This window comes from Gigantopelta aegis, chromosome 4, assembly GCF_016097555.1.
Source record: "Gigantopelta aegis isolate Gae_Host chromosome 4, Gae_host_genome, whole genome shotgun sequence".
Classification (NCBI taxonomy): domain Eukaryota; kingdom Metazoa; phylum Mollusca; class Gastropoda; order Neomphalida; family Peltospiridae; genus Gigantopelta; species Gigantopelta aegis.
In genome coordinates, this window is record NC_054702.1 from 31,396,670 (window position 1) to 31,457,617 (window position 60,948).

Genomic DNA, 60,948 nt, shown 5'->3' on the forward strand with positions numbered 1-60,948 from the left:
CTCCATACATACATGTTTTAAAAATATATATATATTTTGTGGATGAACGGTGTATAATGACAGAATGAAATAAAGTAACACTTGGTATTGTAAACTAAATTTCAGTCACTATTAGTGTCGTAATGTCCGTATAAAGTACAAAGATGTAATATGGGATGTAATATTAACACGGGGCTTCCAACGCCGTTACCTGCAACTGCTCCACCACTCAGTGTCCCCGGCAATCGAATCAGAAACCAGTAATGGGTGTAACAATATTTATACAAATCTCCAATCCTATACATATAGATCTCCCTGTATCGAGTAGCTTCCTGTATCACCCAAAGAGGTAAACTGGATAAAAAAATTAATATTTAATATTTGATTTTTTATTCGTAGTTTGATACATCCTGCCATCATTATGGGGGACACTTCTGCTCATACTAGTAATAGTCCACGTCCAAATGGACAAACTAATACTACAAGTGGTGGACTTATCATTCTTCAGTGGAATGCAAAGGGCCTTCATTCGTCAGGTCATGGTCAGGAATTGGTAAGCTTTATCAAACAAAACAGCCCAGCTCCTGACATTATTTGTGTCCAGGAAACATGGATTGACCCATCAAAAAAAGGCAAAAAACCATCCACTAGCAATTTTAAAATTCCTGGTTATACAGGTGAATTTTATAATAATAATGTTACTGCTAGAGGAGGCCTGGCCACCTATGTTAAAAATAACCTGTAATATAAAGTTCTTCCTCACACGAATCACTCTCCATGCATATAAGCTCTAGGGCTTAGAATTGTTGGAAAAGATAATAATATTGACATTGTTAATATATTTGTAAGCCCTGGAACAGCACAGGCATCCCTGGTCGTAAACGACTATATGGAACTTACTAAACATCTGGGTAATGATATGATTTTAGTTGGTGGTTTCAACTCCTACAACACCCTCTGGGGATCCAGATGTACCTCCACTCAGGGTTCCATAGTGGAGGAATTCCTGGATCTAAAAGATCTAGTATGTCTCAACGATGATTCACCAACATTTCTGTCAGATATTCATGGCACATTTTCTTGTATTGATCTATCATTGGTCAGTTCAAAGATGGCTAGTAAATGTGAATGGTATGTTACAAATAATTTAAATAGTGATCATTACCCAATATTTATTAAATATAACACAATTTCAGAGTGGTCAGATATGCCTAGACATATCTCCAAATGGAAATTGGATAAAGCCAATTGGAAGAGCTTTTATGATAACTGTTTCAACTTGAACCACAGCTCCCTTTTCTCAAATAATATTGATCTTTTTAATAAAAATATTACTGAAGCCATAGATGCTATAGCCAAAAGGTGTATACCCGTGACAAAAGGATTTTCTTCATCCAAAAATGTCCCATGGTGGAACAATGATCTGTCTGAATCCATTAAATTGAGAAATAATTTGAGACGTAAATTTCAAAAAGATAAATCTAATGAAGAATTGTTTAGATGTTTTAAAAAAGCTAAATATGCAGTTGCAGCTAAAGTCCTCGAAGCCAAGAAGTCGTCTTGGGAAGCCTTTTGTTCTACTATCACAACTTCCACATCTTCTAGTGAGGTTTGGTCAAAAAAAAAAAGAATACAGGGGAAAAAGTCTTCTACTATCAAAGTTTTAAGTAAAAATAAAACAAATATGAGCAGCCACGGAAAAGCTGATATCTTGGCAGATACGTTTCGATTCAATAGTAGTAATGATAACTTTTCCCCTCTCTTCAAAACAAATAAGGAGGAATTGGAACAGGTAAATAGTCTTCCACGAAATGCAAACTATTCTGATGACAGTTTACATTTCAATGCACCCTTCACTATGGACGAATTTATTAGAGCCTTCCAATATAAAAAGGGTACAGCAACAGGACCCGATAAATTTTCTTATGTCTTTTTTTTTTAAATATGCCCATTAAAACATTGGACAGCTTTTTAATGCTATTCAATCAAATTTGGAAACAAGGCTATATCCCGGCCGAATGGAAAAAGGCCGATGTATTTAGTCTTCCCAAATATGGGAAGGACCTTTCCGATCCCACAAATTATCGACCTATTTCTTTGACCTCGAACCTGTGTAAAACTATGGAGGCCATGGTAAATAACAGGTTAGCCCATTACCTTGAATCGAATAATTTAATTACTAATCTTCAAAGTGGCTTTCGTAAAAACCACAGCACCGTTGACCACCTTGTTCGTCTCCAAACCCATTTGCCAAAGGGAACAAGGTGGTTGGTGTCTTCGTTGATATAGAAAAGGCGTATGACATGACATGGCGACATGGCATATTGCTTAAACTCTATAAATTAGGTATTCGAGGACAAATGTTTAATTTTTTAGTATTTTCATTAATGATCTGAGTTCTTATATGCTTGATAATGTCGAAACAAACAAAACTAAAAGTCCCCTTAACCTAGGCCTTTTTGCCGATGATACGGCCTTTTGGAGAGCCGGTCGCATGGTTAGCACACTTAAACGTTTTATCCAAAAGGATATTAATAATTTACAGTCTTGGGCAGATCAATGGGGGGTCAAAATCTCCTTCAAAAAAACTGTTTGTATACTCTTTCATAATAAACTAGTTCCTTCCCTGGAAAAATTAAACTTAAATCTAAATGGGACGGTTATTGCCCAAGTCAATAAAATAAAATTCCTCGGTATTACATTTGACTATAATCTTAGATTTAAGTCCCATATTACTGAAATAATTTCTAAATCTAATCATTTTATTAATATTTTAAAAGTGCTTTCTGGGACCGATTGGGGTTCCGACCGCAAAACCTTGCTTAAAATTTATAATGCCCACATCTTATCTAGACTGCAATATGGGGCATAAGCCTTTTGTTGTGCTCCCAGACCCCTATTACAAAGGTTGGATAGGATCCAAAACCAAGCACTTAGAATTATTGCCAAAGTTCCTAAATGCACCCCTATAGACAGTTTATATACCGAATTAGGAGTACCTCCTCTTGAAATTAGAAGACAATGCCTATGTCTTAAATATTGGTTAAACAAAAAAAGTCTTACACCTGACAGTCCTGTCTCACAACTTACTCCAGACAATTTAAACCCTATAGGTCTAAAATCAAAATCAACACAAAATCTGGGCGACTCTTTTGTTACTTTTGTGTCTAAAATAGCCGATGAGGCTGGTATATTGGAGACCCCCATAGTCAATGTTAAATGCCAAAGTACCAATCCCTGGGAACTAATTCAACCAAATATTCCCTTTTTTATCAAAAAAAAAAGTAGACAAAACTGATATACCCCTTTTTAAAAAAGTAATTTTCCAGGCATCCCGCTATGATAATTATAATAATTACACTCATATATATACAGATGGATCGAAAGATCCCACGTCGGGCAATACCGGAATGGCCTTTGTGGTTAATGGTGATGGTAATTCTCAAATAGGCTCGCACATCAGATTACCTGACAATTTATCTGTATTTACAACAGAATTAGCTGCCATCCAGTAAGCCCTAGTTTGGATCAAATCAAATACACCTGGTAATTATGTAATATTTACAGATAGTCTTAGTAGTCTTCAGGCTTTAAAAAGTGGTAAAAACGCAAGACAAGATCTTACTAACGCTATACTTATACTTATTACCGATTTGACCAAATTGGGATTCAATGTTGTATTAGAATGGGTACCAGCTCATGTTGGAATCCCGGGAAACGAAGCTGCGGACCGTTTGGCCAAACAATCCCTACTAGAAACTAAAATATCCCCTTTGGTAAAGTTAGGGGTTACTGAACTCTTTTCCATAGCTAAACCTTCTATTTTTCAGCTATGGCAAAATGACTGGGATCATAAAACAAGGCCCTGGCATTATGTCCTTAAACCTGAAGTTCATACAATTGGTCCCATCTTAAATAATGTTAAAAATACTGGTACTTTAACTAGACTTAGAGTGGGACAATCTAAAGGACACTATGCATATGTTGGGATTAACTAAATGTGATAAATGTGATAAATGCCATGTTGTTGAAAATGCTGGTCACTATTTATTCAAGTGCGACCTTTATCGAGAACACCGTGAGGCTTTAGAGAAAACGTTTTCCGATATAAATATATCTTTTAATCCTATTAATCTTTTAAATCCTGATAAAGTTAACAGTCATATTATTTTTAAAGCATTATTAAAATATGTTTCAGATACAGGGATTAAAATCTAAACTATGTATATTGAAAATTAACTGTTTGCATTGGTCCCCTTACCTCGCCTGTTGAGGCCCCTCTTCTATCACCACCACCACCACCACCACCACCCCCATGTGTGTGTGTGTGGGAGGGGGGGGGTTGTGGTTTTTTTGTGGGGTTTTTCTCACCTCTCTCCTCATCTTATACAGTGTTAATCACTGGACTGTTTTGAGAGGGGCCCATTACCATTTTTCTTTTGTGGACTTCCGGGGTCCATATCCATGACACCCCCCCCCCCCCCCCCCCCCCCCGGATTTACTCTCGGCGGGCTTGGGCTGCCTCTTTTGGAGTATCGCGACTCCCTCCCTCCACTTTTACCAAATCCAGGATCCGCTCCTGGCTAGCCTACCCATCCCTTTTTGCCGCCACTGGCGATTGTACTTTAGTAAGTTGGGCAGTGTGTCTAAATGTCTTTCTCGATGATAGATTGTTACCCAGAACTAGGAATAACCGCTTCTGGAAAGGACCACTGCAGTATTCATAATTCATATATCGTTAAACATTCCTTCCTTCATTCATATACCCCTAGACATTACATGCACTGTAAATATCCCCCTCAAATATAGAACTTAATATCTGGCGCCCTTGTATATATCAACCTAAATCCTAGTCTTTTGTCTTGGCTCCACTTTTTTTTTTTTTTTTTTTTTTTTTTTTTTTAATGTTGATTTTTTGTTCGTTTGTCCGGGGGTTTTGGGGGTTTTGGGGGGTTTTGTGGGGTTTTTTTTTTTTTTTGTTTTTTTTTTTTTTATGTTTGTTTTTGTGGGGGTTTTTTGTATGTGTTTGTTTTTTTTTTTTTTTTTTTTTTTTTTCTCTCTCCCTTCTTTATAATAATTGTATATGTATATATGCTGTGTGTGTGTGTGTGTGTGTGTGTGTGTGTGTGTGTGTGTGTGTGTGTGTGTGTGTGTGTTTGTTATGTTCTATGTTTTATGCTGTTTTATACGTTTAATTTATCAAGGGTTACACTGCGTCTAATCTCTCTGGCAGGAGTAATACGCTATATATTAGTAATCCTTATACGTTTTAAATTTTTGACTTTTGTTCTTAACCATATGTGATTAATAAAAAAATATATTTTTTAGGTATTTTAATAATTATGTGACCCCTATTGGAACTACATCTCGTATGGATTGGTATCCTTATTGGGATTCCAGAGGGGTTTTAACATTAATATTGCCCACGATTTTACTTTACTTTTATACGACTGGACACTAAAATATAATCCACCTTTTCCCTTTCTACTTACATTAACACCTTTTAATTTACTACTATGACATGTTTATATAAATTTTCTTATTATTATTTTTTTTTTCTTATTTTATTTTCTTATTATTGTTTTATTGTTATTTTATTATTTACCTCTTTCTTTTTTTCTCCCTTTTTTTATTATTTTTATTATTATTTTTTTTTTTTTATCCTTCTCATTGTTTTAAATGGATGTTAAAAGTTAGGTGATAGCTCTTTTGACTTAAGTTAAGTCACAGCACCAGACACATAGTTTTATGCGTGTTCATGTTATGGTTAATATGCAGATATCATTCATCAATCTCCACTTTCCAATTCTTAACATTTCCATTATGGTGGAGGTGGTGGATGGGACGGCCTAGGGAAATGAATTAAAAATGGGGCAGACCTTCCCGTCTACTCTTCTCCGACATAAATACCAGATTAACCAGACATATTTTATTGTCAATATTCTACTTTTTACGTAATCATTTGTAGAAACCCTTTTTAACCCTTTGTATAAACGCTTTTTAACTTCCTTGTAAATAAAGTTTATTTAACCATTAATTAGTATTTTTATCTAATCATTTGTATAAACGTTTTTAATTTTAAATTATTATTATTATTTTTATTTTTTTTACTAACACTCTCCCCACCCCTCTCGTTGTGAGCACAGTTTCTGGCCCTGGTCAGAAATCGTGCTCGCAACGAGCGTGCTTGAACATTAAATTGATATATTATAAGCACGTTAATTCCCGATATCTGACGCTGACAGTCATTTGTGGGCATACATACATACATACATACATACATACATACATACGAGTAGCTTTCTATCCGAGTGGTTTGGCCCTATGGGTATTCAATGGTTTTGGCTCTAGGGGAACAAGATCGTTAACCAACGTTAAATTCACTAGAAAGACAACAACACAAGTTTAGTTTGAAATATGTATTATAAAATACAAGGTAAGCGTTACAGTACTTACATGGTCTGTTACAACCAGTGTCGTGCCACCTGTAGGCTTAGCACCAAAAGTTAAACTTAATAACTTGGCAATTAGGGATATAGCTATCCCCCCAGTTAAAACACTAACACCAACCTTTGAATAATTAATTATTATCATCAGTCTTCCGTACATACAATATTCAAATAACCTACAATTTACCAGGTCATGAGACCAGGATTACCAATTATAGACATTATTATATTCGTAACTTTTAGGTAAGCGACGCCTACAGTTTACTTTAGTCGGTCTGACTTAGATTACCAGCTGTCCTCTTCTCAATAAGAATACACATAATTATACTACTATATATTATATAGTTACCTATGTCAACTGGAGTAATATAGTTCGCCCAGCTGACAACGTTTCCACCACCTCCCTGTACGTGGTTGTCAGCCAAGTCACAATACAGAAAGAACTCCCAGCTTATATCCCCTCTTTTGGTTTTGCAGCTGGGTCCCTTATCTCTGGCAGTTCCGCCATTTATGGACGAGTGTCAAAATAATGGCAACACTAATTCTCTAAAACTACTAACAATACAGATACCATTTAATTAATAGGTGGGGACCTTCTTGGGTTAATACTCCATGCAATGGCTTTCGATCATTAAAGTGCTACTCTAGTTGTTTCAGACCCCGGTCAAAAGTTAATGTCCAGACGGCTGTCTCCGTCACAGTTCTGAATGAGAGCTCTCTTTCCTGTTAGTGTTGGTGTGATCCCTAATTTCTGTTCATCAGTATAAAAGAAATTGCCTCACGCCTCTACTCTATGGGACCACTTTTGGTATGGTCTGAGAGAAGCATCTACACAATCATTTAACCCTCATTACGAGAATGAAAGTTGAAGGGTGGGTTGCAGTCTCTCTTTCCTGTTAATGTTGGTGTGGTCCCTAATTTCTTTTGCATCAGTATAAAAGAAGTTGCCTCCACTGGAACCATTATTAGTATGGTCTGGGAAAAGCATCTACACAATCATTTAACGCTCATTACGTCAATGAAAGCTGAAGGGAGGGGTGGAATCATTATAGTAAATATTCTAATAATCTATGCGATTGTAATGTATTCATATGGTTGTTTTCTCAACACAGAATGTAGGATATATGTTGTTCTAGCCATGTCCAAGTTTAACTTTCATTTCACATTTCAACAGATAAGATACCGTATATCTTCGCCTATAAGTCGAATTTTTTTCACCCAAAAATTATTTTATAACTTGGGGGGTCGACTTATAAGAGGGTAAAAAAATTTCACCAAAACATATTACTGTTTTGGGGATTATTTTACAAGTTTTATTGTTGAAGTATGCCATGTATTTATACTCAAATATGTTAATTTGACACATTTATTTTTTATAACCTATTTTTTTTTGGCATTAGAACGGTTTTGGTTATGCGAAAAGGCGTACGATCTCACTCACATGCCAAGACAACAGTCCACTTAGTTAAATTAAGTCATAACTAATAGTAAAAATGTAAACAATACTAACTACCTGTTGCCTGAGTTTATTTTGAAATCTGGTCACTGGCATTAATGGTTGTTCAAACAATGTTTTGGCGGTGATTAACTTCATGAATATTACTAAGCTTTCCCTTAAAATAGACTGATCTCTGCAGTTCACTTATCTAGAGCAATAGGGACACACATCATTTGGTACAAAAACCAGTGTACTTTCCAGAGTTATCCTCCTTACATGTATTAATATGGCGGCAAAACGTGATACTTTCAGTTTTATCGTAGTGATCTGTTGTCAGTGTTTATAAATAAAGTTGTTGTCTGTGCACAAAACCATCTGTACAGTACTATACAGTAACAGTCAAACAGCTTTCACTCTCTACTAAGGGAATATTTCGTTTTGATGCTATGTAATAATGATAGTTTGATTGGAATAGTCTGATCATATTGCGATGTACAAAACATGAAAACTGAAGTTTGTAAAATAATTTTCTTTTGTTCAAATATTATTGTTCTCATGTGCTGAAAATAAGAAATATTTCAATATTTATAAGTAGTTTTTCATGGGTCGACTTATAAACGGGTCAATAAAAAAATACGTTTTCAGGGCTTGAAATTAGGGACTCGACTTACAGGCGAAGATATACGGTAGCGCATATACATCGGTCTTCACTAAATCTTTCGTTAAACACTCGTGAGAACAGCAAAATAAATAACTGACCTGTCCCCCTCGGGTGATCAGTGCTATTAGCCATCAAACCAAGGGACGAATTCTGTCAACTGATCGTACTAATGGTGACAGGTCGACGTTGCATAATCGAACCTTGGAAATAAAACAACAATTTTGTCTGGGCCATAAAGTTGAGATTTTAACCACCATGCGAAAACAGCCCTGGGATGTAATATTGGACGGCGATCCGTGTTATGTAATGTATTGGACAAGGGAAGACGAAATAAACTGCTTGTCCTCGGGCAATGGTATCGGTTTATAATCTGTCACATGTCAAGTAAAGTAAGCATTGGCGTTTTAAATATATTTAAAACCCTTTGCTGCCAAAGAGTCTACAACCATTTTGCGTTGATAGCTTTCTTCTCATTGTTTTTTCCCTTCGCCTGTTACCAACCCCGGTCGGGCTGCTAGTGCTCTCTTGCATCTGTCGGTGCAGTTGGTCCCTTCTCTCACCCACCTCAACCTTTTCCTGTCCTGGACGGAGAGCCGGCCGAGGCCGCCACCTGTGTCCATGACAGGCGTGCACTAAAACAGCTTTCTCTGAATGTGCACTTTAATCCCTATAACATAACATTCTAATTTTTTAAAGTTAAAGTTTATTTTGTTTAACGACACCACTAGAGCACGTTGATTTATTAATTATCAGCTATTGGATGTTAAACATTTGGTAATTTTGACATATAGTCTTAGAGAGGAAACCCGCTACACTTTAACATCAGGAGCACGGGATATTTTATACGCACCATCTCACAGGCAAAATAGCACATACCACAGCCTTTGATATACCAGTCGTGGTGCACTAGCTGGAAGGTGAAAAAGCCCACTGGGCCCACCGACCAAGATTGATCCCAGATCGACCGTGCATCAAGCAAAAACTTTACCACTGATCTACATTCAGCCATCTCATTTTTTAATATCGCTGTTCCTCAATGCAAGACAGTTAACAGTTCGAGATTTTAAACAAATAAAATAAAATAATCTTTGGGTTGGTATCATCAGTCTTTGATTTGTATGTTGTTGTTGTTGGAACCAGCTTCAGTCGATGTTGAATTGTCTACCTCATTTCCTCCGAAATGCCAAGTCAAAATCTGAATCAACATTACAAGTCTACAGACAGGTGTAATTTACAAAAACAAACAAATCTTCTATTGATTATTTGTTCCATGGTCTTACATATATGCGATCTGTAATAGTGATAGTAATGAATCTGGAGAATTGTAATCCTGGTCCCCATAAAAGCAGCAATGCGCCAGAGCGTCGCAGATGATCGCAGACAGATACCAACTGTTCGAACACATTGCAGTTCTACGATCTGTGATCCATACGTGATATACAATCTATGACAGTCTGTGAATTTCCATCAACAAGAATAAAGAAAGAAAGAAATGTTTTATTTAACGACGCACTCAACACATTTTATTTATGGTTATATGGCATCAGACATATGGTTAAGGACCACAGATTTTGAGAGGAAACCCGCTGTCGCCACTACATGGGCTACTCTTTCCGATTAGCAGCAAGGGATCTTTTATTTGCGCTTCCCACAGGCAGGATAGCACAAACCATGGCCTTTGTTGAACCAGTTATGGATCACTGGTCGGTGCAAGTGGTTTACACCTACCCATTGAGCCTTGTGGAGCACTCACTCAGGGTTTGGAGTCAGTATCTGGATTAAAAATCCCATGCCTCGATGGGGGATCCGAACCCAGTACCTACCAGCCTGTAGACCGATGGCCTAACCACGACGCCACCGAGGCCGGTCAACGAGAATAATATTATGATCGGCGACCGTGTATATCGAAATGATATCCATTCATGTGCTATCGGCATGTATTATTTTAACAATGAATTATATTAATTATATTTACAATAATTATAATAATTATATATTCTTTCTTTTTTGTTAAATATACAACTACAATGTATTTTTAATTTTATACACGATTTAGGTATTCGTGACCCTACATTACCAACATATAATTTTTTCGAATAAATATAAAATAAAATAAAATAAATTAAATTTTTTCACAATTTCGCTCATGATCACTGTAGATGTATGCATGGAAACGTAATATCTGCAATGTTACACATCTTCATGGATCCTTGGTAACTTCAACACGGTTTTAATATTTTTAGTTGACAGTCTTAGAGAAGAAACCTGCTACATTTTTCCATTAGTAGCAAGGGATCTTTTATATGCACCATCCCACGGGCAGGATAGTACATACCACAGCCTTGGATATACCAGTCATGGTGCACTGGCTGGAACGAGAAATAACCCAATTGGTCCACTGACACGGATCGATCCCAAACCGACCACGCATCAAGCGAGCACTTTACCACTGGGCTACGTCCCGCCTCACCACCAAACTACATCCCACCCATAGATGTCTGAAAAATAACTCATGACGAGCGTGCTCTACCACCAAACTACATCCCACCCATAGATATCTGAAAAATAACTCCTAAGACGAGCGCATTGATTTATTAATCACCGGCTATTGGATGTCAAACATTTGGTAATTTTGACAAATAGTCTTAGAGAGGAAACCTGCTACATTTTTCCATTAGTAGCAAGGGATTTTTTATATGCACCATCCCACAGGCACGATAGCACATGCCACAGTCTTTAATATACCAGTCGTGGTGCACTGGCTGGAACGAAAAATAGCCCAATGGGCCCACCAACACAGATCGATCCAAAATCAACTGCGCATCAAGCAAGCGCTTTACCACTGGGTTACATCCCACCCGACCACCAAACTACATCCCACCCATAGATGTATGGAAAATAACTCATAAGACGAGCGTGCTCTACCACCAAACTACATCCCGTCCATAGATGTATGGAAAATAACTCATAAGACGAGCGTGCTCTACCACCAAACTACATCCCACCCATAGATGTATGGAAAATAACTCATAAGACGAGCGTGCTCTACCACCAAACTACATCCCGTCCATAGATGTATGGAAAATAACTCATAAGACGAGCGTGCTCTACCACCAAACTACATCCCGTCCATAGATGTATGGAAAATAACTCATAAGACGAGCGTGCTCTACCACCAAACTACATCCCACCCATAGATGTATGGAAAATAACTCATAAGACGAGCGTGCTCTACCACCAAACTACATCCCACCCATAGATGTATGGAAAATAACTCATAAGACGAGCGTGCTCTACCACCAAACTACATCCCGTCCATAGATGTATGGAAAATAACTCATAAGACGAGCGTGCTCTACCACCAAACTACATCCCACCCATAGATGTATGGAAAATAACTCATAAGACGAGCGTGCTCTACCACCAAACTACATCCCGTCCATAGATGTATGGAAAATAACACGTAACACGAGCATGCTCTACCACCAAACTATATCCCACCCATAGATGTATGGAAAATAACTTGTAAGATGAGTGTGCTCTACCACCAAACTACATCCCGTCCATAGATGTATGGAAAATAATACGTAACACGAGTGTGCTCTACCACCAAACTATATCCCACCCATAGATGTATGGAAAATAACTCATAAGACGAGCGTGCTCTACCACCAAACTACATCCCGTCCATAGATGTATGGAAAATAACACGTAACACGAGCATGCTCTACCACCAAACTATATCCCACCCATAGATGTATGGAAAATAACTTGTAAGATGAGTGTGCTCTACCACCAAACTACATCCCGTCCATAGATGTATGGAAAATAATACGTAACACGAGTGTGCTCTACCACCAAACTATATCCCACCCATAGATGTATGGAAAATAACTTGTAAGATGAGTGTGCTTTACCACCAAACTACATCCCATCCATAGATGTATGGAAAATAACTTGTAAGATGAGTGTGCTTTACCACCAAACTACATCCCATCCATAGTCTGATGTCTGGAAAAATAATTCTTAAGACGAGAGCTCTACCACCAAACTACATCCCGTCCATATAGTCCAAGAGCCAATTCTGAAAAAGAGGCCTAGAAAATGGTGGAGCATATCACCCACTACACAGTTAGTTGGTCACTCCAGGCTGCTTAGGAACATTTCTAGCCCTGATGTAGAGTTGAACTGTGGTAGAAACAATTGGTGACAGCCAATTTTCTAACATGTGGGTAAGATGTAATCAGCCTGCATAACAAACAAGAACAATCCAATTATAATATCTGTAATGTTTATTAAAATGTCAACTTCAACCAACAAAACAAGGGTAAAAACCTCATTATCCCAATAAGCCTAAATTCTATACTGTTTCTTTGCCAATACCTTTTCCTGTAGCAAGTATTAGGGGTCTTTTAAAATTTTTTTTTTTTTTCAAGTGTTATGTTTGAGTTTGTATACTTTTTTTTTTTGTCTGTTGAATGTTTGTTTTTAAGAATCATTCTCTCAATTTAAGGATGACAAAATCTTCACAATATAGACTGTTATACAGATATCTAGCATACATCTCTTTTGAAATATGCTTCTATTATTATTCTTGGCTAATTCTAATCACAACAATGTCTGTAAAATTAGGAAATAATACTTGATAAGACTGCATTCACTGGATATTACGTATTTCATATTTCATTAAAAAAAATCGTGGATAATACATTAGACATTTGTGTAAAGATGTGGAGATCCAAATGTGATATTCTTCAAACAGTAAAATGTTTTTTAAGGTTGAACTAGGATCACATTTGCAAAAATCAAAAAAGTAAGACAGTTCCATACTATTGAACAATTTCAGAAATTCACGTGACTACCGTACATTTAGTACTTCTAGATGTTTACCAGAAATTCAAGTGTTTTTCAACATTAATTAATTTAATCACATTTTGTAAGGACGGATTAAGAAAATGAAGACAAAGTTACTCAAAAATAACATCAGAATCTATTTGAAAGAAATCTTAGAAAGATTTGGGTCTGTTTTTTCTTCATTTTATATACAAAGAAAAGGCAAATGAATATCCACTTAATAAATCTGTTTAGTTAGAATATAAATAAATGCTAATAAATATCTAGAGTATAGAAACAACAAATATTAAACACTCGTGTGACAGTTGTCCTTATTTAACACACAACTAATGGTTTATGGAAAACACTGCATGTACATGTTTTACTTTTCATTTCAATAGCAACAACAAATTTCCAAATTAAAGATAAATATATTTAATGTGCATAACATGCTAATGGTCATCACTCCACCATAAACACTTGCTTATTACAAGCCAATATGCTAACATTAAATGTCAACTCTGCCATTCAAAAGAATGGTCCTACACTCTAGGGTGTTAAGTCACTAAATTCAAACCATGATACGATAATTCAAAGCATGTACACTGTACATAACACAGAAAACAGTTGTAACAAGCAACCCATTTGGGGATCTAGTTACTCACATGGAGCTGAGACATTTTATTAGGATTACAATCCAAAACAGTCTTCAAGATTATCAATTTAAAATCACTTACCCCAAAATGTGACACTGCATGTTTAAGATTTCAAAATAATAATTTTAAAAACAATATTAGCAATGGTTCTCCTTCAGGAACTAAACTAAATCAAAGGCATTAGAAGCCATGTTAGATTTTTCCGGATTGAACAAACGAGGCTCCAATTTGTATCGTGAAACAGTCATAAAGACCGGTACGGTCTAAAGGAATGAGATCATGATGGCCATAATGATTTTCAGTGAATCCTCTAAACTAAAATATTTATTTAGTTCTTGATTGCTGGAATCTCAAATACATCAATGTTGTTTTGACATTAAAAATAATTAGAAATGTCGCAATAACACATTTTTAATGATCAAAATATTTTTAAAAGAACATTTAAAAACTAGAAAAAACTAAACAAAACAAAAAGAAAAAACCCCAACAACACATACTGTTACAAGGATCCTAAACATTAACAACCAAAAAAACTAAATAATAAAGCCAATTAGAGTTCAGCACAGAGAAGATTATGTTCGTAACAAGATGTTTTATAACACCAGTTCACTAATTCTGCTGTCCAGTGGCAAAACCTGGCAATTTTACTTGTGTTCAGAAAAACGAAGTAAGCATTCACATGATTTGTATTTATCAATATCTGTTATTTTCTATGGAAAACTGACTTGGTGACTGGAGTTGCAAGTTTTTCAAATACTGATGATAAATATGCTACTGGCCGGCTTGCTAATAATAAAACAAATAACATACATCAGATGTTTTGCAGTAATTAATTGTGTAATAACCGTGACATAACATTCACTTAATATCTCAATTTCGACACACAGAGTTTACTAGGTTTTGCCACTAAACAGCTGAATTCTTCTCGAGTAACTTGACAATCCTAGGTAACTATATTGAATGTTTTGAGTTACTGATTCAGCCATTCTTAAAAGAACACCTATGGTTACATAATTGATATTAAAATTGCAGATTTAGTTCTATAATTTTATGAGTTGTCTAAAAACTGCCATAAGAATTTCAAATGCGAAATGTTAGGTATCTTTATCAAGCAAAAGCATAAAAAACACTGAGTTTTAAAACCCCCACAAAATAATAAAATAAATAAACAAATAAATAAAATAAAATAAAAAATAAAAATAAAAACACCAGGCTAACATTATAATTCATAAAAAAGACTGATTTAACTTTGTTTTGTATGGATTAAACATCAGTAATCAAAAGATTTACTAGGCCATTTCCTACACACATACAAAATATGTGTTACAATATTACATAACGATTTATAATTTCATGTAAGATTAATAAAGCCTTATGACATATACTTTGTTCATCATTTTATATTAATAATTCTGGCATTGGTAGTTTCCTAAATGCAAATGTCAAGCCAAACAATACAGTAAGTAGTTCTGCCTTGGTTTACTAATCAACTATGAGCAAAATGAAATCATGTTCAATGTGGTCAAGGACACAAATGAAATATTTTCACATATACTTTACATTCTTGCACACTTTATAATGAACAACACAACATGATACGATGTATTAACAACAATGAAAGTGCTGCCTTGTTTGGTTCATTCCATTCACACATTTGTTTTTACAATTTGCTTGTTTTGTGATAAAACATGCTAATATTAAGACAAGTCTGAGTCTGAAATCAAAGATTCAAACCGTAGTTGAATTTATGAGTCAAAATTTGATTCTGTATACAGTTCAACCGGCTATAAAGGTCACCTTGGACAATAACCATCTATCCATAAAGGACACCCCAAACTTGATCTTTATATGGTCATTTGATATCATAGGCCATGTTTTCAGGGTTGAAACTAGGTTTCAAAATATGAACTCAATTCTGTGAGGTGTCCTCACAATGTGTATTCAACTGAGAACATGACAGTAAGAAAGGTGAGATATGCACTCAGTTGAAGACACTGTATACAGGTAATTATACCCATGGCTGCATGGGACCATTGGGTGCCATTATAGACAGGTTTCACTTGTAAGACAATGCAAATGCAAAATGACCATCAGTAATGTAATAAGTCAATGTAGTAAATAACTGACAAAATGAAGAAAACGTGATTCGTTTTCTCTTTTCATGAATATTTAACCTGACCTCTAACCCATGACACTGCCCCCCCCCCCCCCACCCCCCCCCCTAGTCCCATGGACTGGGCCAGAATATCCCAATAGCCAATCAAATGACCTGGGCAATCTGTTTCAGTCATGCAATAGGTATATCTTTCTTTCTACTTCATTTCCAGGGTCAAATGTCTTTTCTTTTGCACCCTTTTATCCATGGGACTGGTCGTAGGTCAGATGTCAGGTTATGTATGAAAAGAAAAGATTGTTCAGCAATAATCCATCTAAGAGCCTTGTACACATGTAGCACTTTCTTTTAAAATCACCTATAACAATGTCATGTAAACCTCAACTACAGCGAAGCATAACAAATATTTCTAAAACTTGAACAAATTCAAGCCACATTAAACAATCTAGGCCATGGAAAGATTACAAAGTATTAAGAGCAAAATATTTGCAATAAACCTAAAATCAAACACTGGTGTGTGTAATCAGTATTTCACAAAGACTGAATATGTATTTATTATAATGCTATCTAACAGGTTTTAAGTAACAGGCAAACAACTTGAATGTATTTATCATAACTGATCATGTTTATGACATCAGACAACAAGTTGGCAGTGCATGATCTTATGTATTTGTAATAAATCATCAATGATTAAGCAATCACAAGAACCTTGACAGTACTTGATTAATTAAACATTTTCAGACTTTAAATACAAAACAGCACACTTTTTAACCATTAAGAAAGGTTTGGAACTTGCAAATGTAAACTTCCATTTAATATAGTGAGATATTTAGTGCATTTGTATTATAACTGTGATAAGGTTACATTAATTTATTAAGAGGAGGCTATGCAGGAAAACAAGAACACTCAGGTTAAAACAAACTAGTTATAAATGTCAAGTATTCTTTTACTGAAAAAATAGACATAAATACACTTAGCACAAAGAAAAAATGAAAATGAAAAAATTATTTATAGCATCACAGGAAGAAAAGTCTCAAGCAAATTCATACTTGTGAAGAGGATTTAAAACAAACTCCAAAACAGGTAAAATAAATGCAAAGTAAGGGGGCGGGGGGCAATTTTTGGCATGTTTCCCCAGAGAAATGTTTAAACATGTTATTTGTGGATCCCACACCCCGATGGGGATACAAATAGGGAAATGAAATCCTCTATACCAGCCCAGAACAAAACTAACATAGCAAAGCCATGATGGCTTGCATGCTAAGTAGTGGACATTAAAATGGTCAGTCATATAATATGGTTAGTGCTCACATTGATCAAAATATCACATCTGCTTAATATAGTGTACAACACATTATTACACATTTTCAACATTTACATAAAAAAATGTAACTTGCCAAGCGAAATGCAACTTTCCAACCATCCCACAAAAGTTAAAATTACAGGACATACCAGTTCAGACAAGACAAAAAGGAGGATGCAGAACCATTGCCTATGTGAATCTGAGCAACAAAACCATTAGCATATCGATCTCTTGCGTCTGCACATATGTCCAAAGGAAAGAAAGAAAGAAATGTTTTATTTAACGACGCACTCAACACGTTATTTAAGGTTATATGGCATCGGACATATGGTTAAGAACTACACAGATGTTGAGAGAGAAACCTGCTGTCTCCACTTGATGAGTTACTCTTTCTGCTTAGCAGCAAGGGTTCTTTTATATGCACCATCCCACAGACAGGGTAGTACATACCACAGCCTTTGATATACCAGTCATGGTGCACTGCCTGGAACGAGAAATAGCCCAATGGTCCCACCGACGGGGATCTATCCTAGACTGACTGCACATCAAGCGAGCGCTTTACCACTGGGCTACGTCCCGCCCTTATGTCCAAAGGATGTTTTGATACGGACTGCTCCCATGAACACAAATTATTTTAAATATTAAAGTAAGGAGCAGGGTCGTAAATGATAGTAGTGCTCATTATGGGCCATACAACTGATCACCACCAACAGACATACTGATCAGTCTTCCCCATTTGTCTGAACCAGTGGTACATCTCTTATTTCACTATTGATATATCAACAGCTACTGTGGGGTATTTTGTCTTTGGGAACCCACAGTAATATACATGTACATGACCTCTTGCTGCTAATTGGTAAATGTGGGGCAGCAGGTTTCAGTCTTCAATTCTCTGGAGTCCCAAGTGTTGGAACTCACAACTCCAAACAGACTTTTGCATGCCCATATCCATTCAAGGTTTAGGTATGACCACCCCAACCCACCCCTGGGCCCTGCCTCTGGCAAGGCAAGTTGCTTGGTTCACGGCAAAGTGTTGTAAATAATGTCAGACACCTCACTGACACTAAACCATGGTTTGGGGTCTTGTTGATTCAACTTCAGTGGTGCAGAAGAGATAACTATGTTATTACTGAATGTAGTTAAGTTGAGCATAAAACAGTATAACCTCATTAATGTGTATTTAACTAATCCAGATATTGTTTTGTTTTGGAGTTTTTAAATCAAATCAGAAAATGTATCCATAAGTACAAATAATCTATTTTTCGAATCTGGACAGTCATAATTAAAAAAAAGAAGGTTGTTTTGTTTTGTTTAATGACACCACTAGAGCATTGATTAATTAATCATCGGCTATTGGATGTCAAACATTTGGTAATTCTGACACGTAGTCATCAGAGGAAATCCACTACATTTTTCCATTAGCAGCAAGGGATCTTTTATATGCACTTTCCGACAGACGTACCAGTCTTTTGACCAGTTGTGGTGCACTGGTTGGAACAAGAAAAAAATCAATCAGTTAATAGATCGATCCTGCGACGCAAGCACCTCAGGTGAGCACTCAACCAGCATAATTAAAAGCAACAAGTTGGTTTATTTCAACACCACATATATTTTTTAACACTCTCCAGACCTTACAATAAAAATAGCTATATGGTGTTGACATAGTCATGTTTATATAACAGGAATCAGTCAACACATTAACGGACAAGTGTTCATTGATCTTTGCAGCTGTTGTATGGACATTTATTTCACCCATCATTCAATGGTATAGAAATTTTTCAATCTGGACCACTGTAAAATCTATACTGTACTCATGAGGTTACACTGAATATACCGATACTCAGAAACATGTGGAATCCACAAACAAGCTGTTTTCATACCTGTCTTAACCATAACCATAGGTGTATGGGCTCCCATTTTTGTAAGGGGGGGGGCAGGGGCAGGATAGCCTGATTTTTGCCCAAATTAAACAAAAGTGCCCAAATCTAGATTACGTTTATTCATATCAGCAAAACTGCCAAACAGCTATATAGAGTTGCAAACAAATTGCCATGCATTATTACATTGATTACAACTAATATTATGGGTAGAATTATGAAAATGCATGGTGAAAAGTGTTCAGACCAGCTCATTTTGCCCGAATTTCTATATTGTTTTTGCCCGAATTTGAGGATTTTCTCCAGGACTGGGGGGCAGTTGCCCTCTCATCCCCCTGTCTCGTATGCTAATGCCCATAACATATTTTGGCAAAGAATGATCTATTTTAGATTTAGTGGTTAAATTAATTTATCACTAATTTTCTTTAAATAATAAAAAAAAGTATTAGTATTTTGTAAAAAGACATTACTAACACTGATTGGTGACTCAGACACCTCGTGTATATATTTAGGTGATATTTCATTGTGAAAACAGATATTTCATTGTGAAAACAAACTAAAATTGGGGAAAAACTAATGTACATAATTCAACTAAAACAGGCAAGATCACTTAAACAATATTTATATTCCTGTGATGTTCATTTGAGGTACTTAACATACATGTACATCTGAACAGATGTTCAACATCGTGTGACAGCATAAAACATAAACATAAACAGACCAACAGTCTACCGATGGGAACGTTTGATTTTTGTTAAATATTTTAACATTTAGGTGTATTATAATTTAACAATTTTTATTTTGATTAGATGACTTGCTTGATATGACACTTTTTTTTGTTGTTGTGCAAAACCTGTCAAATAGATATCAAACTATAGTAATAGTATTTTCAGTATCTACTGTAACAGTCAAATGTTGTTATCTCAAAGGGACCAAACCAAATAGCTCAATACTGACAGACCGTGGGCGACAATATTTTGACAAGTTTTTAAAAGTCTTAATTGTCCTTATTAAAAGTCTTTATTGATACACCTTTCTGCATTCAATGAGCTATAGATAAGCAAAACAGGTTTTAGTGAACATCATACCATTTCCCGACTGAGACAACACTAAATGACAAACTAGAGGTTGAGATAGCGACATTTGACTATATATGGAAAGCAGTCTGGATAGAAACAGATATCTATTCAGCTGTAGCCTAGCAGAAACAAACCATACGAGGATTTTTATCAAGACAAAACTGCTGAAGAAACTTATTTTATTTAATATTTGCAATAGCACAATTAAACTGATCATATAATCAACTGTTGTATTCTTTTTTGTATGCCAAGTTTTTGGATGTTTAACTTGTAGCTGAATGTCAAATTCCTTAGTATAAGCACAAATTAACTTACATTTGAGTTCACATACTAAATATTTGATTAACATTTCTTGTGAGAAGAACAGGTGTACATGTAAAATTGTAAATGACATTCCTCAATATAGGATGAAGCCATGATGCATGCATGTGGAGAATATTTCTCACTTCAGGGTCTTAAAATATATTGAACGAGTTACGGAATGGAAATGAAGTTTACAGCTGTGAAAGATATGTCACTCAGCTATGACTATGACCTCTGATAAATTCAACAACTAAAACTGCGCGAATTATCGTTTCGTTCACGCATCACTCATGATGCAAGACTAGTTTTGCGTAAACCATTTTTCGTTCACGCATTATATTTAGGAAATCATGTACATAGTGATGACAGGTTACACAAAAATGAAATTATTTACCTAAATTTGTTTTTGTGCAACCCATAAATGCTTTATGCCAATTTTCATTTCTCAGAGGCCTGTACAATGCATCTTGCTTGGACACTGTCATGGTAGCATGTATGTATTATCCGACGAATGATGACCATCATAAAACAATGGGACATATAAACTTCTAAATCACAGTGCACACTTCTTCTACATAGACATCTTACTAGTTCCAACAAACGGGATTATGTAAAACCAAACACACACACACACACACACACAAATCATAACAAAATACCCCAGTTCATTTCCAAATAAAACTGTAATATATAACTATAACTGTAATTTTAAATACACTATACTTTGGTTCTACAGGAATGATATTTCTTTCTGGTAACACACAGTATATCACATGTCTACTTGACTCGTACTCTAAACAATGACATATAAATACATATACCTGTAACTCTTATGTCCTTCCGCAAGTACACATATTGAAGAATAAACTCTTTGCCATGAATAATTGTTTTATTTTGTTTTGCAAGTTTCTCTTGTAGACTACAAATACAAAACAACAAATAAAGCAACTGAAAAATGCTTCAGTCTAGCATTAAGACCATAAGGCTATTGTGCTAAATATTAGATGCAAGTGGGAAAACTATATTTCTTATCTAACATTCATCAACAACAAATAAACCAACATTATTTCAACATAATACATATAATTCTCTAAAAAATTGTGACATATATCTATTTTCAACAAACTGTTAGCTTTATAATCGGTTATTGGGGAACTTGAATCAATAAATCAAGTTTTAGTCTTCTTCATTTCAAGTTTATAGGCCTTGAATATGTAAATTCTTTTTTATAATACACATTTTGTGTGAGACTGCTATTTGCACTTTCTTTCAATTAAATCTTCCCATAACATAATACATGATAAACGAGACATACACAAACACTTGTGCAACAAATTACATTTATTTCTTTTATAGTGATCAAACACCATTAACATAATACCGGAAAAAAAACCTGACTTGGTATTCAATTCTAAAACAGAATATAATTTATAGAATTTTGCCAACTGTATGTATGCTACTTTAATAAGTCATCATTTTCGAGTGCTTTAATAAAAATTCTTAGGCAAACAAACACAACTGTTTTACTATATTTCATTAATACTCTTTTAAGGTGTAACGATTGTTGATATGATTTTGACAAGAAATAGCACCTTTAGTGACAATCTATCTAAGGAACATTTTGTTCAGTATCGCACTGCATGTCACTATGCAAGTTTTAGAGATCACTACATATTCTAAAATGCTAAGTAGTAAATTTTGAAAACAAAATATTACCTGTGATACACACTTTTAATACTCATTTTCTCTCTTATATTGTCCACATCACATAAAGTTTATGTACAAGGCCATTATAAATTAAATGCTAGATTTTCATCCAATTTTGTTTTTCAAAATGGAGGCAAGAGGGGTGAATTTTAATTTTTTTTAATATTTTCAGGACATTGGCAATACTGCACATCAAACATGTACATTTAATTGGGAGAGGAGGAGGGTTTTCCAATTAAGCGAAAATGGGTGTTTGCCTTATCCTTGCGATGGGCGTGTATGAAAATCTAGGATTTTGTTCAGAATGGTCTAAATTGCAGGATCTAGTGATGACTATTACTGCACACAGCATACACTGACATGCGTAAATTAACTATCACTAGATCACAGCACTGATGGCTCAGAAACACAGCATCAAGGCTCAAAATTAACAGGGAATTAGAGCCAATTGCCATTCAAAATACACAATATGCTTTCCAGCAAGCAACTCCACATGCATCTTTCATACAAAGCATTGTACAAATGTTCAGATTAAGAATTTACTGCAACTAAGAAAAAAAGAAATGTTTTATTTAATGCCACATTTAACACATTTTAATTCGTTATATGGCATTGAACACGTGATTGAAGACCACAAGGATAATTAATAAGAGAAAAACTGTTGCTGCCATTTCATGGGTTACTTTTTTTAAATTGCAACAAGGGATATTTTATGTGCCATCCCATACAGGACAGTACATACCACAGCCTTTGTTACACCAGTTGTGGAGCAATGGCTGGAATAAGCAATAGACCAATAGGGCCCCAACAGCAGAGATCAATCCTAGACAGACTACATGTCAAGCAAATACTTTACCACTGGGCTATATCCCACCCGACTTACTGCCAAACATAATGTCAACAGTAGGACCAATATTAAATTAGATATCGTAAAGTGAAAGAAAATGATTCATTTAAATTTAGATAAAAATAGAGGAAAGTTTATATTAGTAAAAGCGGTCTAGAACAGCTTCTCAATTTCCAGTGTCTATTTCTTGACTAAATGTTAAAAGCTGAGATTGCTGCCCATTCCAAAGAATTAATTTCTAGCCTTGACCATCCTCACACTCTACACACTAATGTTTCTCACACATACGTTTCTCTCCAATCAGACACCAACGTTTCTCACATAACTTTGTCCAATCAGAAATTTTCTTGCAGAAAAAAAAAAGGAGGAAATATTTGGCAATACATTCACTATGTAAGCATTAACACTGTTTGGCTTTTACTGGGCACTGACAGCACAGATTACTATTTTCATTCATCATGGGTCCTTAGAGAAAACTTGCAAACAAAATACAAACTCAAATGGCACTATATACATTGTAGCTACTACCACAAATATTATGTCTGATCGACAGACAACACACTATTTCATCACTGCATCAAAAAAAAAAAAAAAAAAAAATCTAATGTATTCTATGACTAAATCATATGGATGTCTGCACAAAAAAAAAAACAAGCTGCATATTTTCATGTTTTGTATTATTTACAGTTTCATGAACATGATATATGAAACTGTGAGGCTAATCATTCAGAGGAAAACAAACGATCCCAACATGGGCATCGTTTAAAGCAATCCTCATGAATCTGCCTCAAGCATTTCGAGAAAAAGTTTGTGCATCATGACGCGTCCGTCTTTTTTAATGTCAAACCAGAACTGTTTGGCAAGGAGTTTGATATGTGTGATGGGAGGCAGGAGGAGAAACAACTGTCCGAGCCGGCGAACGTTGCCGGGGTGTCTCACTTTAATGATATCCATGAGAGAATCTTGCAACTTGTCTTGTAGACTGTGAACCGAATCGTTCACTTCGGCAACAACATCTACAAAGAGAAAAAACATAAAACAAAATAGCAACAGTTACATGGTCACACCTGCCCATGAAATCACATGTAGTTTAGTCACCTCTCTCAAAGATTTATTTCAATGTCAAGAGTTAACTTGACAATTACCTGCTTTAACTTGACAATGACCTACTTTATATTGACAATAACCTGACAGAATTACTGCCCTGTCAGTGTCTGTCTTTCTACTCGACAGTTTCGACAGTTTAATGTATGTACTATAACTTGTCAAATCACAAGAAGTTGTGCATTTAACCAATGACCTACTTCCATAAAAATAACATCATCCGAAATGAGCGGTTTTGCGAGGTATTTTCTCTTTAATTCTTTTCAGCTAACAGTCCCGTCTCCCAAGTGTTAAAAGGTTGAAAGGAAATGTATGTTCAGCAATATTGTATCACACTGTTTAATCAATTACTATTAGCAGGGAACATTTTGTTCAGTATCACATTGCAATTTTCCTACGCAAGTTTTCCAGATCACTACAGCATTCTAAAATGTTAAATAGTACCTGCTAATCAATTTTCAATTGACTATGTAATGTTCAATTGATCAGCAACTGTTGTTTATCAAAATTTGTAGAACAAAATATTTTTCATGATTAGACACAAAAACAAAAGTAATGGACTTGTTATTTTCGTAGTTTAAACATGTCGTTTCTGTCAGTAATTACATCAATACATGTATGCTAGATATACAGTTTGTTACCTGCAATTCAGCTCCACTTACCTATATTACATAAAGTTATTGCTTTGAGAAGCACAAACTCTTCTCTGCTTACACCTAGATGCGTGAATTTCTTGCAGAGCTTGCGCGTCAAGGTGCCCAGCTCTGATGGGATGTTCAATGTGATGGCCATATCGTTATTCACTTTAAGATCTTCTGCAAAGTTGATGGTGCCCGAGTATGGGCATGATCTGAAGACAAGATTTAGGTACAGTATCTCTAGCCAGGAGTGTTGCAGCAAGTTCATCTGGTCGGACAGCAACAGGTTGGCAAATCCTGCAGGGAGGAGAAGTGGAATCATTAGATGCTTTGTGAAAATACTTCAAATGCTCATAATACATACCTACATTCAGGCTTCTGAAAACTGCAAGAGTAATAGTTTCATTCGCGCATCGCTAGTATAAGTATATTTTGCGTAACCCATTTTTCATTCACATTTTTAATTTATGACATCATTTACAAGTTCATGATGGGTTATGGTTATGTAAAAACGAAATGGGTTACCTGAATTTGTTTTTGTGTAACCCATAAATAGTTAATGCAAATTGTTCAATTCTCAGAAGCTTGCTATTCATAACAAAGACAGGACTTAACATACACTCAAAAATATCCCTCCACACCAGGCTAAGCACAAATGTACTTGCTCTACGTTAAAATCAATGGCATCAGATAACAGACTTTTTAACCACTGCAAGACTTTGCTAACAATTATTTTAATTTAAAATCTTACTTTTCTTATATTGTGATTTTATTGAAGTGTATTTTTATAGAAAGATGTATTCTGAAAATTAAAATTCAGTACAAATATAAAAGCTAGGATATTTCTTGCTCAAAATGCATTTTGTTTGTCAATACACATTTTTAGCCAAATTGTTACTTTCACGTTTTTTAACAGCTTTATATACTTATTCCCATGCACATAAAGTTCCAAATTACAAATCTGTATTATTACTATTAACTGAATACTGGTTAGTATTTATTACATGCATTGTAACTTAAATATTCTAAATTGATAAATGTTATTTATATACTTCCCTTTTTTTTTTTTCTTTTTTTTTTTAAATCAGGGCTTTAGCCCCACAGGTAATATGAATTTTGGAACCTCTAAATAATGAAACAGAACGAACCTGGCACTTGCTTGGCCCAGCTGATTGTCATGACAAGTTCGCGATCGGCCAGATCGGACACCGTGGCCATGAATTTCACCTCATCGTCAGGCAACTTCCCATCATCAGCACCAGCATACAGCTTGTCAAGCTGTGACTCTAGAGCCAGCAGAGTGTTGAGGATCTTGTTGTCCTGAGCCAATGCTGTAACGAACGGACTAGCAAATTAATAAGAGTGCTGCTCGTTCAATGGATTCCAGCCATGCCCACTGAACTGAACACAGACACTCTTGAGAATAATATTAACTAAAATATACATATACACAAGAGTCAATCGAGCTGGTGAGGTCATTCTGCCAAACCACAATAAAGACTAGTCTAAATATGTTTTTTTTTTAAATTGAACCCCCCCCTCCCCCCCCCCCCCCATCCATAAAAGTGTGGGGTAAATTTAAGAAAACAGTTATCTACATGCCAGTAAATTGCTCAAGTTTGATCATTCATTTTCTTCTCAGCCATAAATGATCATTTTACACTGACAGTCATTATAATGTAGCTTTCCCCAAATAACAAAACAAACATCAATTTCCAGTCTTTTTGTCGTGGCAAGGCAGAAATGATTGACAATATTAAGAATAATTTTTAAAAGGGAAAGTCTTTTTCATTTAATACAGGGTTTAAGCTGTATGGAAAATATGTTTCGATGTACATTTCCTCATTTTGCAACTTCAATATTTTTTTTTTTTTTTTTTTTTTTTTAGTAAATAAATTATAGCTATTTGGTGGGTTGTTAGTTCTTAAATTAGTTGAAGATTTTTTGCAATTACTTTATATTTTGAAATAATATGTATTTCTTAAGTTACAACTTCAATTCATATTTCCAGTCATTTTTTGTTAGTAAATATAGCTATTTGGTTGGGGGTTGTTTTGTTGACGAAGAGAACTATTGATGTTGGACGCACACAAGTTTGGTATAGTTGCTGTCAGGACTATATTCTTAGTACATGTAGCATACATCATCCAGTGTTGTTTTGCACCACAGTAGTCTGCTTTAGCCTCTGGCAGCACATAAATTTACTTTATTTTTTACCCGACCCAAAATATGATTTGCTGTATCTCCTACCACCTCCATATGAAGAGTTCTGAAACAGCCCTTACAACACACAAGCCTAAAGATTCTGTTAGCCATATGGACTGTGTAGAGTATTGGAGTAACAGTGTTACTAACACAACTAGTCCAACCTAGACTATTTGTGGTGTTCTATAAATAATGAATGTGTAGAAATCCCATCCCAGAACTGCAGGGTTGAAAGAACATTATGCTGACAGTTGATGGGTAATTTGCCAGCACACATTCATTAATGATGATATTGCATTTGTTTGTGCATTAGTAAAGCATGTATGTTAATTACTGATGCAATAATACATCATTGGTATGCAAAAGCATGCGCAGACCCAACAACCTGACAAAGAGCAGAGAAAAATGAACACCTGCAATAAAAATGTTCAGTGCCCAGGCATGTGGCCTATTTGTAATGTATGCTAGCAGTGCTATTAGGTACTCACTGAACACCTGTGTTGATGAAAGATGTGAAATGCTAACCCTATGGTCTGTTTGTGGTGAGAGAGAGAGAAAAAAAAAAATCAGATATATTGGCATGTAATTCTAAATTGAATAATGTTAAAATTTTACAACAAAACATATTGGGCCGAATTTATGAAGCCTGTTTTTCTTAAACGTAGGTGTTTAATTAAGTATTGTAAAGGCATTTAATTACACACATGTAAGTCATAAACAGGCTTTGCAAATTCAGCCCATTAACTTTTAAATCCACACTAACATTCATAAAATATTTTCCATAGTTCAAGTTATATGTAAATAAAAAAAGCTTAACTAATAAATTACTATCAAATTGTACACAACAAATCTCATTTAAATACAGGGGTGAAGACAAAATGCTGGAACAGCCAAGGTAGATAGTTTCACCTGAACTGTTACCAGTAGTAATCAATAATGCCGTACACAGAGAATAAAGAAAGAAAGAAATGTTTTATTTAACGATGCACTCAACACATTTTATTTACGATTATATGGCATCAGACATATGGTTAAGGACCACACAGATATTGAGAGAAGAAAACCGCTGTTGTTACTTCATGGGCTACTCTTTTCGATTAGCAGCAAGGGATCTTTTATATGCACCATCCCACAAACAGGGTGGTACATACCACAGCCTTTGATATACCAGTTGTTGTGCAAAGGCTGGAACGAGAAATAGCCCAATGGGCCCACCGACGGGGATCGATCCTACACCGACCGCACATCGAGGAAGTGCTGTACCACTGGGCTACGTCCCGCCCCTACATAGAGAATAAAGGCAGAACAGTGTGTGCAATTGCTTTACTGTGGCTGTTCCATGGATCAAAAATGCAGATTTTACGTATAGAATTTGATGACATTTGTTAAGAAACTTTTTTATTTACAGAGATTTTTTGTAAAATTTGTTATGTGAGTTGTTATGGATTTAAAAGATATGTTTTTATACAAGTGATAACATTATTCATTATGCCAATTCATCAGTTCCTTTTCGACATAAATGGATCATATAGTGCAAGTCAAAACCAAACAGTCTCAAAGAAATTTGGCATTTTGACATCAATCTTGAACTAGAAAATAGTTACATGTACAGACCCACTTTTTAAGTTCTTCACAACACTAACCTTTTAGTTCCATCTAGCACATTATGTTTCCCACTTCACTTGTCACACACAAAGCAACAGAATAAGTTGCACAATGAAGATTCAGGCCATAAAACATATTAAATGCCAGGTATTTGAACCCTTAATATTTAATACCTACATACGTGTAGTTTATAACTTTAAAAGAGAGAGAGAAAACTATGTCTATTTTTAACAGAAAATACCATGTCAATTTGTCTGAAGCTGCCATAACCTTGAGAATACCAAGGGAAGGTCATACAGATCTATCAAATTTAACCCACCATTAGTAATACATCATTCATGTACATGGAGACATATGTACGTACCTTATAAATATGACAACGAATATGACACTCACCAAATATATCCAGTTTTATTTTTGAACAACAGGAAGATACAGTAATTTAATAAATATCTTAGTTGACATTGTACACTGTATATGAGTTCACAGAATGACAGGTCCCAAATTTTATGTTACATATACACAGGCATGTACTCTACAGCTATAGTGTGACAACAGCCTATGCTTGGTGGAGCTTACTAGGTGACCCATATAAAGGCCATCAACCCTCAGATAGCACAGCTGGCCTAAATACACACAGTGCATTATGAAGATCATACAAAGGCCAGGGTTCAAACTGAAGCCATTTTGAAATTAAATTTTAATGCATATTCGCAACATTTACCCTTCATTACATCTGCTTCTCAGAATTCAATTTGTACAATACATGTAGATGTACACCAATAACACTTCAGCTATATTATATATACATATTTTAATCAAGTTACACTGTAATAAATTCATCACACATCAAAATACAAGTGTAATATATTATTTGGCAGAATGTAATATTTGGTACTGCATTTAATTAGATACAAGTTACAGGAAAATAACCATGTTGTCTTACATTAATGTCACTGGATTTTTTAAAGGGACTGTTAAGAGTTTGCAACCATTGTAAAATGTTTCCAACTAACAAGAGCCTTTTGTTCTAAAAATTACATATTAAATACATTTTCTTGTTCAGAATATCAGTGTCTGTATATTCAGTGTTTCTCGTCATTCTAATGCTTGTAGTAGACAAAACTTCATTTTACTTTCTATTATTATTATTTTTTGTTTTGTATATACATGTACAAAATTATTGGGAGGTAAAAATCTAGTCTACTTCTAGAAATATCTTTTGTGTGTGTGTGTGTGTGTGTGTGTGTGTGTGTGTATATATGTGTGTGTGTATATGTATATATATATATGTATATATATATATATATATATATATATATATATATATATATATATATATATATATATATATATATATATACAGATTCTGATATTTTAAACAAGAAAATTAATCATGTTACAGTTGCAGCAAACTCAACAGTCTCTTCAATATATTTTGTGAAATGACTTACATATATAATCTTTCTATCACACAGATTGTTGACACACAAGCTAACTATGTACACGTACTTGCTAACAGCAGTGAGTGAATATATGCCATTACCAATTCACCACAAATTCAAATTTTTTTTTTTTTTAAATATTCACCAAAAAGATAATTTGAAAACCGTGTTTGTATTTTTAGAAAATAATTCTTAATTTTGCTTAAAGTTGGCTACACATTTTCAGACCAAATTTACCAAATCTCTATTAATTTTTGGCATCCAGTTTAAACCCTACAAACATGTATATACATGTACATGTATGCTTAACTTCTGACAAGATCTTCAAACAAAATGTAGGACAATACATGCAAATATAACACTCAATTATTTGGTAATTATATATCTACATGCATGCATAAATATAGTCTGCAAATGTAGTACAATTTAATATAATTATAAATTCAGCTGTTTATACAGCAATGTTTATAATTACAACAGTCTAGATAAATGTGCTTACATGTAATAATGTCTATCTAGTTTAGTTATTTGATACCGTACTTGTGAATCATTTACATCCTCAAATTTACTTATGTAATGCATTTTGTACTAGTGATATGTGAACGTGTTTAATCAGCCTTCATTTTCTTTCGATAATTTGGATAAACATTTTGAAAAAGATTTTACCAACCACTAACTCTACTTTCTGTCCAGCTTAAGCCCTGCATTAGTCACATAATATGATAATTAAGCACAAAGAAACGGTTTCCGTGCATCCAGCGCCATTAGATTTCCGTTATTGCTTTCTTTGTTTGGTACATGTAAGCAGGAAATGCTGAGATACTCTGATAATTCAATTACCACATGTTGAACAGGCCCCCTATCACATGACACATGGGTTTGAGATATTCCTTGCATACTGTTTAACCTTTCCTCAAGATACTGAATGCAATTCCTGCCTGCTTGCAGTGAGAAAAATATGTGTATGCAATGTTTTCTTTACAACTTCAGGTTTAATGATCTGAAGTGGATCTGGCCTTTTTTGTGAGGCGGTGCAGGTGTTATCTGAATAATATGTAGACTGCATAAAAGTGAGACGGAAAACCCAGAATATCAGGTCTCAAGGATTTTATGATAATTTGGAACATATGTTTGTAGTTCAACATGTGTGTGTCTTAAATTATAATCAATTGTTATACTTGTTTAAGCATTTTATTTTCACTCTTGCATGGAGAATAAAAAAAAGTTTCTAACTTTTGTAATTTTTGAACAGCTGTATACTCAAATAATAATCTATAAATGTATGTGTCTTATAATATGTATGTATTAAAAATGCTACAAAGTGTCAAGTACTAATTAACATTTTTTTTAAACAAGAAATTTGTATGAAAAATCATTGGTAATGTCTAAACACAGACATCAGTGATAAATCATGGATGTTTTTGCAAGTTATTTTTTAACTATCTACCAAATGCACCACAATATAATTGTAAAAAAAAAAGAGATGTATTTTGACTTTGTCTGAACAAATATTACACATTCAGTTTTTCCCACAAAGTAACTTTATTTGTGAAAAATACTAACATTATCACATTTTAATAATTATTATAAATATATAAAACAGTCACAAGATATTACATTTTTGCACCAACTTCATGAACAAATATTACACATCAAATATGATGGGAGCTAGTCCACTCCCCACCCCTTCCTAAATGAACTTGCAACTTGAATCATTCACAAAATCTTTACACATTTCCTACAACATGCAATCTAGACCCTTGTGTACATGTAGTTCTGTGAGAAAACTGGAAGCTCATTATTAACATGAGTAAGTGGAATATCAACTTACTATCTACACAGGCCCGTTTTATCACTGGAAAGAATGGCTGAACAACATCAGACTGGCTGTCTGATGGATTTCTTTTGTATTTCTGTCGGCCCCCTCGCACACGATCCAGCCGCACACCTTTAAAAATACACAGAGAAAAGAACACATAAAATACAAGCTTTAAGGAACAAAACTGCATTTTAAAGTGTTAAGTAAATACTCACAGTATGCATGCTCCCCCATGTTAAAACTGTCTCGGTGTGTTAAACATACATGTGCTGTACCACTGGCATCATTACAGTCACCGGCAGTGTACGGTGAAACCTGATTATTCTGATGCAATATGTGAACGTGCTTTTATCTGTGCTGAATAATTCTCAGTTTAAAGAACCAGTGACACGTACTTTGGGCATGTACTCACACGTATATTGATAGCCATCATTCCTATTTTTTTGGTAATAGATTCTTTTTGTTCCCCACATTCGACCTGTGTCAGCTGTTCAACTGTTTTTGATTTGGCCATGGTCTAATAAACATGTACAGGTCCATAATTATTATGCTCTTGCAGACACTGACATAAGTCGAGGACGGTCATTCAGGTTACGAGAAGGTTATAACATGAAAATGAAGTCGAGAACAGTACTTCGTTCTCAAGAACCTATGATTTAATAAAACCACCACATTTTGATCAATAATTGGGTTTTAGTCAAGTACATGTATATATAGAACGCAATGAGAACATTGAACAGTGATATAAATGAATAACAGACTTTTAGAATATCTCAACGGATTGCAAACTTGTTAAATTTGTTGTAATCTACATAGGTTACCAGGTTTTATTTTGTTAACTTGTACATGTAATTGTAATTTTATTGTAAGATTCTTTGTTATTTGTTTGTTGTTCTTTTTTTTTCTATTGAGGAATGGAGATCATTCAATAACACATTATATAATAATAATTAGGTTGAATAATTATGCTGTATGAGTCATATTCGTGTTGTGTCATTTAGCTAGACAGAATGGTTTTCATTTTAAATTTTAACAAATGTCATGGTTGAAATAGGAAGTAAAATGTAGGCTGCTGCTATTTTTTAACAATAGCTGGCCAAAAGAAAAACGTCCTGCTGAGAAGAAATATGGCATGTTGGAAATAAAGACAGCTTGGAGTGAGGGGAGGATTTGGGACAGGGTGTGGAAAAGTAGGACCTCCAAGATGTATTTTAGTGTACTATAGAATTAGAATCGGGGTTTTATTTCTAAAATGCATTATTATTTTTGGGGCCACCATATTTTTTGGCGAGTTTCAAACTCTGAATTTTGTTTTTTAGTTTTAGCTGATAAATTTCTGCTTTACTTGTTAAATCTAAAAAATGGACTGCTTTTCGCAGGCCGCTATTTCCAACCCTGAATTTTGTTTCAGATTGACAAATTCCAGTTTTTAATTACATATTTAAGTTTACAGTTAAGTGTCAAGATGTAATCAACTATAAATAATGACAAAGAGATTGCCCTAAATTTGACTAATTATGTTGTCCAATAAGTTAATCAAAATAGTCAAGCTAACAAATGCCCATAAACATCATCAATACGAAAAACCAACACTGCCAAAACGCATTAGCATTAACTGTACTAAAAATCAACTGTTGTGTGATCACTAAAATCTATCTACTTGTATTTGGGAGTTGAAATCACTTCTGTGTGTTGTCTTACCTAGCACAGAGTGTGATCAATATATACACACTGTATAGATCTACAGCAACTAAAATAAGCATAACCTTTAAAGATAAAACAAAAATCAGATAAAATTAGGAATTCTGTTTCTATCAGGGAATTCTGTTTCTATCAGGGAATTCCATTATTCAATCCATTGCAGATAATTAACTCTTTCTGGTCTTTTCTCTGCACAGAATTAATTAATTAACAAGACACTAATCTATGCTTGTGGACTGTAAATAAGGCATTTTTAAGGAAGAAAGGAAATGTTTTATTTGATGCACTCAACATATTTTACTAGTATTTACGGTTATATGGTGTCGGACATATGGTTAAGGACCACACAGATATTGAGAGGAAACCCACTGGCACCACGTAATGGGCTACCAGCAAGGGATCTTTTATATGCACCATAAGTTATTTTTAAATTCTGTTTAACAATTATAGCATAAAACAAAAATTCCTTTTCGAATGTAACTTGCTGTAATTTGCAAATATATACAAGTATTTATTCTTAATACTACTAGTGCCCATAAGTATTTTTATCATTATAAAGTTTGTGATCCCAATTAAATATTCTGAACTGCTGCTACCATCAAGTAGTTGTCTTTTCAATTATATGTAATGATGGTGGGGAGATGGTAATGTAGCTTAGAGTAAAAGCTTTCACTTGAGGCAGGACTGATCCTACATGCATCCCCTACCCTTTTAACCAGGGTGTCAGGACTGGTACAAGGCTGTAAATGTGCTGTGATGACTGTTGTATGTGGTGTTATGTAGTGTGATGTCTGGGCAAGGGTATATCTAAACATTCCTTGCTGCTATTCTATAGGACTATAGCCAATGTCACAGCCACAGGTTTCTTCATCATCTAGACCAAAGGTTGTGGTAGTTAAAAAATTTGAATACAGGTAGGTACTGTTTTGAAACATTACTTTTCTTTACTGTTTAGAGTAGACATATTGTTGCCATGCCACTGGTTATTAATTAATTTGCATCTCATTTTTATAGTGAAACATGTAAACTGGATCACATCGGAGACCTAATATTTACCCAATTTAGACAGGGTCCAGTTTCTAGAGGGTCGTGTTTTAGAATTTAGAAAATTCAGGACCATGAAACATGGCTGGTTTTGACAGGATTCCAGTTTGTTCAGGGTCTGGTTTAGACAGGTTTCACTGTATTAGACTTGCTAAAATAGGCCAGCAACCAGCGAATGTAACATCTGTGCTGGTTACATCTCACAGATTGCATTGCTGATTAATTATTGGTACATTTGTTCATAAATGGAAACCAAAATAAGCATACCGCATATTTTATCTGTTTATTTGAGACTGCAGAAAATAATATTCTGTGGTCTACAATAACGTTACACTATATATGCTTTTGTACATACAGTATATTGGTTATTTTAAAATAGTTTAACAGTTCAGATTATCTGCCAGAGGGTAAGAAGGGTAAAATTACGATCCCTAAAATTTGGGAAATTAATGGAAAATGTCTTTTTAATTTTCTGGAAGATCATAGTAAAAAATCTACTGTTTAAATTTTTTGACAGAACAAGAAATGCAGTGTCCAATTTCAAAAGATTTCAAAACCAATAACCACCTATAGTTCATCCCACAGGGAATTCCTTTTTTTATAAATGGAATTTACTATAAGTATTTATTTCTGAGCCGACTGTTTTCTAAATTGCACACAAAAATAGTATAATTTTGTTATTTCCAACACATTTTTATTTTTACGTTAAACCAAACTGAAATTATTTGGGACAGACTATAGTAATGGTTCTTATGATCTGTCTTGTTTTTATTACATATCCCAAAATTATTTTCTGGCACAAAGCCTGCAGCCTAAGATAAAAATTCCTTCTGTTTTTTATTCCACTTGCTATAATTTGTAGATATTTCATCTAATACTACTGGTTTCCACATACAGTGTAACTGTTATTACGCGAGGATCAGTAAACATTTGAAGTTCATGGCCCTCAAACACTAAGATCTGCTGTTTGCATCAAGTGTTTATCTTTGATCTTTAGTTGTGGTGGTGGTGGTGGTGTGGTTTTGTCTGTAGAATATAGCTCAGTGAAAATGTTCACCTGAGGTAGGATCGATCCCCCATTGGAGGACCATGTACCCCACACCCACAACACCCTCACCCTTCTTATAATCAGTATTCCAGAACTGGTATATACCAAGGCTGTGGTTTGTGTTGTGATGTCTGGGAAAGTGCATATTTAAAAATCACTTGCAGGTTTAGTTTTCCATTAAGACCAAATGTTGTAGCAGTTTAAATAATATGCAGTTGTTTTTATGATGCACTATACTTTCTTTTCTTTGGTCTTTAGATTGTTACCATGCCATTGGAATTAATTTGCATCTTATTTGTATATATCAGGCTTGTTAAAATATGCTGACTGTAGGTGAATTTCATCAGCTATTGTAACATGGCTGCTGGCAACATTTTACAAATAATATTGCTGATTAATCACATTGTTTAGTAAAGTACACAACATAGTAGCCTTCTCTGAATTCAATTTACTTCTTTGAAGCATTAACCCCATGCAATTAAGAAAATATCCACAGCAAAAAAAGTGCTGCAGAGAATAAAAAAAACTTTACAGCAATCTCCATGGCATTGCCAATTGCCATGGGCAATTGCAGGGGTTGTGCATTAAATGAATACTCATTATACTGTCATGATCTACACATTTAATTAACAATTTTAATCAGAATACTGTTTATTATTCTGTTTTATTTCATGATGAATAGCATTAGTCTACATGTTCATCCAGTTAACAGCTGCCAATGTTTCAAAATCCGCTAAAGAAATATTTTATGTGAAAGCAAGACCAAGAACATACTGGAAGAACATATTGGAAGAGGAAGAAGCATCATGCTACCATGATACTCTTAACAGATGCTATCCCAAGATCTAAAGGTTACCCGTTTACAGTTACATGCAACCACAACATTCTGCAAGGACTCTTACTACATGTTCACTTCATGTAGGCATTCTCAGGTTATGAACCAAAATAGCACTCCATCATCATGATGTAGACAAGCAATTATTAACAACTAGATTGCGAGACAAGTGTAATGATCGAGTTAAAAGAGAAACAGTGATTAGAATCTGATTATTTTAGTGCCATTTCAATGTTTTATTAGGTTACAGCATGACTTGGTTAACAATGTTCAGTTTTATATTACATGCAATATCATTACTATGATGATGGAATTTTCAGGCTGTCATACCTCAATATTCTTAGTAACTAAGTTTTAAATCTTCAGCATTTTGTTAAAAACCATTTATTGCTTTGCAGGTGATTTTCAAATCATGTTGTAATGCATGAATTTGTAAATCATGTACCATTCTAAATATAAATTTCTATATATAATTAGTTATTCAAATGTGCAATTTTGTATTTATTTTTTAAATAATTTTTATTATTTTTATTTGACACATTATAGTAAATACAAAAACCTGTCTTATTCTAAGCTGGTATGCTATGGTAGTCAAAACATGTCAGTGCAAATTTAGCAGGTAACTAATATTCTAAACCAGCCATGTACATGTAAACTGTTAAAAAACCCACTTAAAAGACATTATAACATTATCGAGAAGTTGTGGTATCTGTACTGCAGAAGGCACAAATCGATATCACCTGGATGCTAGAAACAGACTTTACTCTAGGAGTGACCTTTCCATTACATTCCAGCAGACAGGCTGATGAGAGTGAATTCTAAAAGTGGATTCTATGCACAGATCAATATTTGGCAGCATGGAAGGCAAACTGCTGACTGAGCTTCTCCTATAATATACCAGTAGATGAATTATAAAGCAATCTGGATTTTTATCTAAATTTGTAACGAAAGCAATCTATATTTACTCAATTAGGTTAAAACATTTTACTTACAAGTCACAATTAATTATTTACAAAACCAGCTATGTGTTCAAAATAGCTGGTAACAAGCACATATAGATGCATGATTTCCTAATATACATGATTGTAAATGCCACTAAACCTCTCAAAGTTGAATTTCACACAATTTATGTGGTACTGTTAAGACATGGAAAACTGTATTTTTCCAATATAATGTAGCTATGTCCAGATATTGTTTGAAATGTCAAGGAGATGGCACACAAAACATCAGACCTGAATATGATTAGGAGTGATATTGATCTCCAGACCACATTTAGTTACTAATGTACTAACACGAGAGGTCAATGCTCTACACTGGCATTGTCATGAAGCAAGCTAGTACAGCTGCTCGTGGAGTTGAGAGATCGAACAATTCTCTTCACATCTAACAGTTAACTGTATATGTAATTTTATTTAATGCACCCAATGGCATAAGTAAGTGGCGTATGTAAATTTTAAATGCTAATGACATCATATGATACAACTCACCCCAAAACACCAAGATTTAATGATATTGCAGTGGGAATAAAGATTAAAATGAAGCATGTAATAACCTATATTTTGATTTACACCTACATCTACAGGTGCGTTTACAGCAAACTATCTGTACCAACGTTAGGGGTCAGTTTTCTTAGCTGATATTGTCACAAAACAAGTAATTTATGTCCATCTTTCTTTAAAAAAAAGATCAACCCATTCTTGTTGTACCTAACAGCATTTTATTTCAATTAATATGAACCAAATTGCTTTTGAGTTTGTACTTTTTAAAAATTCTTTAGTATACCTAACTGTAAATTGGACCACATCAAAAATAACAATTATAGACAAGATTTACAAGGTTCATTTCTTATTAATAATGGATTATAAATTACAATTATATTCACTTAATATTATGACACCAAATACTGCTACTATCAGCTGTTCTGTCCATCACATTTTCATTCATTTATGGCAGCTGGAGTTGATATCAATTGTTGATATATTCTTGACAATTTTATAAGACAAATTAATGCTCGACTATCACCAGGGTTACATACCTCTTCAGTCAACACTAGCCACAAATTGTTTTTGCAAATGTTTTACACTGCTTATGTTAGCTAATGTTAACTGAAGACAAACATACATTATTGTTCAAACCAGCAATTATATTTATTTAATGATTTACAGCTGGATAGGCATAATGCCATTATGTACCACAATACCAATAACAAGTGTGTCACACTGACTATGTATCTAGTATAATAAAAGGCTTAATACAGCAAATCAACTTTATTTTCAGGTAACAATTTTGTCATTTAGTAGGTCACATGTTTATTGCATTATTTTTATACATTAATATTATCTACTCCAGGGTTTCTGCCAGAGGGTAAAACGGGTATGGCGCCATACTCAAATTGTTTTGAAATTTTACTTTTTTAAGTTAACCTTTTGACAAAATGAATTACTCTTATCATTTCTATATAATTTTCTTAACCCTAACCCTAAACTTAACCCATTTTCATTCTGGGGGAGACCCCAATACCTCCTGTTGACTGTAGTTGCATTAATTCCATAGTCATACCACATATCACACGATACAACTCGCCCCAAAACGCCAAGATTTAATGATATTGCACTGGGAATAAAGATTAAAATGAAGCATGTAATAACCTATATTTTGATTTACACCTACATCTACAGTAAACTATCTGTACCAATGTTAATTGACAAAATTAATGACTTATCATTTCTATATAATTTTCTTAACCCTAACCCTAAACTAAATCTATTTTCTTTCTGGGGGACCCCCCCTCCCCCCCCCCCCCATACCCCGTTGACTGTGGTTGCATTCAATTTCACAGAGCCATACCAGACATCACACGATACAACTCGCCCCAAAATGCCAAGATTTAATGATATTGCAGTGGGAATAAAGATTAAAATGAAGCATGTAATAACCTATATTTTGATTTACACCTACATCTACAGGTGCGTTTACAGTAAACTATCTGTACCAACATTAGGGGTCAGTTTTCTTAGCTGGTATTGTCACGAAACAAATAAAAAATTATGCCCATCTTTCTTTTTAAAAAAAAATCAACCCATTCGTATTGTACCTAACAGCATTTTATTTAATTAATATGAACCAAATATTTCTTTCTGGCAGAAACACTTGTAAGGACAGCTGTACCGTGTGTGTGTGTGTGTGTGTGTGGGGGGGGGGGGGGGGCAGTTTAACCTAAAGGAAAAAAAGGAAGAAAAAGTGCCCTTAATAGTTCAGAAGTGTCAGTTTGATCTACCTGGAGAAGACCCTCTATTACTGTAACCTGATTCTTTTCATACTGCTCTTCCTATTATTCTAGGCTATAGATACTACCATGCATGTTTTATCATCACATTCGACTCTTTTGAAATCCATTTTTCATCAGCATCTTTTGTCAATGTTTTGTTGAGTGTTTTTTTGTTTTGTTTTTTGGGAAACAAAATTGGGGGGGGGGGGGGGGGGGAGAGAGAAAGTGTGTTAAAATTTAAACCAGTCTGGCTAGTTTGGTGTGTTCAGTGAAATTGTAAACTTGCTACCCAAGGTACCTATCAAAGGCAGCATGTTAAGCAGCACATATTTTTTATTTCATCTCCCTAATCGAGTCATATAACGTTATTCACTAGATGCAAACATGCTGCAAGGTTAGAGTGATCTAGATGATTTAGGTCCAAAACACACTGAAGCTGGGTCTGGGTCTGGGTCTAGGTCTAGGTCTGGGTCACGAATATGGTGCCAGTCAAAAACAAAACACTTAATCAAATGTGATAAAAATACATATCTGTGCTGATGCAAACTACAGATCTGTCAACAGACAACATGGAACATGTTCCACAGTGCTCTTCGAAGCAAGTTCAAGTTTACTCTTCCCTGGCCAGTAAAGTATAATATTTTAGTCGCCAGCCACTTATAATATTATTTAGTAGCCAGCTAATATATAAACCACGTGCTTTTAGTGTCATTTTACGGCACATTACTAATGTAATTACTAATGTAAGAGGTAATTCCTAGTTGTTAAATAGTCATTACAACTGTTTGTGTCCGGTTCCACTAAAACAGTGAACGATTATTAACCATCATTAGCAAATTCTGTACACAATAATTTTATTAAACGAAATTAAGCGAATTAATATTTTAATGGCACTGCAAAAATATGCAGTTAAATTGCAGTACTCGTTAAATAAAAGCATTGTGATAATATCTACCAGGCTTCAACGTGTTACTAGTAGTTACCAATCGATTACCTTTAAATAATATTTATTTTCATCACATACTGCCTTGTAAATCCATAAATACTGTTTTGTAAATAGTTGTCTTTAAAGCCGTCTAAAATCGAGTCATGAAAATAGAAATATGTTTTCATTATCCACTGGTGAACATGATTTCCGACGTAATGAAAACGACGTTCACGACTGGAGAAGTCGTTATTGTGGAGGGACTCGTTATCACGATAAGCACGAGACGATTGGAGCGCAGAATAACACATATATAAGTCGAACATTTACAATAATTAACATTTGAGTTTTAAACAGAGAAGTAAAGACACACAGTGACTCAACAATCTCATTTTAATACTCTAAATGGATCAGGACTGACTTGGTCCAAAACTGAACTGGGGCCAAATTATTTCCAAACGCTTGAAATTGAAGTTAAAGGAGATAACGACCGGCCTCGGTGGCGTCGTGGCAGGCCATCGGTCTACAGGCTGGTAGGTACTGGGTTCGGATCCCAGTCGAGGCATGGGATTTTTAATCGAGATACCGACTCCAAACCCTGAGTGAGTGCTCCGCAAGGCTCAATGGGTAGGTGTAAACCACTTGCACCGACCAGTGATCCATAACTGGTTCAACAAAGGCCATGGTTTGTGCTATCCTGCCTGTGGGAAGCGCAAATAAAAGATCCCTTGCTGCCTGTCGTAAAAAGAGTAGCCTATGTGGCGACAGCGGGTTTCCTCTAAAAACAGTGTCAGAATGACCATATGTTTGACGTCCAATAGCCGATGATAAGATAAAAAATCAATGTGCTCTAGCGGCGTCGTTAAATAAAACAAACTTTACTTTAAAGGAGATAACATCATAACGAAGTATTACCTCCCTTAACGTGTTTTACTCTTTAATACTGGAAAATAGTTATTCATAGCCTGATATAACTTGTCTCAAACGTTTATTTTTCAAATAAATTACCGATAGAAAACAAGTTTTATAGAAGATAAATTGCTACCAATGCACTGTGTTTTACGATGTCCAGTTTTGTTTACAGATTAAAGTAAAATTATTGGACAGTCGCTAACTGGCAAATGTGATTTTATTTTTTAGATGCCAGGGATTTTTTTTAGTCTCCATGGCGAGTATTTTACTCGCTTTGTAGAGCCCTGCTCCATATTTTCATACCACCATGGCAGTTTCACAATGTTCAAATCCTTACTTTTTAATGTTTCTTAATTAACAGGAAATGTATACATTAATTAATGTGGAATTGTCTCTGCCAGACTTAGAAGACCCAGTCCCACCATCAGTGTGTTTTGGGCCTTACACAATTTGACTTGTGACTTGAATAATAATAAAACAGTTATCCAGCATACATAAGCTTATCTCTTCTTTTTCTTTTTTTGTTATTTTACTACATTATCTTTGCCTGTAGTGTAAGTAAGGATTATAATAATTTAAACTATTGATCAATAACTGGAAACAAAACCATTGACATTATCCAAGTTTTTATTTTTATTATTAGGTGGGTTTTTTTTACTGTATTATGTTGATATTTCCAGTCTTTAATTATGAACTGTGTCCAGCAGTTATACTCAAAAATGTTTCTTCTACAAGTTTGCTTTTATTATTAGATGGACCCACTGGGCTATTTCTCGTTCCAGCCAGTGCTCCACAACTGGTGTAACAGTAGTCGTGGTATGTACTATCCTGTCTGTGGGATGGTGCATATAAAAGATCCCATCCTGCTAATCGAAAAGAGTAGCTCGTGAAGTGGTGACAGCGGGTTTCCTCTCTCAATATATCTGTGTGGTCCTTAACCATAATATGTCTTGAGTGTGTCATTAAATAAAACATTTCCTTCCTTATTATTAGATGGAATTCGTTAACAAATGTGTTCTGTGAAAGACATAGTCTCACACACCAGACAAGTCTGTTCGGCTAGAAACATAAGCATCTCAAATACAATGATAGACATTGCCTACCAGTATTTCTGCCAGAAAGACATTTTTGGGTATGGTGTTATGAAAATGAATGCAACCACAGTCAACAGAGGGTATGGGTGGCCTCTCCCAGAAAGAAAATGGGTTAAGGTTAGGGTTAGGGTTAAGAAAATCAAAGAGTAATGATAAAAGTAATTAATTTTGTCAAAAGGTTAACTTTAAAAAAAAAATAAAAAAAATTGTGTATGGCCCCATACCCATTTTACCCTCTGGCAGAAACCCTGCAGCTACAAGCTGTTGCCACAATAAAACTGAAATCTGGTCACCGACATTAATTATTTTTCAAATGTTCAATCTTTTGTTCATAATATGTATATTTTATAAAACTGACACTTCCTCAAATCAGCTGAATGAGCTTATAGACTGTCTGGTGTCTGACATCTTTGCAAACTAAGGTACCATTCCTTATAGCAAACAGAATTTTTTCACATCTTAGCATACTTAACCGCATGAAAAGATCCGTACTACTAGCCTTTCTATAGGATATAAATTTAAAACAATGATTATGTCCCTTTAATGATATCATCACTGACCAATTACATTGTGCTTAAAAGTGGACAATTAAAGATGAAAGGAAGCTGGTCAAAACGTACCCAAACCAAAACGTACCCAACCAAAATGTACCTAATTTTTGTTAAACCATACCTAGTAAATAAATTTGCAATTAGGAATACATCTCAGATAATACACAAACATAAAACATTTTGACACAATGAACCGATTCATGTCATTCTGACACCTATGTAAATATACCCTTGCAGGATTTCTGCCAGAGGGTAAAACAGGTATGGCGCCATACTCAAAATATTTGGCAGATTTTGTTTTTGAAGTTAACAAAATTAATGACTCATCATTATGGTATGATTTTCTTAACCCTAACACTAAACCTAACCCATTTTCTTTCTGGGGGAGGCCCCCCCATACCCCTTTTTGACTGTGGTTGGATTCAATTCCATAGCGCCATACCCAAAAATGTCTTTCTAGCAGAAACACTGCCTTGAGTGGTGCACAGTGTTTTATATGTCAGTATTGAGCAGGGCCATGCAAAGCATGCAGATAGCTTGTGCAGTCCCCATTAACACCTAGCCCACCCAACTTCAGGTCAAAACATGAGACTACCACTGTACTTACATATACTATGTACATTGTGCTACATTTATCCAATAGCCTATGTTATGAAGGAAGGAAGGAAATGTTTTATTTAACAAAGCACTCAACACATTTTATTTACGGTTATATGGTCTGACATATGGTTAAGGACCATACAGATATTGAGAGAGGAAACCCACTGTCACCACTTCATGGGCTACTCTTTTTGAATAGTAGCAAGGGATCCTTTATATACACCATCCCACAGACAGGATAACACATACCATGGCCTTTGATATACCAGTTGTGGTGCACTGACTGGAGCGAGAAATAGCCCAATGGGCCCACCAACAGGGATCAATCCCAAACCGACCGCGCATCAAGCGAACGTTTTACCACTGGGCTACGTCCCACCCCCAATATTATGATCCCTTTGGAATGCTTTATGTCTGTTATGCTTAGTAGTTTCATTGCCACTGGAATATTAAATTTGTATCTCTTAAAATTGACTTTGTAGACCATCCATGTTCCAAATGTTCCTATGTAATGACCAATGGATATTAATGGTTGACCCACTTATACAATCAACAAAACTCTGCCGTCAACATTGGCATGGTACTTCACAAGCACATCTGGTAGCGTCCATGAGCCTGAGGTGCACTGCAGTCACCAATGCAACAGGTGGACACACCCGTTATTAACATGTTGACTTTATCACACCATATCCCTTGTGCACTTTATGGTTTGCAATGTCAGACAATAGCTTTTTTCACTTCTACAAGTTGTCCTAAGAAGACCCAGTTACAGTTCTGTTAGATCTAGATTGTTGACATGTAACACTCTCAATGAAACCACAAATAAATGTCTAACCCATGCAGTTTCTTTTTCAGTGCAGTCTTCATGTATGTACAGTACAATAGAGAAAAGACACCTGTACTAAGGACATAATAAATGATTTCCCTAATTTATGATATTTCAATGCAAATGAAGCGAGAGATGCACAGGTATTGAAATAAGATAAGAATTATAATGGTCATTCAGGTTACTGGGAGGTTACCATGTGTCGTAGACCCTTGTTTGAACCCATGAACACAGACACTAAGTTGGGTTAATCTACAAACCTGTAATACATCTGGATAAATTACAGTTGAACGAAACAAGAGTATGCATGTGACGCTGTATTTTACTAGGGTCACTTTAACGAAGTTGAGAACTGAACATTGTTGGAACTAAATAGTAGTATTAGTACCAATCTAATATATATTAAATAAAAGGTTCTACACTGGTCATCTAAATTTTGATCAAATGAGTGTTATTCAAATACAAGAAACACAATCAGGTATCAATACAATGAGAACAGTGATATACATTAATAATGTGTTGGTTTTTCTGTTGAGGACTTTTAAAGTGAAAATAATTAGAATTGTAAACATGATGACATGTAACCTACTTGTCACCAGGTCCATATTTTGTGGTAACCTGTACATGGGTTACAAGACACTGCTTATATCGATGCCTGTATGCAGTAATAGCTTCAAAAATATTTCCAATTAATATTTAGCGTACATATTAGCAAATTGTTTTCAAGGTTTGAATTAAGAGCAGTCGCCTCTTAACTGAAAATGATCAATCTATAGGTGAAGATCTATATGGTACTTTATCTCAAGCATTTAGACATCATTTGCAATAAATAAGGTTACTGATTAAATTGTTCACTTTATTATTAATTTGCTATTTTGCACAATCCATAGCCCTCTTGAGGCCACTTACTGGTACACTGTACTGAATATTGCTGTGTCTAAGGTACACTGTACTGTATATTGCTGTATTATGTATACAAGCTGACTTTTCTATTAATACGTTCCTGGGAAGTGGGGTAGGGTTAAAACATGGCACAATGTAATATAAATAAACAACCCTGAAGGCAATTAAAATCTGTCAACCATTTATGGCTTCAAAAGCTTAATGTAATAACCTATTATATAACAGCATGGACATAATACTACACTAGTGTAATATTTAACTGTTTACTTTTTACTGGTTATACATCTATTAATGTTCATTTGTACAGGTGTAAAAGGAATGTTTTCAAGTAGTTTTTAAGCACACTTAATTCCAACATTTCAAGGACTACATTTATCAACTACATGTATAACATTACATGCTACAGTACATACACAGTATACATTTATATACAAACTGTTGTTACTCATGTTTACAAACAAGTATCCAGTGACTCAACAACAGGTGAACTTATGTGTTCACTCAACTACTAGAATTTTAGAAAAATAGAAAAAAGTATGTTCACATATTTTTGTTCTTTTCCAACTTAAAGGTGGGGTTGGGTTTTTTTTGCCTTTGAAACAAAATTCAAGCACTTTCTAACTTATCTGAGTATAAAAGTACCAGATCTTTCATTAGTTACAGATATCACAATTTATAAAACAAAATGGAAATGGTCATGTTCTTTATTGCAATTATGGCATGAGTGCTATATTATATGATATCATATATCATCATATAATCAAAACACATCTGTCATCTATGTTACAAGTTGATCTACGTACTCAATTTAGAAGACAAAACCAAAAGTACAGAATATTGTAGTCTATTCCACCTTTGGTGATAACTTTCAGAAATATCTGTATTAATGTCTAAATGATTATTAAAAGTTATCTGGGGCCAATTTCACTAAACATTGTAAGTTTACTAATGCGACTAGCAGTTATACCGGGCATACGTTTACACGTTTGGAATCTATTTCACATGGAAAATTACATCATTACGGAAGATGGAGCATTTTAATGTCAAAAGAAAATTAAAAATGTGTACTTAAAGTGCTGTTCCAGATGTATGATGTATTGAGCTATATCAATCAATATATTATTTAATATGATTAGAAAATTAAAAAAAAAAATGTAAAAAAATTATATACCGGTATATTTTCCATTTAAAAATATTCCCCTGAAAAACAGAACCAGCTGAATTCGTTTCGAGAATTTCCGTAACATTTGATCCGTGACGTCACGAAGGGAACCCCTTTCGATAGTCGGCGCCATTGTTCATTGCTTCTTTTGTGTTTATTATGGTTAAACGGAGTGTTGTTGGCGGCTGTAGCAATACAAAAGCCGATAAATTTAGTCTTCACGCATTTCCTAGTAATGTTGCTGTGAGAAAGCTGTGTGTGAATTTGATTAAAACAACGTGGAAATACTGGACAGGAAGAAAATGCCGGAGACCGTTGCGACAGAAGACACTTTAGTTTCGATTCGTTGTCGGCTTAAGCGAGATATGGGAATACCATGTGTTATGGCTTTTAAAAAAAGATGCCGTACCAACATTTTTTCTGCGACACAAAACAAATGACAACAAGCCGACGCCATCCACACCGAAACGACCGTGGGGTGCATATCGTCAATGTCCCAAATTGCGTTATGCTTTCAACTCCGGTCAGTTTATTTTCTCATGCACGGTTCGTGCAATCATCGAGATCCGATTTGTTGTCGTTTGCATCTCGTTCATTTGTGAGATTTTTCTTTACAGTTCGAGAACATTAAAACAATAAAGTACAGACAAGTAAGTATCTATAGCCTACAAAAATGTAGGGTTTTTTGGTAAAAAGAAAAAGAAAAAAAAGAAGCTAATTTTGTATGCATCTTAGAAAACAATCGGATCAGAAATAAATGACTTGTAAATTCCATAGTATGAAAAAAGGCATTCCCTGTTAAACAGACTATAAATACATTAAATTAATTTTACTATACCTACCCACAGAGAAAACCTTTTTTCATACTATGGAAGTTATTTATTTCTGAGCAGACTGTTTTCACAACTGCACACAAAAAATAGTATTGTTTTGTTATTTCCAAAACACTTTCACTCTTCTTTTTTTTTTTTTTACGTCAAACTAAACTGAAATTATTCACACAAAAAAAACATCTTCATAGATGGATGGGACGGACTAAAAGTCGTTTTTGTTTATTTCTTAAAATTAAAATAAGTTATGTATTTCTGAGCAGACTGTTTTCACAACTGCACACACAAAATAGTATTGTTTTGTTATTTCCAAAACACTTTTACTCTTTTTTTTTACGTCAAACTAAACTGAAATTATTCACACAAAAAAACATCTTCATAGAGGGATGGGACGGACTAAAAGTCGTTTTTGTTTATTTCTTAAAATTACCGATATCGGGTCCATTTGACTCGTAGAATTCAAGAGTTATTTATCGTCTTTTCTACTACATCACAAGTATTAGAACATACAGTGTAGCAAAATAATTCGCACGAAAAGCTAAAGAACAAAACAATAATAAAAGTTGTAAATTAGTGGTAAGCTGTCTCCACGACCATTTTCATCGTCATCTGTCAGGCCGGTGGTTCGTCGGAAGATGTTCCAGGTTCAAACTGACAAGGCATTATTTGTTGTGTTGCACAAATATTAGTCCAGTCGTCATTACTACACTATTCATCATCGAAAGAAGAATCGCATGATCATTGAGCTTGGCAATCGCTGTCGATCCCATCTCGTGGTTGGTTTCTGTGAAGCGCGTTCCCTTCGTGACGTCACGGCTATTTACAGGCAAAATGTTTTTACCGAGAATTTTACTCGGTCGTTTCCGGCAGTGTTCTACGGGAGTGATGTTTTAATACTTTTATGGGGCATTTTCGTAATTATTGATTTACATATCGGTGTAAAATATTATTGCAATGAATTAAGAAAGCATTTAATTGTGGAATTTGAAATTTTAGTGTATAGTCTGGCACAGCACTTTAAAACTATATTGGTTGTACTATGATAGCAATAAGAATTGTGTTTTAGTTGTAGATTTACATTTTTGTGCAAAACTAGGCATACAATGTTTCGTGAAATTGGGCCCTGTACTTTGACAAAAACTTCACCAAAATAGATTGACCACATTTTGATTTTTATAAAATAATCTTAAATTTATAAGTACAGTCATACGAATGATGTATTTTAAAATGATCGAGTCGATCCACCATTAGGCAGCAGATATTCAGGGTCAAATTTGAGAGGGTGGCTAATACAACGAGTCAGCTAATTAAGACACAGCACAGCGAGCACTTCTGCAGCTAGTTTGTAAATAAAAACATGAGGAAACAGATATACATCCTCGTATAGCTACTTCATGGGTTGATTAATGACTAGCGGATGTGCGTTGATAGTGTGACATCGTTAGGGCCATTGTAGCCTGTTAATGTGTAAAAGTGACAATGAACTGTGATGGATATTAATGATACACATTAGTATGCACACTAGAACTTCATATTTCTTAACTGCCTACCTTCTCTGAGCATGCCGACTGTTAAACATTTCTGAAACCTACAAGCTTGGCAAGCCTTTCGCCTTCGCTTAGTGATTTCACAGTCCCCATTGGCTGGACATGAGTATTCAATATTGCCTACAAAACATAAAAAAGATGAACATTTAAGCCATCTCTAAAAACAGTTCCAACTTACCCAACACTGTAAGATGTAAATGGCGATTCATTTTATAAATGGATGAGATTAAAAATACATGTACAAATGTATATCGATTGAACCTGCAGTGAAAAGAAAGAAAAATGTTAATAGCATCTCAAAGGCTGACATCAATGCTGGGCTAATATATGGTTCTGACATTCATGTTTCGAAAAATGTGTCCTGTCTATTTCTGTTTCTAAAATCAAGCCTTTCAGCACCATTCAAAAAATTTCAGAGGATACTGTCCAAATTATTAGAGGAATTTGTTTCATATTTAGACGAAGGACCATGATGTGAAACTGAATATTATGTTCTGTAAGGAGGTAGAAATTGACACCATTTTCATTAGTAGCAAGGAATCTTTTATATGCACTATCCCACTGACAGGAAAGCACATACCACTGCCTTTGATATACCAGCTGCACTGGCTAGAGCGAGAAATAGCCCAATAGGCCCACCGACAGGGATCAATACTAGACCGACTGTGTATCAAGCGAAACACTTTACCACTGGGCTACAGTCCAGCCCTTACATGTATTAAGAATACTAATAAAAGTGTAGGACTACAGAACTGGTACATTCTGACTTCAGACAATCTGACGGCTATCACATTATTCAGCCAAATATTTATATTTTTCACAGAATACTGATTGAATGGGGGTGGTTATTCAGATTTTTTGGGTTCATTAACAAACAAAAAACAAATAAAAAACTAAAAAATTCAACTCAAAATCCAAAGCTATGCATTTAACATTAATACACTACATGTATCAATATATCCAAGTGTATTCTAAAAACAGCTCTCGAAATCAAATGTAAGAACTGTTTTGGCCATTTGTGTTAATACATCGAAGGTATTGAGAAGTAATAAATTTTAAGATTGTTCAAGGTCAGCCTCTTTTATTGTGCCGCTAATCGACCCTGGCAGAAGAAAAGCATTGGAATCGGCTGTAACAACCTCAACCATTCATTATCAATGGCTGTCAGAAACAAACAAGAAAGAAACAGTCATCAATATTTGCTGCATTTTCTTCAGCCTCAAGCTTAAATTCTGAGCTAACAGTCAAGTTTCTCACCACAGCCAATAATCCAGACATGATTTGACCTCAGCAGCAAAAGTGCAACAGAAATTTGTGTTGCTGGGTTCCCTGTTTTGGTAGTGTATTTTTTTTAAAGAAGAGTTGTACTTGAACCAGCACAGACAAACATTCCACAAAATGGAAGGAACATCCACGCAAACAAACAACACAAATTTGCCAATATTTACTCTCAAAATAATATCTGTATCATATATCTTCATATATATTTATTGCAATAATAATATGTCTTCTTTCCAAACACGGGTAACATGGAAAACATTTAACGGTAATGGACATAAATGCTGTTAATAGGCCAAACAAACAAAAAACAGACAAAATTACGTATTTCAGTAAATACTATTATGATGTATACAGGAAAACATTTTATATAGCAATACTTTCCATTGTGTAAATAGTAAAACAAAATTATATGGTTAAATTGTATTTAAATTTGTTTTACTGTAGGCATGGATTTTGGTTAAAGTCCAGTAGTACAGTGTACACCTAGGATCGATCCCTGTCAGTGGTCTCATTCGTTATTTCTCATTCAGCCACTGCACCGCCACTGCACCACCACTGGTATATATAAGGCTGTGATATGTACTATTCTGTCTGTGGGATGGTGCAAATAAAAGATCCCTCATTACTAATGGAAAAATGTAGGCGGTTTCCTCTCTAAATTATATGTCACAATTACCAAATGTTTGACATCCAGTAGCTGATGATTAAGAAATCAATGTGCTTTAGTGGCGTCATTAAATAAAACAACTTTTTGGGGGTTAAAGTGAGTAAAAAAAACAACAATGTGTGGACCTTTGCATGCAAGAGCCTAGTGGTCCTAAAATACATCCAGACAGACAAGCTAAATGATAATCTCCACGATGGTTCCACACCTGGCCTGCAAGTTTGTGCAATGGTGACATTCTTCTGATGCTCCATATCAATTTACAGATTATACAATTCTTAACAAAAATGCAACCAGAATTTGGCAAATTTATTCAAACAGATTATGTCCAATGGTTTGAAAGGATCCCATAGTTGACTCACTCTAGGGGTAAGAACAAGATTGCCCCCGCTTACTTACCCAGAGATTGAAGTTGTGAGTGTTTTAACACTCGCATTGCTTTTGCCACAAAGAAATTTTTGGGTATGGCACTATGCAACCACAGTTAACAGGGAATATCGGGGGCCTCCCCCAGAAAGAAAATGGGTTCAGTTGAGGGTTAGGGTTAAAAAAAAAAAAATCATACAGTAATGATAAGAGTAACTAAGTTGGCTATGGCGCCATACACATTTTACCCTCTGGCAGAAACCCTGACTCGCCTTTCATCATTTGTTTTATTTTTTGTTACATGGTGAATTCTTAATGTTTTTAATTGTGTAGAACTGCTCTCCTTACATAAATTCCAATGGAGAGACCTGAGCATATTGTAAAAGCTATTTCAACTTTTAAAAAATAGCCTTGGCAAAATTTAATTAATACAAACTGAATGGGATGCACAGAAAAGCAACAGTTGTCACAAAAGGTTGACAACATCAGTCTTATTTAACTGGGATTAAGGAAGGACCAACAAAAAAGGTAAGTTTTTTGTTTAATGACACCAACAGGGTACATTCATTTATTAATCATTAGCTATTGGATGTTAAACATTTGACAATTTTGACATATCATCTTAAAGAGGAAACCCGCTACATGTGTCCATTAATAGCATAGTATATTTTATATGCACCATCCCAGACAGGATAGTACATACCACAGATTTTGTTATATCAGTTGTAGTGAACTGGTTGGAATGAGAAATAGGCCAATGGCCCACAGACGTGGGTCGATCCTAGACTGACCGCATATCAAGCAAGCACTTTACCACTGGGCTACGTCCCGCCCATGAAGGACCAACAATACCAAGAATAAAATATCTCCTGATTACGTGTCCATCATATGATACAATGTAGATGTTGTGGGAGTTTTGTGAGGGTTTTAGAGGGGATGGGGGGGGGGGGTTAATCTGTTGAAGTTTTAAACCTCTCTTTTATTAATAGTCTCCTTCAGGTATTTCTGAGTACAAAAGAAAAATCAAGGGAAATGTTTTTCTAGAAAAAGATCTGGCTCATATATATACTCAACAACAAAAGTTTAGCAAATATCTTTTAAGACGTCTAAATTTGCCATGGTTGAATAAACTAAGAAAACCTGGTCCTCCTGTTGTGTTAAGGCAAAGGTTGATGAGTTTATGTTGTTAGTAAATGGTAAACTTTTCAGATGTGAATACTAATCAATAAAAATAGGTTAATTTCTAAATGTTATGTCATTTCTTTTAACATTAGCTAAACTTTTGTTGTTGAGTATATATATATATATATATATATATATATATATATATATATATATATATATATATATACTCATGTACAATGGATGTCTTCTATAGACTGAAATCCCAAACACAATTTGGAGGCCATTCAGGTTCATTTGATGTATGCATGGATATAACAGCCATTTCAGCATTGAAGTTTATATTGACACAGTCACGCTATATTCATTCTGGTACATTTTAGACAGAAAAGTTCATAGTGAAAGAACCTATCTGAACTGACAGCATGGCTCGAATTTTATGGCGACACTGACAGCAACTTCCGTAGCTACAATATGAATTGCCATAGGTCAGGGCATTACTGAGAGCAGTGTTTCTGCTGTTGGATAAAAAATTATTGCCATTAGTTGAAGGCACAATAATTGACTTTTTAATTTTCTGTTTACTTGTTGCAAAGTTAAGTGGTTTAAAATTTATGTATGAAGGATCAAAATTACAGCAGGTGAGCATTTTGCCTATGCAACTGAGTCCAGAATATCATTTATGTACATCTCAAAGTTTGACAGCTACAATGAAGAGTGGTTTCACTTATGCTCTGTCCCACCCACTTTCCTTGGGGGATGATATGAGAACTCAAAATGATGTTAACAGTTTTGTATTGTGCATACTGGAGACACCGTGTCAGTCACCATCATATATGCCAGCTGCAGGCCAGGATGAAATAGGAAGGGCAGTTTGGTGGGGAGAGGTCCAAAACTGGCAACCCAACTGCCAGTGGCAGGGCATTCTGGTTTATTGCCCAAGACACCACACCAACAACCAGTGGAGGTCCATGTCATTTCCATCCATGGACGTTTACGATCCTGCCAATCCATCATAAGCATTTTGCCCTGAAATTTAATGGGAAGTCGAAAAAACATTCTTTTCCAGATATTTGCAAATTCTACCAACCTCAAACTTACTCTGAGCTCCCCTCATTCTGTCCTATATTTGGTCACTGGCAAAGTCAGAGGTTGTGCTCAGGGTGGATATAGGAGTGTTAATTGTATTATCTAGATTCATTCATGTACAATTTAAAATTGTTTTGTTTAACGACACCACTAGAGTACTGCTTTATTAATCATCGGCTACTGGATGTCAAACATACGGTCATTTTGACACAGCCATAGAGAGGAAACCAGTAGCAAGGGATCTTTTATATGCACCATCCCACAGACAGGACAGTGAAAATCTGTTTGGACAAGCAAAATATACCTCACTGGTTGTTCGGGGGACAAGTGAAAATGTTCAATGCTGTTTCATTTTGAGCAATCAAAACTAATGTCATTGCACTTGAATAAAATTAACAATTTATTTGGACAAGTGAAAGTATAGCGGACAAGTAGATTTCTAGATATATTTGTCCGGTGGACTAGTGAAAATTTCTGCTTATTTCTATCACTGCAGGATAGCACATACCATGGCCTTTGATATACCAGTCGTGGTGCATTGGCTGGAACGAGAAATAGATCAATGGGCCCACTGACGGGGATTGATCCTAGACGACCGCGCATCATGCGCTACGTCCCACCCTTACCATTCATGTACATGTCTATATTTAACATTCATGAAGATATGTGAGCCTACTTCAGCAAGTATCCAACACCTGACATCTCTTAACGTCTTGTAAACATTCTGGAATACAGGTATATGGACTCCACATTTGATAAAGTGTTCTTGCATCTTACATGCTTTTTACTTTCACATACAGCAGGGATATAAATTTATCTATTTTAACAAGAATCCATGTGGATTCTCATCGAGGGAATTTGCAAGAATCATCTGGTTCCAAACTTATTTTCACAGTAAGAATTTTATCAAAAGTGTTGGTATCCATATAAATCCTGCACGGTATGTACCAAGTACTGGCATATGGGTTAGGACATAAATATATCCAAGTACCATTCATAGCTAACATGGTAGGAACATGGGTGTCCAATTCTAGGTATTTAATAATTAATGAATTTTTCTTATATATTTGGAGGCAGTTGGTTAAATTTTCACACTTTTCTATAATTTAATTCAACTTCATTTCTGAGCACACATGCCTCAAGTCAGTATAGTGGGCTTATACTAAACATTAAACTACAGAGGCCAATTGATACATCCTATTTATAAACTAGATCTACACCGTGACATACATGTACTTTGACCTGGTTGTTTGCATCTAGATATTACCATAGCACATTTCCACTGATCTAGGTTAACAACATAATGTCACTATTCATTGGTATTGGTTATAGTGGCTTGCACCAACCAGTCAACATGCCGTGGTTGCTATCCTTACTTGCCACTGCTCTCTGGCAAGATAAATGTTACCTGGTTTGCCATTGTACCTTTACCATATGGTACATTTCATGCTGTATAGATACTAGTAGGATAGTAAAATTATCATTGGTAATCATGATATACAAAGGCATCCATATCCAATAATTGCAAAGGATAGAGCTCAAGGCACTATGGTAAAATCATTTTTCTCTGAGAAATAGTGTCCCTCCAACTTGCATTTGACCCATGCCCATGGACAATCCAATCCATATATCACATTCTTCAATACTACTGATACTCATTAAAATACATGTAAAGGTTTGTCATTTCATATTATGCTCTAGTCATCAGAGGTCTTGTCAAAATATGCCAGCAACATTGTATTTCACTGTGTAATGTGCCTATTGCAAGGCTCCTTATACAATAAAATGTTCATTATTTTAACAAATATGAAGCTGTTATGAAGGTTGCCCTGCAGTACTGATGGAACATGTACACAATATCAAGATATAAAAAAATATATATCCATATTTATCAAAACATGTTTTGTTATCTTTACCTTGAATAGTTCTTTTAAAGAAGGCTTTACATGCTTCACAAGATGACACCCCATAATGGTATCCAGATGCAATATCACCACAAACGAGACACGTGCGCTTAGATCCATCTGCATTTTCATGGTCAGAAGACGGGGTTCCCGAGAAGTCCAACTTTCCCATACAGTAGTCCAATTTTCCATTGTCCAAAGTAAAGTCCATTTTTCCATTTTCATCACTAACGGGTGAAATATTTCCACTGTCTCCACTATCACCATATGACCTGTCGGAGCCATAATCATCATGTGTATTGTAATCCACAAACACGTCATGATCAAATGCCTCCTCCAAAGAGTGTTGAGAGCACCGGCCCAAACCGACAGGACTGTTGGGTTCACATTTTACCGAATCTAAATCCATACTCGTCCACAAGGCCAAATGAGTGTAATCTGTTAAAGTCCCTACACCCTGCAAAACAAAAACAAAACATTTAAAACAAAAAACAGAGTTTGTGTTTTGGGGTTTTTTTTAAAACATATTTTGATTATAATCTGTGTGTAAAAACTGCTCTTTTAGACCATGGACAACAAAAATTAAAGTTCCAGTTTATAATGATGATCAATCCGTTTTCTCATTACACCAATGGAGGATAATTCAATGACCACTATCTTGTTTCATTGCCCCATTTTCACATTTTGCTGCCCTGTTGTTGCATTTTACCACCTTGCTGTCTAATTTGGGAACCTCCATATTTCTCTCACAGCCAATGTTTTATAACAATATTAAAAGGAATTCAAACTTAAGAGTAGTAATAACTGACAGATACCACAATGTCATGACCTACTAATCAGTAACACAGACTATGTATAGCTTATTTCGAGGATACCTTGGGTTCACTACCAAACATCATTTTATGTTGTTGGATGTCAAAAAAATTACTCCATTTTTAATCAATATTAACAAAAACAATATCAACACAATAAAACTATTGGGGTTTTTTTTATTAAATCTATTCATTTATTTATAAAATCATTACAGTCCAACAAAACTTGTAAATGCATGCGACTACCAGTGTCCACCATTATTTAGTATTCACCAATCAAAAGGTCAATTTCAGACAGGGCTATTGGTGGTAACATCAAAGGTACATATATTATAACATTTGGTTAAATGGAGTTCAGTTTTAAAATGTATTTGGTTGATTGCAGATTGCAAGGGTGCAGTAAATTGAGGTAATTAAACAGAAATACAAATAGTACTTTAAAAGGAACTTGCCTGTAAGCAGGGTTGGTGTTTTATAAGGGGGGGGGGGGGGGGGGGGGGCAATAAATCAAGAATACAGTGTTGTATTTAAATAAGACTCCCAGAATGATTTTTAATGTTATATTTTTGGCAAGTATCTGTGAAGTGAGTTTTGCTAGCAAATGCCATGAGAATCATGTGACTTCAATAACCATATAGCTGCTGTACAACTGACTATATGAAAAATAACAAATGAAGGGTTTTTCCAAATTATAATCTTAAAATCATAGAAAAAAAGTATTAAATATGACATGTTTATGAGTGGGTTAAGTTTAATCTGGACTTATTTGCTTGCTTCATTTTTACACACACAAAAGTCAAGGATGTCAGACATGTTCCCATGTACTGTTTTGTACAATCGACACATCCACCAAAACAGAGAATTAAATGAATGGTAATTCAGTCACTTATACCTTCCATCAAATTACTAAATTAATGCTGAACTGGTTGTAATTAATGGTTTTTGAGACAATCCTCCAAAATTTTCTGGCGAGAGAAGCAATCTTAGATTTTCGTTCCATTTTAGAAAACATCATATGTTACGTATCTGGTGGTCATCAAGGCAGGGGCCACATTGAATGCAATAAATGTTATAATACAGAGGGGACAATTTTCTGCAGTCACAAAAAAGTAGACGGGATCCAGTGTTCGAGATTAAAAATTTTGGGCAGTATCCCAGTTGGATACTAACATTTTAAAATCTGGTATCCCACCTGAGAATTTAGTATCCCACTTAAATGAAATTCATAAATAACATAATAACAAACTTGGACGACACTGTTACTTAACTTCACCAGTAAATGATGACTTTCATTGTTTCAATGAATAATAAAAATACAGAATTAAAAAACAAAAAACAACATTATATGGTATCCCGGTGGGATACTAACTCTGGTATTCAAAATTAAATTCCGATATCCCTGGGATATCGGGATACCATTAATCTCAAACACTGGGATCACTTAATTCAGCAACTAAAATAGAATTCCTGATTTTCACAGATCATGTTTATTTTTTGGTAATATTATATACATATAATTATAAAAATAGTTGTAAATGCACATTTATTATATTTTGGCATACAACTAATTAACAAAAGATATTTTCATATATATGCCAATTTACTGGTATTGCATCCTATAGAAACTGCAAAGAACTTGGGTTGTTCTTGTTCCTAGTGCCTGCTTCCTGTAGATATGTAATATAATGTGAACATGTACCAGTTGTGAAGGTATAGCAAAACAAATTAACTTCAAATTATAAGTTATGCATTGGATTTTAGTATTGGTTACACAAGTTTATTTCCAGTGTTGTCCATTTTGTCTTTTCCTCTTTGGCCATTCGTAATCATAACTGAATCAAAGACACATTAATATCTAACAAAGTAGCAACATAATACTGATGTAAAACTTCAGGTATAAATTTGTATGTGAGAATTTTACATTATTTGTAGCAAATTATCATTTGCAATTAATTGGAAACTTAAAAAACCCAAAAAACACAGCTTTAGATGGAATTTGCCAAAACATGCCAAAATCTAAAACAGAAAATCGTCCTCTTAATCCATTACTACCAAAAGTGATCAGCAAGTACAAAAAGTGAAAAGGGTTAGGGTTAAGGTTAGGGTTGGGGTTGGGGTTGGGGTTGGGGTTGGGGTTGGGGTTGGGGTTGGGGTTGGGGTTAAGGTTAGGGTTAGGGTTAGGGGAGGGGGGGACCGGGCGGATATTTTTCCCATAATTCCAACATTCGGTTGATGGTCTTTATTAATTTATATAATATTCAAATCTGGTTTCTGATCTGATACAGTTTTAGGGAGTGATCCAGATTTAACCCATTGCCTACATATAAAGAACAAGGATTAATAGTTTTGGTGTTGCATTAAAATCTGGAGTATTTTCTGGTTTTCATTTCTGTGTTACAGTGGCTAAAATGCACTTTGCAAAATTACGTTCTTAGTAAGTAGATTGACACGGTCACACATTAATGAAAGCTATAAGAGTTACCTCCCACTAACAAGACCACTCTTCAACACAAAGAGCACACACGATACTGTGTAGGAGTGTTCCGTCATTATTATCGATTTCATATTGGCCTAATCTCAAATGTGCAGTTATTTGGCAGCAGTTTTATTTGGCTTCGCAAACTATGTTAGAAAATTTATATTATTATAGTCTAATGTCAGTTTAATACAATAATAACAATTTAAAAGAAAGCAAAAACAAACAAAAAACCGTCTGCTAGGCCAAGTCAGTGCCGAAGTCCGGCCGATTTTCTGCACTTGTGCAGAACCATGGCACTACAGATGTAGAAGGAATTAAAAACAAAAAACACGCTGCCATAAAGACCATAAACACCTTATTTAAATATTTAGCAGTTCCTAGTATTATTTTTTTTAATTTATAAATTATACTTATTGTATTACTTCCACACAATAACAGGAAAAGGTAAAACTCACCTGCATTGCTAAAACTCGTGGCAAAGACTGCGCCGGTCATACGCAAGTCCGCCTGTATACGATTGGATAATACGTGCCCACCCCCAAATATTAACCAATGAAAGAAGGCCTCTTTAAACTTGCCTTGACATTGCTAGCAGCCGAACTTTTCCGTTTTGTATGAATGAAACTGAAATTACACATGCCTACGTTTGCAAGTGATCAAAATACAGACATCGATATCTATATAAATACAAACACAAGTACATACATTTAGTAATATACCTTAAACTCGGTGAGAATCGTATCCCGTACAAACCACTTCCACAGATGGAATGCTGGTCGCTTGCGTCAGCAAACCCTAGTCACATGGCGTCGTACTATATCCTGAATCGCAAATCTGGGTCAAACAATATAGCCCAATAGACGCGCATATCCGTACGATAAATAATATGTAAATGCACATTCCACAATATAGTCTATGCAGTATGATATAAAGGACAGACACGCCGAAGAAATCTTTGCTCTAAAATTTGAAAACATTGATAAAATCCGTCCCGAATACGTCATAGCTGCTTTTATGGGCAACGTATCACCTTCTGGCAGGCAGTCAGTCTATTTCTGAAGCAACCTGCGTAAAGATTTTGCGAATAACGTATTTGGCACAGTGACTTGAGGGATTCAATAGTCGACTGGATCCCAATCAATGGAATCGGTGCTAGTGCATTGGTGAACCAAATGTTAGGGCAATACCCAGTTAACTGCATGTGCTTGGATCCATTTCATCATCTATTGGTATTGCGCAAGTCAGAGATAAAAACAATATCATATACCGAGCATAACAAGAAATGTAACCCTATTCAACAGCTCGTACTTGTAGCATGAATGAAACTGCGTAGAAGTTGTCACGGTAGGCAAACTTTTAAAACAGAAAAAAATTGACCTCATCTAGTTAAAGTAGGCTACTCCCTCCTTAGAAACTAGCTACGCAGTCGCGTGGCAGGGAAGGGTTGTTTTTATTTATTTTTAAATTTGGGGGGGGGGGGTCGAAACTCCTCCATGCTCAAGCAACTTTTCTCCTTTTTTTTCCAACACAGGCCTATTTTCCGGGAGAGAATGACCTGACCCCTCCCCCATAGACTTCATTCGCCACAGAGTTGATCCCCCCCCCCCCCCCCCTTTACTCTAATTCCTTCACAAGCACCTGCAGTGTTTCTGTCGAAGTCTTTCAGCCTTAGCTTGCTAACTGTGCTTATTTGTTGAAAGTTTCAAACGACATAATATCCACCGTACGATATGTAGGCCTACTCTATTGTTAACCGTACGTTACCTTGGTATGCGATATGTCTCGGTATAAGATATTCCGGCGAATATATTTCTTCAATTTTAAACTTAATAAACATTCTGTTTAAAGTAGGCCCTATCCTATAGCAGGTGTGTGTGCACGGGGTCGAAATCCCTCCCTGCTCGAGCAAATTTTCTTTTTTTCT

At 35.1% G+C, this 60,948-nt stretch overlaps 1 protein-coding gene across 3 annotated transcripts; it reads right to left on the minus strand.

The window, feature by feature from the left end:
• Positions 1-19,416: 19,416 nt before the first annotated feature.
• On the minus strand, positions 19,417-60,168 carry LOC121370372 (steroid hormone receptor ERR2-like). Of its 3 annotated transcripts, none has more exons than XM_041495543.1 (8): positions 59,744-60,168; positions 55,746-56,190; positions 49,311-49,427; positions 32,074-32,190; positions 27,681-27,725; positions 26,136-26,318; positions 25,012-25,284; positions 19,417-24,261 (listed from the first exon to the last, which is right to left on the minus strand). In XM_041495543.1, the coding sequence occupies exons 2-8, from the start codon at positions 56,140-56,142 to the stop codon at positions 24,020-24,022; spliced, it is 1,374 nt and encodes a 457-aa protein (XP_041351477.1). In that variant the 5' UTR covers positions 56,143-56,190; positions 59,744-60,168; the 3' UTR covers positions 19,417-24,019. The 3 variants fall into 3 exon arrangements, with proteins under 3 accessions (XP_041351477.1, XP_041351475.1, XP_041351476.1); XM_041495541.1 differs by lacking the exon at positions 59,744-60,168 and adding an exon at positions 59,480-59,504; XM_041495542.1 differs by lacking the exons at positions 27,681-27,725; positions 59,744-60,168 and adding an exon at positions 59,480-59,504.
• Positions 60,169-60,948: the final 780 nt, after the last annotated feature.

Excerpts from the sequence above, each read along its gene's own strand:
- LOC121370372 (XM_041495541.1), bottom strand. Across the intron at positions 49,428-55,745 it reads CTTTAAAAGAACTATTCAAG|GCAATATTGAATACTCATGT; the intron begins GTAAAGATAACA and ends TATGTTTTGTAG. Across the intron at positions 26,319-27,680 it reads TTCATCAACACAGGTGTTCA|CATTGGCTCAGGACAACAAG; the intron begins GTGAGTACCTAA and ends CGTTCGTTACAG.